Raw genomic sequence first — 66,489 nt, forward strand, 5'->3', positions numbered from 1 at the left:
AGCTTGGGCGTCGAGAGGGGAGTGCACTGCTGGGACACAGGATGCCTCCTACAGAGGGCCACTTCCCCAAGGCCAAGAAATGTAACTAACCTACCACATACATAAAAATACAAATAGCAACTTAGAGAAAATGAGGCAGCAGAGGAATATGTTTCAGGTGAAGGAACAAGATAAAACCCCAGAAGAACTAAGTGAAGTGGAGATAGGCAACCTACCTGAGAAAGAGTTCGGAGTAGTGATCACAAAGGTGATCAAGGAACTTGGGAGGATAGTGGATACACAGAGCAAGACGTTATAGTAAGTCCCCTACATATGAATGAGTTCCATTCCAAGAGTGTGTTTGTAAGTCCAATTTGTTCGTTAAGTCCAACAAAGTGAGCCTAGGCACCCAACTAACACAATCAGCTATATAGTACTGGACTGTAATAGGTTTATAATACTTTTCACACAAATAATACATAAAAAACAAACAGACACAAAAATAAAGAAAACATGTTTAATCTTACAGTGCAGTACCTTGAAAAGTTCAATAGTACAGTACAACAGCTGGCATGCAGGGGCTGGCATTGAGGGAAGAGGCGAGAAGAGTTACTGACTGGAGGAGGGAGAGGAGGGAGGAGATGGTAGAGCTGAAGGATCATCAGAAATAGGAGATGAAGGGCGAGGTGTCTTTTCCCCTCACTCCAGTCTCTCAATTGTTTTCACTTTTGTTTCCATTGTTATTGCTTGGCGTTTCTTAGCAGTACCGGCTACGTCACTGCTGCTTTTATACTTGCTTCCAGACATCCTGGGCTTGAAAAAAGATACTGCACTACTGTACTCTATACAGTCCTGTACAGTACACAAAAGCACAGCCACTTGTAGAGGATGCACACACGTGACAATGTACGCCAGACATGTGACCTAACTTACGTGATTAGACATGGGACCATATGTTTGCATCTTTTGAAAGTTCGAAACTTGAAAGTTCATACGTAGGGGACTTACTGTAGAAAATTTTAACAAAGAGTTAGAAAATATAAAGAACAACCAAAGAGAGGTGAAGAATATAATAACTGAAATGAAAAGTACACTGGAAGGAATCAGTAGTAGACTAAATGAGGTAGAAGAATGGATCAGTGAGCCGGAAGACAGAGTAGTGGAAATTACTGCCACTGAACAGAAAAAAAGAAAAAAAAAAGGAATGAAAAGGAGCAATCCAGTGTCCTTAAAGATGAAGAGAAGATATTTTATGGGAAACAAGACTTCCCAGCCTTTGGTGGGTTTATTTGGATATCCTTTTAACGTGTTGATTGCCTTATTGTTTGAGGTAGGTGGCAAAGAAATATCTGGGATACCCCAAGGTTTATGCCCGTGCCTGTCTAGAGACTTGAAGTCTCCAGACCCCGAGTGTCATCGCTCAATTGTCTTGGTAACTTTCTTATTTGTTTTAATTGCAGGATTTCCTGTCTAGGATAAATAATAATGCTATATCAAGGACTTTCATGAGGAAAAGATAACACAATGCATGTGAAAGTGCTTTACAACTGCTACGTGTTGTATAGTTACAGACTATTGCTTTAATACGCCTAAATCTAGTACCCTGGGTAATGGGGTAAAAACATGGGATTGGGGTCAGGAATGTATCTGAATTACGAGTATGGTTCAGCCACTCAGTGTATGATACTGGGCAAATCCCATCAACACTGTAGATCTTGTTTTCCCATTTTTTTAAAATGCAGATAAAAATACATGCACTTGTAAAACTAGATATGAAAAGGATTGCATAAATGCAAGTTAGAGAATTGGCTCAAGATTGCAGATGGAGCCCAGTTATCGTTTGCTGAATTCTCATCAAGTGATTGAATTAACATCAATAGGAGTCAGGGAAGAGAAAAAAGAATTTATTGATGCTCCAGGTGTGCTGGGTAATTCCTATAAGCTGGAGAATGAAAAGGAGTAAGACTATGGTGAAATAAAAGTGTAAGAAACCGGCACCTATAATACATGTGTGAAATGTCCACTAGAAGACCATGCAAGGCAGATCGGCCCCCAGTCAACAGAAGAACAAACTAGGATAAACCTAACTCAGGCCTGTTATTGGTCAGAGCTAGATTATGCAAGCGTGGCTGGTTGGCCTTTGATTCCATCCTGATTTTTGCTAAGCATTTTGCAAATGTGAGTGTTACCAGAGGAGAAGGCAGTGGGGGGTAGGGGAGGGGCTTTGGGGGCTGGAAGCTACAGAGAGCTCTGACCCTTGGAAGAGGGGTGGGCCTCACACAAAGAGGGCAAATTACCGCCACAACTTGTAAAGTTCCAGGCCCATCCTCCAAAATACCAGGGACGTGGAGCAGTAGCTCTTTTAACATTGTGACTAGGAACCCTCAAACTCAAAGATAAAAAGAAAACCAGGAATGACCAAAGAATTGACAAGGAAAGAAAGGCATCAAACTTGACCTGTGGATGAATTCACACCTGCTGAAAGAGAAATAGAGCAATTAGGAGACTTTAGAAAAGTATAGTTGTGGATATTTTATGTTACATTCTTAAAAAGGAATCCACTAGAGATTTCGGAACTTAAATACTGGAACTTTGAATAAAAATCTCAACGGATGGACTGAGTAGCAAAATGGACACGGTTGAAAGATAATTAGAAAGCTGAGAAGTTCTGGTAGAAGGTATATCTCAGAATATCACATAGAATGAAAATGGGATGGAAAATATGAAAGAAGATATAAGGGAACTGAACAACATTGACAAGTTTAAAGACCCATCTAAATGGCATTCCAAAAAATGAGAACAGAGCAAATGGAATGATGAAAATAATGTAAAAGGAAGAAAAAGAAGAGGTGGCAGGAGCACCAGAAGAAGCAGATTTTCCAAAAGTGAGGAATGATTTAAGATTGAAATAACTTACTTAAGACTGAGCGTGAAAAGAACTCATTAGATATATTACCGTAAAATTTCTGAGCACCAGGGCTCTCCTGGTGGCGCAGTTGTTGAGAGTCCTTCTGCCGATGCAGGGGACGCGGGTTCGTGCACCAGTCCGGGAAGATCCCACATGCCGCGGAGCGGCTGGGCCCGTGAGCCATGGCTGCTGAGCCTGCGCATCTGGAGCCTGTGCTCCGCAACGGGAGAGGCCACAACAGTGAGAGGCCCACGTACCGCCAAAAAAAAATTTCTGAGCACCAAAGATGAAGACAAGATCATACAAGGTTCCAAAGAGAGGAGATAAACTGAGGGGTTTTGATAAGAAGAATAAGAATCTTACTGACTTCAGACTTCTCCTTGACAGCCCCAGATACTTAGCAAACAGAGAAGTGATGCCATCAAATTTCTCTGAAAGGTCTTAAACCTACAATCATAGAGACAGGCAAAATAGTATCTAATTAAAAGGACAAATTAAAGAAGTGTTTGGACATACAACAACGCAACAGGTTTAATACACAGAGAATCTCTCTCTCTCTTTGAAAATGAGAGAGAGAGTAGTTCTGTGGGGTTGAAACAAGCTTACTTACGCTCAGGAAACCTGCATTCTTTTCAAAAAATAGAGCAATTTTGTCACGTCTAAAAATTCTTTCATACCCTTTGCCAATCTACAGCCCTACCAGAGGCAAGGGCTGGTTAAGATCTCTTTAGTGATTAATTTTTCAGGTTCTTGGACTCTGTAAAATTAGCATCATATATTGAGTACCCTTTTATGCCTGGATTTTCCATTCACCAAACGTCTATGAGACTTAAGCCATGTTGTGTGTGTTGGTATTTCATTCATTTTATTGCTGAGTACTATCCCATTATGTCCCATCCTATATGGGTATGATCAGCTCATTGGCAGGCCCACGTCACAGGAAATAGCTCCGTCAATACGAAATTCCAATATTTTACAATCTGATCTAGGCAAATGTTGAAAAAGACTAGTTTAGTACATTCAATGCTACCTTCAATAGGAGCAGGTTGCCTTTCCTCACCAATTACATGATCAATCCTTACATGATCTAAAAGCAGGTGATTCTGGAAAAGAAATCTGAGAAAGACCTCCTTGGAGCCTCCCTGGAAGGGACTTTGTAGGTATTCTTTTTTTTTTTTAATAACTTTATTGGAATATAATTGCTTTACAATGTTGTGTTAGTTTCTGCTGTATAACAAAGTGAATCAGCTATACGTATACATATATCCCCATATCCCCTCCCTCTTGTGTCTCCCTCCCTCCCACCCTCCCTATCCCACCCCTCTAGGTGGTCACAAAGCACCGAGCTGATCTCCCTGTGCTACATGGCTGCTTCCCACTAGCTATCTATTTTACATTTGGTGGTGTATATATGTCAATGCTATTCTCTCACTTCGTCCCAGCTTTCCCTTCCCCCTCCCCATGTCCTCAAGTCCGTTTTCTATGTCTGCATCTTTATTCCTGTCCTGCCTCTAGGTTTTTCAGAACCATTTGTTTTTTTAATTTTCAGATTCCATATATATGTGTTAGCATACAGTATTTGTTTTTCTCTTTCTAACTTACTTCACTCTGTATGACAGACTCTAGGTCCATCCACCTCACTACAAATAACTCAATTTCGTTTCTTTTTATGGCTGAGTAATATTCCATTGTATATATGTTTCCCTTCACTGCAAATAATAACTTGTTTAGGTTATAAGGACAATCCCACCCTGACTCTATAATTTACTTCTTCCAAGTTATTGCTGGTTCAGTCAACTTAAAGAATCTCTAGGGCTTCCCTGGTGGCGCAGTGGTTGAGAGTCCGCCTGCCGATGCAGCGGACACGGGTTCGTGCCCGGGTCTGGGAAGATCCCACATGCCGCGGAGCAGCTGGACCCGTGAGCCATGGCCGCTGAGCCTGCGCATCCGGAGCCAGTGCTCTGCAATGGGAGAGGCCACAACAGTGAGAGGCCCGTGTACCGCAAAAAAAAAAAAAAAAAAAGAATCTCTACACATAGTGGCACCTTAAAAAAAATCCACAAATAATGGATATATATTCAACTGATGCTTTTATATGTGATTTTGAAGAATGATATTCAGAGTATCATATATGTCCATTATTTGTAGATTTTTTTTAAGGTGCCACCATGTGCAGAGATTCTTTAAGTTGACAACAAAAGAAAGTTTCATTAAAATAATTTCTCATCTTTAATCTCTAATGTCTTTAATCTCTACTTTAAAAATCTCTTTATTTTATTCTACACGCAGCTTACCCTGTTTGTAAAGCATCCACCAGTGCAGATTATAAAAACTATGTTTCAACAAGGGACATGCTGGACTTCCCTGGTGGTGCAGTGGTTAAGAATCTGCCTGCCAGTGCAGGGGACACTGGTTCGATCCCTGGTCCAGGAAGGTCCCACGTGCTGCAGAGCAACTAAGCCCGCGGGCCACAACTACTGAGCCTGCGCTCTAGAGCCTGCAAGCCACAACTATGGAGCCCACGTGCCACAACTAATGAAGCCCGCCTGCCTAGAGCCTGTGCTCCGCAACAAGAGAAGCCACCACAATGAGAAGCCCGCACACCACAAGGAAAAGTAGCCCCCGCTCGCCGCAACTAGAGAAAGCCCACACGCAGCAACGGAGACCCAACGCAGCCAATAAATAAATAAATAAATAAAATCTATGTTTTAAAAAAAAACAAGGGACATGCCACTGAATGTCATGACTATTCATGTGCTGGTGCTAGAGCTTTCAAACAAATTTGTTTTGTGGGACTTCCCTGGTGGCACAGTGGATAAGAATCCACCTGCCAATGCAGGGTACACGGGTTTGAGGACTGGTCCGGGAAGATCCCACATGCCGCAGAGCAACTAAGCCCGTGCGCCACAACTACTGAGCCTGCGCTCTAGAGCCTGTGAGCCACACCTATTGAGCCCAAGTGCCACAACTACTGAAGTCCATGCACCTAGAGCCCGTGCTCCACAACAAAGAGAAGCCACCGCAATGAGAAGCCCGTGCACCACAACAAAGAGTAGCCCTCGCTCGCCACAAATAGAGAAAGCCCACACGCAGCAACGAAGACCCAATGCAGCCAAAAATAAATGAATAATTTTTTTAAAAATTTGTTTTATGGTGCCCACTCTATTGCATTTTTGAGTAGGTTATAAATCTTGTTAAAACCAATAAAAATATGATTTCAGAATGTTTTAAAAAAATGATACTCTGATCAACTACTAGCCTTTAGGAATATTAGTAAGATACTATGAATAAACATTCATGGAATGTTTGCTGGAAAAATACTTTTGGAAAGTCTTGTTGATAAGAATCGACCAAACTTGATCAAGATTATAAAATACTGTCATTCAACCTAATCATTTGAATCACTCCAACCCTCAGGCAGACTAGCCCTTTATCAATGTTCAGAGGTATTTCCTTTGCAGTAATACTACAAATTAAGTGCCAAACACTCAGACATTTGAAACCTTGAGTTATTCCTAATGAAATGATAAAAGGTTAAAATTTCTCAGACATAAAAAAAAAGTGAGGATTGTACTAAACTGTATTACATTAATTTTATCAATGATGATACACTTTTTGGACAATACTATGAAAAGAAAATTCCTTGTGCTGTAAAGACAGACATACAAATATTCCTGAGAATCAGGAAGTGTTCTTCATGATATAACCCAGATATGGAACACCTACAGAAATAATAAATGTAACCACACCTTATGAGAGGCTCCTGGCTTCTTATCCTATGAGGGAATCAGGTTCTTCTCTTCTAAGCCAGGACTGTGGGAATCTTAGTTAAGACCATCCCAGTGTATTTCCTCCCCGACTCCCCCAGTGTACTATGGGTCCTTTCAAAGAGCCTGGAACTGTCAAGTACACCTGGAGTTATACCTGTTAGCTGATGGGACACCTCTAGCTGCACGTGGTCATCTGTGACTGTCCTTCATAATGACTATCATAATAAAGGACACACTTCAATCTATGCAGCCATCTCAAACTAGTTGATGTTCTTCAGCCCACAGAGTTAAGGATAATGGAACAGTCTTGAGTTTTCTTTGGCTGACTGGTAAGAATCTGTGCCATTGCAAACACAGTGGATTAACACCAAAGGAAAGCTGGAACAATCTATGTGTAAGATAAATAAAATTCTCCCTGGCTTTCTATGCTTATACAACAGGAAACTGTTTCTTTTCCTAAGTTAGTTCCCTGATACTGTAAAAGTAATTTGCCTCCATACTTCTTTCTCCGTTTGCAAGATACACTCTGTATGCTATCTGACTACAGACAGTGTTTTAAAATGAATTTGTTTTCCTTGAATACCAGGAATCCCAAATTAAGGCAAAACCTTATCTAACATTGTGACGTGTGCATCTTCACTTATATATAATGAGCTAGTTAGGAACGGCCGCCTTGAGTCAACATAAATGAGGAATTTGGTGAGGAAGTTTCTAGGAAAATCTCACACTGTGTATAACTGTGTAGGATGGTGTAGTAGGACAACAATGTCATCTGTTTCTGACATTCTTCTCTTCATTGTGTCACAATAGAATGATCATATCAAAAGGGGCTGGATCCATAACCACAGGGAAAAAGTATTTCACTAAATATTTTGAGAGATATTTACATATGCAGCTTACCCTACATGACGGTAATTTTGTTTTGCTTTGTTTCATTTAAGAGACATTAATATACATTTTATATTTGTCAGGCACTTACCTAAGCATTTCACAAATGTTAGCCCATTTAACTTAAAAAAACAAAAACCTAGGGAGGGCTAAATTGGGAGATTAGGATTGACATACACACACTATTTTATATAAGATAGATAACTAATAAGGACCTGCTGTATAGCACAGGGAACTCTGCTCAGTACTCCGTAATGACCTATATGGGAAAAGAATCTATAAAAGAGTAAGTATATATATATGATAACTGATTCACTTTGCTGTACACCTGAAACTAACACAACATTGTAAATCAACTATACTCCAATAAAAAATAAAGTAAATAAATAAATAACAAAATAAAATTTATAAGAAAATTGGAAAAAAAACCTCCACAACCTAGTGAGAGTAGGTAGTATTATTTACCTCACCTATAGATGAGGAAACAGAGGCACAGAGAGATTAGATGACTTGGTCAAAGACACACAGCTGGTAAATGGTAGGATGAGAATACAAACCCTTAGTTACAATCAGACTCCCGAATTTGCAGAGGCAGCAGAACATGTGACCCAGAGGGAGGGACCAGGTGCCACTGGATTCCACACCAGCTAACAGTTGAAGCTTCTCCTTGCTGCTTTTAAATAGACAAGGTCTACTTCAACAGCTTCAATTTAGCTATTTCTGTAGAAAAATTACCTAAACACACTTTGCAGTTCCTGGCTGTACTTGCCAGGGTAAAGGGAAGTTCATATTCTGGAAAAGTCTGCTGCTTCTCATTTGTTCCTGGGGACCTTTTTTCGTGGAGACAAGGTGAGGACTCATCTCATTGGAGAGAATCGCTGCTTTGTGACACCTGCCTCCTCATTTTCCTCTCACGACAAGGTGGAAAAAATCAAATGCTCTTGCTGGTTTCCAAATGAAGGGCCGAGCTTACTTATTGACACTTAGGTTGAAGAAAAGGGAGTCTATTCAATTTGAGAAATAATGCATTGCAGGTACTCTGTATACAGCAGGTGTACTGTGGAAAAAATTCTTGGAAGGATTAAACCAGGTTTCGTTCTAAGCAGATAAATGATATGGAGGGATTTGGGAAGCTGGTGGGTGAGTGGAAAAGTAATAACATTTGCAAGGAAGAATGCTGATCCAAGTAACATTTATCTAGCACCTAATGTGCCGAGATACTAAGCAAACATCGTTCTATTTAGTCCTTTAGGAAACTTTCTAAAGGAGGTAGCTTTTTCTTTAGATAAAGGTTAACCAGGAAAGTGAAGTCGTCTGTTCAAAGTCAAAGAGGAAATATGCAGAGGAATGTGGACTAGAATGCAGGCCAGATTTACAGTTAATTCAAATCATGTGAAGAAGAAAGTTAATTTGAAAGACTTTATCAATAATGCTACGGCCATAAAATGTCTTTTTATTTTTAAATTTATTTTTGGCTCTGTTGGGTCTTCGTTGCTGCGCGCAGGCTTTCTCTAGCTGTGGCCAGCAGGGGCTATTCTCCGTTGCAGTGCCCGAGCTTCTTATTGCGGTGGCTTCTCTTGTTGCGGAGCACGGGCTCTAGGCTCACAGGCGTCAGTAGTTGTGGCTTGCGGGCTCCAGAGCGCAGGCTCAGTAGTTGTGGCTCACGGGCTTAGTTGCTTTGCGGCATGTGGGATCTTACTGGACCAGGGCTCGAACCCATGTCCCCTGCATTGGCAGGTGGATTCTTAACCAGTGCACCACCAGGGAAGCCCCCATAAAATGTCTTTCAATATTTTGTTTTCCCTTCTAAATTTATCTTTCTACATCCTTAAAATTCTCGTATATGTTGCATATAGAGTATGTGTAAGCAAAGATTTACGTATTATAATCAGGAATTACGTACTGTTTTATGTTCTACATTTTCTCCTTTTATTTTAGTATTCTCCTGTGTATATGTGTGTGTGTGTGTCATAGTTACTATGTTAATGGTTCCTAGAATTGCAGCATACTAAGAGATCATAATTTATGTAATCTTATCCTAGTGCTAGACATCAAGATTGTGTCTTGTTTGTTCCTATTTGTTAATGTTGTTTTATAAAACTATTCTTTAGAACTCGTTTTCTCTGTTTGAATTGTTCAACATTTTACAAACATTTCCAATAAGGCAAAGGCTGGGTCTGAACTGTGGACTTTGCCCTTTGCCAAAGCTAAAAGCTCACCCTGACTGTACAGTGTTCTAGAGCCTCTTCAGGTTTCAGTCTACCCTATTAACTGGACAATATGTTTGTTGGTGGCGGTGGTGGTACTTTCCACTGTGTGTATGTGTGCATGCCTATATGCAGAGCAGTCTCACGTTATGTGATTTGCAGGTATTATAACAATGTTACAACCCCAGAAATTTGGCATCAAGCTCATTTTGCTTCTGCTTCATTTTACCTCTTACAACATGCTTCTGGATAAAAGGTCACATTTGCCTCTCGGAATGTTAGACTTCCAATATCCTGAGGCTCTCAAGGAGATGGAGCCAATGTCTGGAGACATTTTTGTTTTTCACAATTGAGAGTGGAGGTGTTACTACTGATGGCTAGTGGGTAGAGGCCAGGGACATTACTGTATGTTCTACAGTACACAGAATTGCTTCCCACAGCGAAGAACTGTCTGGACTGAAATAGAAGTAGTGCTAAATATAAGGAACCCTGCTCTAAACTGATCAAGAAGTTTTTTAAAAGAACATGAATTACCAGTAAAGTGTCATCATGAAAAGGTAAATTAAAACCACAATGAGACAACTCTTCACATCCATAGTTTAGCTAAAATTCAAGAGACCAGCAGTCCGAAAATGATACAAAAGAACTTATTTACAAAACAGAAACAGACTCACAGACTTAGAAAACAAATTTATGGTTACCCAAGGGGAAAGGTGTGGGCGAGGGATAAATTAGAAGTTTGGGATTAGCAGATACACACTACTACGTATAAAACAGATAATCAACAAGGACCTACTGTATAGCATAGGGAACTCTACTCAATATTCTGTAATAATTTATGTGGGAAAAGAATCTGAATAAGAATAAATATATGTATATGTATAACTGAGTCAGTTTGCTGTACACCTGAAAGCAACAAAACACTGTAAGTCAAATACATTCAAATATAAAATAAACTTTTAAAAAATAATAATAAATTAAAAGATAAAAAGACCAACAGTCCAAAGCATTGTTGAAGTGTGGAGTAATTGGAACTCTCATGATTTGCTGGTAGGAATGTAAAATGAAACAACTACTTAGAAAACACTGTTTAGCCGTTTCTTATATAGTTAAACATATACTTTCCATTCAATCCAGCTATTCCACTCCTAGGTATTTACCTGAGATAAGTGAAAACATATAACCACTACAAAGCTTTTACATGAATATCCATTGTAGTTCTACTTATTATATCCAAAAAAGGAAAGAAAAGAAACAACCCAAACACCTAACAACAGACGGATGGATAAATAAATTGTAGTATATTTCTACAATGAAATAATACTCAGAAATAAAAATTAACAAACAACTGTTACGTGATCAAATTGTTTTAATCTTAACATCATTATACCACATGAAAAGTACGTAGTATGATTACATTATATTCAATATAAGGCAAACTAATCCATAGTGATAGCTGATCAGTTCCTGAGTAGGCTAGCAGTGGGGAGCAAGTGACTACAAAGAGAAATCAAGAGACACAGGGGATGAAAGGTGGTGATGGTTTCATAGGCATGCACATGTGTCAAACCCATAGAATTGTACCCTACATATGCTTTTAATTATGCCCATTTAAATTATTCAACAATAAATGTATTTTTAAAAGATATAACCACAGCTATAGTAATGCTGTCAAAGACTCTCCCCTCGTCAAACCAGTAAGTGAACATAGGGAACAAAATGGCCTGTTGGTCCCCAAAGAACTGGAGAGCACCTGGGAGTGTGGGGCAGGATATACACATGGAAAAGTCAAGAATATTCACTCATTCAAGCAATCTCAAATCTGTTCACACAGCAGGTTCCAAAAGGTAAATGAGATCTTTGGAACCATAAGCATTTTCCCATTGAAAGTAAGCAACACTGGTTCCATCTCTACAAGTCTGTATCTTAACTGACCATGCCAAAGGGCATATGTTCCTAAAAAGAAGAAAGCCAAGAACATGCTGGACAGAGATCTGGAAAGGTGAAGTGCCTCAGCACAAAAGGACTAAGTACATCAATCTACATTTTTCCTGCTTCCTTCAGGGAATGATAATAATAATGACGTATTAATATTATTCTCTGCTAGGCACTCTGCTAAGAGTTTTACATGCACTTTTTCATTCATTTGGTGCCAGTGCGTGGATTACTTCATTTAATCCTCACGTCCATGATTCTTCCCAGGGCACTATTCTAACTGAAGATGTTCGTATCGTGGTCTGTGTTTAAGTTACATCCCATTCCTTCAATACAGAAGAACAACCCAATGGAATGATTTGAATTACTGTGTAGTTAACGGCCAGGGACAATATTAATAATAACAATAATAAAAATAATAACATTTTGAGTTAATATATGCTGGAAATTTTTCTATGCACTTAATATGTATTCATTCATTTAATTCTCATAGCAATTTTCTAAGATAGGATCTCCTTCCAGAGGATTTATTAATGAGGAAACCAAGGAACAAGGAAGTCAAGTAACTTTTTGAAGATTACATAGCTTGTTAATGGTGACATTGGGATAATCATGGACAAAGATGCACTTGCATATTTAAAGAATCTGTTTGTTCGATGTGACCGACGGGGTTTAATTTCCAAAATATACAAACAGCTCATACAACTCTATAACAACAACAACCAAAAAAAAAACCCAATCGAAAAATGGGCAGAAAACCTAAATAGACAATTCTCCAAAGAAGAAATACAAATGGTCAACAGGCACATGAAAAGATGCTCAACATCACTAATCATTAGAGAAATGCAAATCAAAACTACAATGAGATATCACCTCACACCAGTCAGAATGGCCACCATTAAAAACTTTACAAATAACAAATGCTGGAGAGAATGTGGAGAAAAGGCAACCCTTGTACACTGTTGGTGGGAATGTAAGTTGGTACAGCCACTATGGAAAACAGTATGGAGGTTCCTTAGAAAACTAAAAATAGAATTACCATATGATCCAACAATCCCACTCCTGGGCATATATCCAGAGAAAGCTCTAATTCAAAAAGATACAGGCAGCCCTATGTTCATAGCAGCACTATTCACAATAGCCAAGGCAGGGAAACAACCTAAATGTCCATCAACAGATGAATGGATAAAGAAGATGTGGTATATATACAATGGAATATTACTCAGCCATAAAAAAGAATGAAATAATGCCATTCACAGCAACATAGGTGTAAATAGAGATTATTATACTAAGTGAAGTAAGTCAGAAAGAGAAAGACAAATACCATATGATATCACTTCTATGTGGAATCTAAAATATGACACAAATGAACCTATTTATGAAACAGAAACAGACTCACAGACATAGAGAACAGACTTGTGGTTGCCAAGGGGGACGGGGCAAAGGGAGGGATGGAGTGGGAGGTTGGGGTTAGCAGATGTAAACTATTATATACAGAATGGATAAACAACAAGGTCCTACTGTATAGTACAGGGAACTATATTCAATATCCTATGATAAACCACAATGGAAAAGAATATTTTTAAATATATATATATATATATATATATATATATATATATATATATATATCTGAATCACTTTGCTGTACAGCAGAAATTAACACAGCATTGTAAATCAACTATACTTCAATTTAAAAAAAGAATATGTTTGTTAAAATATATGTGTCTTTAATGACTAAAATTCAGGGTAGTATAAGAAAGTGAAGTGAAAATTATCAGAAAGAGAATCCTGTGCTTTCTGCCCGTCTCATCCTTCCTTGGAGTTGGTGAGGACTTTAATGACAGTGACACCAATAAAAGGCACTGAAGGAGGGCTTGGACGTAGGTATTAGGATAGAATCTTCAGTGCTTGTTTCTTTGTGTCTTCTATGAGGTGGCCCTTTCAGGACTTTTATGATGCCCTTCTAAACTCCTGTCCTTCATAGTAAGGCTAGAAATCTATGGTGACTATACTTTCTCCCCCTCTCCCAAAGCAGTTTTCTAGGCAAATTTATCTCACCTGTTATCTTCTAAGGTTCAGGTAAATGTGTGCCAATCTATTTCTATTGGTTCAGTATCTTCTCATTCCTGGCTGTTTCTTGGTCTTCTCTCTAGGCTAAGGTACCTGCGAAGATGCTCCACTTACAGGGTCCACAGATGCTGCAGATGCTAGAAAAATACTTAAGGAAGAGCCTCCCTGAGTCCTTAAAGGTGAGCATGGGACATTCTTAGGGAACCAAATGGTTGCATCTTCTTGTAATAGAGGTGAGAAAGAGAATGAGCTTTTACTGAGCACCCATTCTGTGGCAGGAACTCACTCATGCTGCATCTCACATAGCACCTCTTGGCAAGGGAGGTCTATTATACTCATGTCCCAGAAGAGGAAACAGGTCTCAGTAATATGACTTGTCTGATACTTTTAAGTGGCAAAAAAAACGCTCCCTGCAGACTCAAAAACATTTCCTTGATTTCTCTTTAAAAGGTTGATCTAAGTACATATTAATTTTTAAACATTTGTGCCCAAGGCAAGGTTAACCACCATGTACCTTCTTGGAACATTTAATAGGTCAACTCTTATTTCTTTGAAATCCAAAAGATTATGCTCTATCCATGGAGGAGACCTAGAAATTATTATATACTATTCATTTTTTTATTGCAGCAATATTTGTTACAAAGTGGCTGGATTTATGCACGTTTTATTTATATTTTTATTTTTAACATTCAGAGGATTGATGAAACGAGTAAAATGCTTTTCTTTCATTTTTTATTTTTTGGCCATGCATCTTTGTGGAATCTTAGTTCCCCGACCCAGGATTGAACCCAAGCCCTTGGCAGTGAAAGCATGGAGTCCTAACCACTGGGCCGCCAGGGAAGTCCCTAAACTGCTTTTTAAAAGCTCCTTTTACACCTAAAGATAGAATCTTAAGTCACATGCAACCACTGCCCAGCACCGGCACCAATGGGGACCTCGAGGTCAGAACAACGCCAGTGCAGTTCATTAGTGGCAATAAAAAGCACTTATAGCCCTTACCTCATCCCAGCCACTGGGCTTTATCTGTGAACTCATATAAACTTCAAAACTCCCATATGAGGAGGGTGTCACTCTTCTCCCTATGTTGTAGATGATGCATCTGACGAAGGAAACTTAAATAACTTGCCCAACTGGTGACTGTTGAGGCCAGAAATATAATCCATTCACCCAATTTCAACTCACCTGAGCCTACCTGTATGCTGTGAGCAAAATAGGTCCTCCACTTCAGATGCTGTTAAGAATGAGGAGAAACTGGATCTCTCATGTATTGTTGGTGGGAATGTGAGACGGTACAGCCACGCTTGAAAAGCAATTTGTAAGTTTCTAACTAATCTTGCAACCAGCACACAACCAGCAATTACAGTCCTGCGCATTTGCCCCAGACAAATACCAGTTTATTTTCACACAAAACTATGCACATGAATGTCTATAACAACCTTATCCATAATAGTGAAAACAACTCAGATGTCCTTCCATAGGCGAATGGCTAAATGAACGGTGGTACATCCATACTGTGGAATGCTACTAAACGACAAAGAAGAAATGACCTATTGATACCTGCCACAATCTGGACGACGCTCCAGAAAATTATGCTGAGTAAAAAAAAAGCCAATCCCAAGGGATGACATGCTACATGAGTCCATTAATATAAAATTCTTGAAATAACAAAATTATAGAAGTGGAGAAGAGATTGATGGTTGCTGGAGGTGAAGGAGGACGTGAGTAGTGGAGGGTAACGGGTGTGACTCTGAAGAGCAATACGAGTGATGTTCGTGGTGATGAAACTGTTCCACATCTTGACCGTATCAATGTCAAAACCCTGGTTGTGGTATTCTACCGGCACAGAGACACTAGGTCTCTGCACTTTACCAAGTTCACACAGTAAGTGGCCAGGGTTTTATTCCAGGCAGGTTAACCCTTGAAGCCAAGTACTAACCATTATGCTCATCCACTGGGCATAACGCCTTGGACATTGGTCGATAAAGTTACATATTTCAATTTCTATTATTAGTTTTGTCAAGAACATGCACCCTAATCCTACCATGGGAGTTAGGTTGATGACAGTGACATCGCATTGGTTCTGTGGCTAAAAGGGCAGACTCAGCGTCCAGCCTGTCTGGGTCTGTGCCTGCCTCTTCCACCGTCAAGCTGTATGTCGACACCACATCACTTAACTTTTACATGCTTTTGTTTTCTCATACAAAAAGGGAGTAATGAGGGACTTCCCTGGTGACCCACGGTTAGGACTTGGTGCTTTCACTGCCCAGGGCCTGGGTTCGATCCCTGGTGGGGGAACTAAGATCCCACAAGGCACACAGCCAAAATAAAAAGAAGGGAGTAATGAGAGCTCTAACCTCTTGGGGTTATTGTCAGGATGAGAAGACTTTTTGTTGAACAGGTGGAACTGTGCCTTGCACACAGAGAAGATATGCAGATATTAGCCACTGTTATTACAGATCAGACCATAAATTTACAGTGGGGTGAATTGTGGATGCATCTTAGGTGAGGCTAATGCTTTGAAAGGCCTGGCATGATTTGGGGTGAGTTGAATCTATTCACTTTTCTCAATCTTAACCATTTGTAAACCATCCTTTTACTCTGGGAAAGAGAAAGGTAAGCATTCTTCTACGGGTAGACTATCTGGCTTTATTTTTATTTGCTATAAAAGGACCAAAGAGACAATTGTCCCTGACCTTTAATTACTATAGCCTCCACTTATTGGTAGGAAATATTTACCTTTACCAGAGGATAATTTAAAAATATATGTTAAAAAGCCTTAAACATGTAGATAACTTTAGGCCCAGCAATCTCCCTTCTAAAAACCTTCCCTAAGCAAATATCAGGTACATATGCAAAGATTTCTACAAAAAGATATTCTTTGAAGGGTCATTGTTTACACTGAAAAGTTGGAAACACCTGGAGTGGAGTGTATCTGATATTTTTCATTTTTTGTGAAGTTTGTTGTGTGTGTACATGAATAGAAGGAAATTTATTAAAGATTTTATTAAATTCTACAATGGGAGAGTTCATAACTTTTATTCATAAGTTTCATTGGTCTGAATATTTTCTATATGAATATATATATATATATATATATATATATATATATAATTTCTTTTTTTTTGCGGTACACGGGCCTCTCACTGCTGTGGCCCCTCCCGCTGCGTAGCACAGGCTCCGGACGCGCAGGCTCAGTGGCCATGGCTCACGGGCCCAGCAGCTCCGCAGCATGTGGGATCTTCCCGGACCGGGGCACGAACCCGTGTCCCCTGCATCGGCAGGCGGTCTCCCAACCACTGCGCCACCAGGGAAGCCCTATATGAATATTTTTTAAAGATATATTTATTGGGGCAAAAATTAGAACCTAAAAAACGGTCTGCAGAAATTCTCATTAGGTGCCTTCCAATCAAAAAATTTCATTATTTCATAGAAATAAACCTTGTCCTGATCAAACAAGGCACTTTGCCATCTCTTCCTAATAAGCTGACCCTCTCACTTTGTCCGGATACTGCAGGTTTATGGGACCACCTTCCACATGAACCAGGGAAACCCTTTCAAGCTACAGGCCCTGGTGGACAGGTGGCCTGATTTTAATACAGTGGTTATCCGTCCTCAGGAGCAGGTAAGGTGCCAGATGTGGAATGAATATGCATGTATGTTCGTATTTGCTATGTGCTTACCATGCACCTGGCAATGTGGTAGACCCTGGGATTATAGAAATGAATCGAGGTGTTGGTTAACAAGTCCTTGTCCTCAAAAAGCCCACAGCCTGGAGGAGATTATAGATAAATACACAGATAAATTACAGCGTCGTGTGAAACAGGCAGGATCAAAACACAGATAGCATCCTGCTGCTGCTTAAGACCAAACACACTTTGTCATTTCTTGCACCCAGTTTGTGGGAATAGAGGCAACCAGTGGGAGGTTGTGGTAATGTAGGATTATGTAGATGGTCACTTTTGTTAAAGGTATCAAAGGAGCATTTCCCAGGCTAGAATTTTGCATTGTAATAAATGAAACCCATTTTAAACCCTTAACCCAAGGGGAAAAAAATATTTCCTACCTTTTAAAAACACCAGTTTTGAAACCACACCGACTCATTCATGCTAACTCAAAACTTCTCATTGTGATACTGTCTTCCCATTGAGATACTGCAGGGTGTTATAACCTACTGTCATCAATAAAGCAAATAAAACAGGGCAGGAAAAAGACTATATGTGGTAGAGGTTGCAGGGAGAGGATCAGAAATGCTTCTTAGTAGAAATTTTACCAAAACTGGATGTTGAAGGCAAATAAGATTTTTTACATGGTGTCGGGGAAGGACTGCCCTCAAAGCAGAGGAAATAGTAGTTGCAAGCCATAAGGTCTGAAATAACAGAGTGAACTAAGGAAAACTGAGGAGCAAATGACATAGTTGGAACTGTCGTTTACATATTGTATGATAATTTTTTAATTAGTGAAATTGAATAGCTAAGACATTTCAAAAATAAAACATATAATGATATTTTAAAATATCAAGTAAAAATCTAAAATGTTAATGTAAATGTATTTTATAGAACTTATATAGCAGTGAAATTGGTAAGAAATATTATTCAAAATAACCAAATTAAATAATCTGAAAATGAAGACTTTTAATTATTGATAGAAACCTGAGCTACTTTCAAAAATACAGTCTTAAAAATAAGAGTTGTCCAGCTTTACGAGCGATTGTTGACATATAAGATTTTGTAAGTATAAAATGTACAATGTGTAGATTTGATACACATATATCATTAAACGATTCCCACCATAGCTTTAGCTAACACTCCATCAGGTCACATAATTACCATTTCTTTTTTTTGGTGAAAACATTCAAGATCTACTTTCTTAGAGACTTTCAAGTACAGTTGACCCTTGAACAACATGGGCTTGAACTGCACGAGTCCACTTATATGCGGATTATTTTCAATAATTACATGCTACAGTACGACACCACCTGAGGACGGTTGAATCTGTGGATGCAGAACAGCAGATACAAGGGCTGACTGTAAAGCTATATGTGCGGATTTTCAATTGCATGGAGCGTTGGGGTCCATAACCCCTGCATTGTTCAAGGGTCAACTGTATATAATACAGCCTTGTTAACTATAATCCCCATACTGTATATTAGATCCTCAGAATTTATTTATCTATCTGGCACAAACTAGAAGTTTGTACCTTTTGATATCTCCGCGTTTCCCCCACCTAAGCCTCCCCAGCCTCTAGTAACCACCATCCAACTCTCTGTGTCTATGATTCAGCTTTTTAAGATTCCACACATAAAGAAGGTCATACAGTATTTGTCTTCCTCTGTCTGACTGATTTCACTTAGCATAACGCCTACAAGGTCTATCCATGTTGGCACAAATGGCAGGAGTTAATTCTTTCTTGTGGCTGACTGAAATTCCATTGTAAAGATATGCCACATTTTCTTTATCCAATCATTTTTTTCCCCATATTTTGGCTATTGTGAATAATGTTGCAATGAACATGGAGTGCAGGTATCTCTTTGAGATCCTGTTTTCATTTGCTTTGGCTATATACCCAGATGGGATTCCTGATTCATATGACAGTTCTATTTTTAATTTTTGGAGGAATCTCCATACTGTTTACATAGTGGCTACACCAATTTACATTCCCACCAACAGTGCACAGGGCTCCCTTTTCTCCAGAGCTTCCCCAGTACTTGTTATCTCTTGTCCTTTTCTTTCTTTTTTTTTTTTTTTAAAATTAATTAATTTATTTGTATGTTTATTTTTGGCTGTGTTGGGTCTTCGTTTCCGTGTGAGGGCTTTCTCTAGTTGTGGCAAGCGGGGGCCACTCTTCATCGCGGTGCGCGGGCCTCTCACTATCGTGACCTCTCTTGTTGCGGAGCACAGGCTCCAGCTGCGCAGGCTCAGTAGTTGTGACTCACGGGCCCAGTTGCTCTGCAGCATGTGGGATCCTTCCAGACCAGGGCTCGAACCCATGTCCCCCACACCGGCAGGCAGACCCCCAACCACTGCGCCGCCAGGGAAGCCCATCTCTTGTCCTTTAGATGATAACCATTCTGGTATGTATGTGGTCTTGATTTGCATTTACCTGATAATTAGTGATGTAAAGCACTTTTTCATGTATCTGTTGGCCATTTGTATGTCAATTCCTCTGCCCATTTTTAATGGGATTGTTTGGGGTTTTTTATATTATATTGTATGAGTTTTTAAAATATGTTTTGGGTACTAACCCCTTGTCTGATATGTGATTTGAAAGTATTTTCTCCCATTTGATAGGTGTCTCTTCATTTTGTTGATTTTTTCTTTGGCTGTGCAGAAGCTTTTTAGTTTGATGTAGTCCCCATTGTTGATTTTTTGCCTTCTTTTCTTGTGCTTTTGGTGTCATATCCAAAACATCATTGCTAAGACCAATGTCAAGGAGATTTATCTCTATATTTTCTTGTAGGTTTTTTAAGTTTCAGTACTTATGTTTAAGGCTTCAGTCCATTTTGAGTTAACTTTTTGAGTGGTGTAAGATTGGTTCTTCTGCAAGTGATTATTAAGCTTTCCCAATACCATTTATTAAAGAGACTATTCTTTCCTGATTGAGTGTTCTTGGATCCCTTGTCAAATATTAGTTGATCATATATGTGAGAGCTTATTTCTGGGCTCTCAATTCCATTCCATTTGTCTATGTGTCTATTTTCATGCCAATACCTTACTGTTTTGATTTCTACAGCTTTGTAGTATAGTTTGAAATCAGAAAGTATGAAGCCTCCATATTTGTTCTTATTTCTCAGGATTGCTTTGTCTAGTCAATCTTTTGTGGTTCCATATAAGTTTTAGGATTTTTTTTCTATTTCTGTGAAAATGCTATTGGAATTTTGATAGAGGTTGCATTGAATCTACAGATGGCTTTGGGTAATATGATTATTTTAACAAAATTAATTCTTTCAATCCATGAAACCTTAACCAATTCATTAACCATAAATCCAAATGTATGTCTTTCCATTTGTTTATGTCTTCTTCAATTTCTTTCATCAAAGTTCTATAATAGGGCTTCCCTGGTGGCGCAGTGGTTGAGAGTCTGCCTGCCGATGCAGGGGACACGGGTTCGTGCCCCGGTCCGGGAAGATCCCACATGCCACGGAGCGGCTGGGCCCGTGAGCCATGGCCGCTGGGCCTGCGCATCTGGAGCCTGTGCTCCGCAACGGGAGAGGCCACACCAGTGAGAGGCCCGCATACAGAAAAAAAAAAAAAAAGTTCTGTAATAGCCTTCTTTTTTCTCTTGTTATCATTCTTGGCTTAAAGTCTATATTGTCTGATACAAGTGTAGCTATTCCTGCTGTCTTTTGGTTTCTATTTGTATGGTATGCCGTTTTCATCCCTTCACTTTGAGCCTATGTGTTTCCTTAAAGCTTAAAGTCTCGTAGGCAACACAGAGTTGATCTTTTTTTTTTTTAATCCATCTAGCTACTCTATATATTTTGATTGGAGAATTGAATCAATTTACACTTAGAGTACTTATTGACAGGTAAGAACTTATTAATGCCACCCTATTGTTTTCTGCTGTTTTGTAGTCCTCTTGTTCCTTTCTTCCTCTTGCAACTTTCCTTTGTGAACTGATGCTTTTCTGTGGCGGTAAACTTTGATTCTTTTCTCTTATCTTTTGTAAATCTACTGTAGGTTTTTGCTTTGTGATACCATGAGGCTTATGTAAAACATATTATAAATATAAGAGTCTATTTTACTCTGATAACAATTTAACTTTGATTGCATACAAAAACTCTATCCTTTTGCTCTCCATTTTATGTTTTTTTAATGTCACTATTTATATTTTTTATATTGGATATCCATTAACAAATTATTGTAGCTATAGATATTTTAATATTTTGTCCTTTAATCTTTATACTAGAGTTAAGTGGCTAAAAACCATAACATTACTATATGAGAATATTCTGAATCTGACTATATGCTTACTTTTACCAGTATGCTGTATATTTTCATATGTTTTTATGTTACTAATTAGCATCCTTTCCTTTCAATGTGAAGAACTCCTTTTGGCATTTCTTTTTTTTTTTTTTTTCAGAAGGAATCGGAACATTTTATTCAAGCCAAATTTGAGGATTATAACCTGGGAAGAGCATCTCAGAAAGCTCTGAGAACTGTTCCCCTTTCCGTATTTCTTATAAGTCAGGTCTTTTGGTGATGAACTTCCTCAGTTTTTGTTTGTTCGTGAAAGTTAGTGAAACATCGAAAAAAATGTTCCAATTCTTTCTTAAAAAAAAAAAAGAAACGCTAAAAGGAGTTCTTCAAGCTGAAAGGAAAGGATGCTAATTAGTAACATAAAAACATATGAAAATATACAGCATACTGGTAAAAGTAAGCATATAGTCAGATTCAGAATACTCTCATATAGTAATATGGTTTTTAGCCACTTAACTCAAGTATAAAGATTAAAGGACAAAATATTAAAATATCTATAGCTACAATAATTTGTTAATAGATGTCCAATAAAAAAACAAATATCACAAACAAATAGTGATAGCAAGATATTAAAAATGATATCTTGCTATCTTTTCTGAAGAACAACTTTGCTGGGTAAAGTATTTTTGGTTGGCAGTTTATTTCTTTCAGCACTTTGAATATATTGCCCCCATCTTCTCATGGCTTGCAAGGTCTCTGAGAAATCTGCTGATAGCCTTTTGGGGGGGTTTGACAGTTTTATTATAATGTGTCTAAGAGAGGTTCTCTTTAAGTTGACTGTTTGGTGACCTACGAGCTTCATAAACTTGTGTATCCAAATTTCTCTCAAGATTTGGGAAGTTCTCAGCCATTATTTCTTTAAATAAACTTTCTTCCCCCTTGGAAGTTTTTATTATTATTATTATTTTGCGGTACGCGGGCCTCTCACTGTTGTGGCCTCTCCCGTTGCGGAGCACAGGCTCCGGATGCGCAGGCCCAGCGGCTATGGCTCACGGGCCCAGCCGCTGCATGGCACGCAGGATCCTCCCGGACCGGGGCACGAACCCGCGTCCCCTGCATCGGCAGGCAGACTCTCAACCACTGCGCCACCAGGGAAGCCCGTTCTTCAAGCTTCTTAATGAGTTTTATGGAGGGATAGAGAAATAATTTTAAATGGATCATTTTTGCTTGGTTTGAAAATTTAAAGCAATAACTGAGTTAGGAGTAGTTTTGTTCAGGACATTTTTCATTGTTAATTGAATCAGGGAGTCCTTGACTTGATCTCATAATGTAAATAATCCTTCAATAAAATCAATACAACGAAAAAGCTAATATTTTAGTATTTAAAAGTGTCATAAGATAATGGAACCCTGAAAACGAATATGGCAATCACTAAATACAAGCATTTTGGTTGATTCTACTTTTCCCAACCCAAACAGGAGATGACAGATGACCTTGATCACTACACCAATACTTACCAAGTCTACTCCAAGGACCCTAAGAAATGTCAGGAATTCCTTGGTTTGCCAGAAGTCATCAACTGGAAGCAACATTTGCAGATTCAAAGTAAGGGAACTGGGATGTGTGCTGGCTACTGAGATCTCCCATGTCTGTATCTGTAGTGTCACTTTTCATTTTGGATGACAGCCCTACATCCTCTATATCTTTACTCCAAGTCCTAGACACTCAGCCTGCTGTCCATTCTTTCTCTCAGCTGCCACCACTACCTCCATAGTTGTTAGTTCACAAACTTATTTGGGAGCTTCCCAGGTGAAATCTGAAACCAGCCCCCATGTACATGTATGGCAAGGAGAGGCCTAAGAAAGGGGCAAACCACTTCCGATTGGTAGGTGGCAAGTTTAATAAGCAGGGGAACTTCCAGGCTTGTTTCCCACAGGAGACTGCAGGATGAGTATATCACCTCACCCACCTGCCAAAATCTTAAACATTTATATAGTGGCCTTAACTGGGTTCAGTCATGTACCCAATCCAGATATCTCAACACCACATTTCAATCTCAAGGCTGTGTCCTTGAAGCAGCTTCTGGGAGCTGGGAAGGCAAGTGGGAAGCACCTTCCAAGGAGGGGAGGGAGTGGGGAACCTCCAATTGCCTGGGTCCAGCTCATGAGTCAACAGGTAGCACGTCTTCTTGATGAGCTCCTCCAACAATAGTGAATTAGAACTTGAAGACTGCAGTACATGGGGTTTACATAGGAAATCATGAATAACATAATTTCTGAATAGCTAAGGATTCGTGGTTTATTCCAGGATGTATTAGGGAGATTGAATATGGGAGCAGAGCTTTCCTTCTGTCTCATCTCCGTTTTATCATTGTCTTATTTACGAAGGAGGAATTTAGTAGTTAAGAATGTATTTGGGAATTCCCTGGTGGTCCAGTGGTTAGGACTCTGTGCTCTCACTGCCAGAGGCCTGGCCCAGGTTCGATCCCTGGTCGGGGAACTAAGATTCCACAACAAAGATCTCCCAAGCTATTGTGCGGCCAGAAAAAAAAAAAAAAGTATTCTCTGGAGTCAGACTACCTAAAATTGTGACCTTGTTGGGCCTGTTAGTAGTTATGTGATCTAAGGCAAGGAACAAACTCTCTGTGGATCAGTTTCCTTATATATAAAAATAAGGATTAGGGCTTCCCTGGTGGCGCAGTGGTTGAGAGTCCGCCTGCCGATGCAGGGGACACTGGTTCGTGCCCCAGTCCGGGAAGATCCCACATGCCGCGGAGTGGCTGGGCCTGTGAGCCATGGCCGCTGAGCCTGCGCGTCCGGAGCCTGTGCTCCGCAACGGGAGAGGCCACAACAGTGAGAGGCCCGTGTACTGAAAAAAAAAAAAAATGAGGATTAGAATAGTACCCAAAACATAAGCCATTTAAAGATTGAATAAGATCTTGAATGAGAAGTGCTCAGCATCATGGCTGATTTTATCAGTTAGGTTTTCAAACCATCCCCAGAGAGTGACTGCAAACCACAGTCATTTATTAGCTCATGATTTTGTGGGTCAGCAATTTGGACTAGGCTCAGCTGGGTGATTCTTCTGCTGGTCTCTCCTAGATTCACCCATGTAGCTGCAGTCAGCTGGGGGTTTTCAGTGAGCTGGTAGGACTAAGTTAGCCATAATCTCAAGTTTGGCTGTTAATGCTGGCTTTGTGTGTGCTGGCTACTGGCTGTGCTGATCAAGTGGCTTGGGCGGTGTATAGAAGTCACAGGTTCTCAAGAGCAGAGAGAAAAGGCAAACCTCCATGCATAGTCACTTTTCAAGCTTTTTACTGATTCATATTTGCTATTTTTCTATTGGCCAAAGCAAGTTTCATGGTCAAGCCCATAGTCAGTTAAGGAGAAAAAAATCAAGATAGTGAAGAGGAACAAACTCAGACCACTGTAGCAGCCATCTACTATACTGAGTGCATAGAATTTTTCAATCAATTTTGGTTATTATCTTTATACCTCATCTTCTTTGATGGTCATAACTGTACTGTGATGTATTCAGGAATTGTAGTATTATCCCAATTTTGAATTATTTTAAAATATGAGAGTGATTTGCCATTATCCCATAGAAGTCTTTTCATGATGGGACACGAGTTTTAATAATTCGAAACCTGCAAACTTTGCAGCCGTTGGACAGCTTTTTCCTGACACTTAAAGGAACAGTGATATCTCATATAATTCATTTCCTCCATCTAGGTTCACAGTCCAGCCTGGATGATGTGATAAACAATCTTGCGGCTATTAAATTGGGCAAGGTGAAGCGAACACAGTGCTTTCTCTATATGGTCTCTGAGACAACAAAGAAATTGGCTACTTCCTTGCTGGATGCAAAAAACGTATCACCCAATGGTGATAAATACAAGTCCATGTAAGTCTGAAAGAAGTTGCTCTGGGGAATTCCCTGGTGGTCCAGTGGTTAGGACTCTGCACTTTCACTGCCTGCCGAGGGCAGAGGTTCAATCCCTCTGGTCTGGGAACTAATTAAGATCCCGCCCGCAGGCTGCGCGGTGCGGCAAAAAACAAAAACAAAACAAAACAAAAAAGGAAGAAGCCTCATATCTGTCACCACTGAATTAGCCAGCACATTCTAGGACAGTCGCAGAAAAGCACAACGAACTGGAGCGCCTTTAAACAGCAGAAATTTATTCTCACAGTTCTGGAGGCCAGAAGTGCCAAGTCCATGGGTTGGCGAGCCTCTGTTCCCTTCAAAGCCTCTGGGAGGGAATCCTTCTTTGCCTCTTCCAGATTCTGGTGGCTCTAGGCATTCCTTGGCTTGTGGCTTTGATACCAACCAGGGTTCTTGGCCTTCCCCAATCAATAGAAACTGATTAGAGGCCAGACAAGAAGTTCAGGTAAGGCTTTATTGGGGCCCCTGCTGCAGCAGTGGGGAGAGAGAACAAACCACAGGTTCCCTGGTTGAGGCAGGGGGTCGAGCTGGCTCCTTATATGGGGTGAGGGTAGGGGTGTGTCCAGGGGTCGGGCCAGAGGGGTGGCTTAGGTGTTTTGCCCATCCCTTTGGTGGTGTTGTGTGCAGGGGGCATGCGCAGTACCCAGCTTTTGCTCCCGACACCCTGTTTTTTGCTCCTGGCTCTTCAGAAGTGGGAATTGGGCGTTTTGGGTCTTTTTGTCCCTTTGTCCATAATTTGCCACAAGTGCACATGCACACAGTTATTTTTAGTTTCTTTGTATTTTGTTGCCCGAGGAGAAGTTTGTCCAGGTGCAAGCCTTGTAGCACTGCAGCAAAGGGTTCCAGGTCCCAGCCTGTCTCAGCTTCATCTCTCTCATTTCTGAATTTGCCTTCACATGGGCTTCTCTGTGTGTGTCTGTGTCTTTTCTTCTGTCTATTATAAGGACACTTTTGATTGGATTAAAGGCCCACTAGATAATCCAGGATGATTTCATGTTGGGATTCTCAATGTACTTACACCTGCAAGGATGCCTTTTCTGAATAAGGTCACATTTTCCGGTTCCAGGTGGGCACACCTTTCGAGTGGACACACCATTCAACCCACTATACCTCTTACCTTCTCTTCCAGCTTTTGCTTTGGTCTCCTAACCATCCATTTTCTGCCAAGCAGCCAGAGTAATCTTTTTTTAAAAAAAATGCACATTAGACCATGTTCTTCCCCTGCTTAAAAGACTCGAGTACTTCCCATCTCACTTGGAAATAATTCGGAACTCCAACGTGACCCTATAAGAGCCAACACCCATCTACTTTTTAGACCTCATCTCCTCTCTTGCTTACTGCCCCCAACAACACTGGTCTTCCTCCTGCCATCGATCATTGTAAGCTCAGGCTTTTTTTTTTTTTTTTTTTTTTTTTTTTATTTTATTTTTTAGACAGCAGGTTCTTATTAGTTATCTATCTTATATGTATTAGTGTATATATGTCAATCCCAATCTCCCACTTCATCCCACCCCCCCATCCCCCTTTCCCCCACTGCTGTCCATATGTTTGTTCTCCACATCTGTGTCTCTATTTCTGCCTTGCAAACAGGTTCATCTGTACAATTTTTCTAGATTCCACATATATGCATTAATATACGATATTTGTTTTTCTCTTTCTGACTTACTTCACTCTATATGACAGACTCTAGGTCCATCCACATCTCTACAAATGACCCATTTTCGTTCCTTTTTATGGCTGATTAATATTCCATTGTATATATGCACCACATCTTCTTTATCCATTCATCTGTTGATGGGCATTTAGGTTGCTTCCATAACCTGGCTATTGTAAATAGTGCTGCAATGAACATTGGGGTGTGTGTGTCTTTTTGAATTATGGTTTTCTCTGGGTATATGCCCAGTAGTGGGATTGCTGGGTCATATGATAATTTTATTTTTAGTTTTTTAAGGAACCTCCATACTGTTTTCCATAGTGCTTGTATCAATTTACATTCCCACCAGCAGTGCAAGAGGGTCCCCTTTTCTCCACACCCTCTCCAGCATTTGCTGTTTCTAGATTTTCTGATGATGCCCATTCTGACTGGTGTGAAGTGATACCTCATTGTGGTTTTGATTTGCATTTCTCTAATATTTAGTGATGTTGAGCAGCTTTTCATGTGCCTCTTGGCCATCTGTATGTCTTCTTTGGAGAAATGTCTATTTAGGTCTTCTGCCCATTTTTTGATTGGGTTGTTTGTAAGCTCAGGCCTTTTGAGTCAGCTTTTCCCTCTGCCACCACCCCACCCAATCCTGACACACATGACTTCTTTTGCTGTTCAGAACTGCTCAAATGTCACCTTCCAGAGAGTCCAGCTAGACCACTCCACCTAAAATCACTTCCCAGTTATTTTCCACACATGACCCACTTTTATTTTCTTTGTAGCACTTATGATTATTTGAAATTAGGTAATTTAGTTAACGATCTTACTTACTGGATGTTTGAACTCTCCCCAACAACGTTGCAAACCCACGAGAGAGAGCAGGTACCTTCCCTGTCTTGTTCACTGATAGATCTTCCACAGCTAAAACAGTGCCTGGTATATAGTAGGTATTTAATAAATGTGTTCAGTAAATTCACTTGACAAACAAATTTTTCCAATAAAGAGAATTTCAACAAATAATATATTTTCCCCCATTGATGTCCAGTCTAACACTGAATAGAACTGAACACTGACGGTGGAGATTTGAGCTAAAGATGCCCAGTCCCATGGCCTTCCGTCTGTACTGCTGGGAGAGTTTTATTCACTTTGTATCAAAGAACCTCTCTGGATCCCCTTGTCTGCACTGTAGGATAAACAGGATGGGAGATATTATCCCCATTTTCCCGACAGAAAACAGACTCAGATGATGAAATAGCTTGTTCAGGTCCCATGGATGGTTAAGGGCATAGTGGGCTTGAGTCTAGATCTCCTAGTTTCACCTTGTGGGCTCTTTCCAGGACACCCCCCAAAGCCCCTTTACAGCCTGCAGATGCCATCAGATTCAGTGTTCTGTGCCTTGGGGGCTGCCTGCACTTCATGTCACTGCCCCTTTCTGGACTTCAACCTCCCCACTTGTTCAACATGGTAGCCAAGGACCTTCGGACAACAACATTTTAAGCTCTGGCTTCACTGCTTGCTAGCATGTGCTTTGGGGCACTTGTTTATATCTCTGCAACGTTTTCCTTCTGTGTAAAATAAGGATAAGAACACCCGCCCTATCTAGATTGGAAAGTTGCAGCGGAGGCCAAATGAAACAATTGTAGCTAATTTCTGTAGAGGATTTATTATCTGCCAGGTGCTTGTTCTAAGCCCCTACATCCATTGACTCATTTAAGCCTCACAATGATTCTATAAAGGAGGTGTGATTATCATCCTTATTTATTAGATGAAGAAATAGAGGAAGTGGGAAATGAAGTAATCAGCCCCAAATCACCCAAGGAGTCAGATTATGAATCTAGATAGCCTGGCTACAGAGCACTTATGCTTAAATATGCTCCTATTCCCCTCTCAGAACAATTGGGGCAGGGGACAAATAAAATACTCCACAGTACATGTGATATTGTTACCGAGCCAAACTTGGGTCCACTTGCAGTAAAGCCAATCTACTAACACCAGGTTGTGGTGAAGGAAAGTACAGCATTTATTGCAGGGTACCAAGCAAGGAGAATGGGCAGCTCATGCTCAAAGGACTCGAACTCCCCAATGGCTTTCAGGGAAGGGGTTTTAAAGTCAGTGTGAGGGAGGTTGCTGCAGGGTTGTGGTCAGCTTGTGCACAATTCTTGGATTGGTTGGCATCAAGGTGAAGTTTCAAGCATCATCAACCTCCTGGTTTCAACCAGTCTAGGGTCTATGTTCTTGAGATGAGCAGTTTTCATCTGGTGGGGATCTGCTTCCTATAAAAACAACTTAGAAATGTGTGTCAGGCCCTTATCAATATCTTGTAGAGAACTGTGAGTTCAGTGATTCTGCCATGTGGCAGATTTATAGTCTAAATTGTTGCCAGTTTCTCAGCCCAACAGCTCTTCTGTTTCTAGATCTTCACATTTTCTAATCATTAACTCTGTTAGCCTTTTGACACTGAAGGGAGGTCTGGGAGACTAAAGCAAAAGTTTTTATTTCAAAGGACAGGGATAAACAGGCTTGTATACAGTTTCAATATTATGAGCTATTCTTTCCCCTTGTTCCCAATAGCCATCAAAATGTGTTGAAACTCTCATCCCTGGATCCTACCCATGCTGCCTTGGTGAATAAATTCTGGCATTTTGGTGGCAATGAGAGGAGCCAGCGGTTCATCGAGCGCTGTATCCGGACCTTCCCCACCTTCTGCCTGCTGGGGCCTGAGGGGACCCCTGTATCCTGGGCCCTAATGGACCAGACAGGAGAGCTGCGGATGGCAGGCACCATACCTGAGTACCGGGCCCAGGGCCTCATCACCTACCTCATCTATGTCCAGGTTCAGGCTCTAGACAAACTTGGCTTCCCCATGTATTCCCATGTAGATAGGGCCAATCACATCATGCAAAAACTGAACTTCAAGCTGCAGAATATCTCTGTGTCCAGTGACTGGAACCAGTGGAACTTCGTGCCTCTGTGAAGCAGACCTGAACACAAGACAGTGTTGAATGGACAGGGCATGTGGCTGGAGGAGCTGATGGGTGATGGAGAGAGGAGAGAGGGAATAAAATGTAATCAATGGTAATGAAGGGTCCTGAGCTCTGAGGAAGCAGTGATGGGTAGTGAACAGGATAGCCTCAGTCTCTGTGCTCAAATACCTCCCAGGATTCCCTTACTTTCCTCAGTAGGAAACAGGCCAGGCACCCCAGCTGTCTGGCTGGTACAGCTCCTACACTTCCAGCATCCTAGTCATGCTTTATATTTAGTTGCATGCTTTTCTGCATTGTTCTTCCTGGAACTACTAGCTCACTGACCCTTTCCAATTTGCCAGAAGGATTGTAATAATTTGTGGGTTCTAGGACTTTTTCCCTCTGGCTTTCTATGTGTTGTTTTTAATTGACTATAGAGTCACATGTCTTCTGAGTAGCTCTTTGAATATCCTCCTTTCCCAGGTCACTTCTTAAGCCTTGTATTATAATCACATGAAATATACTATACACACATACCACACATTTCTATATCTATAGATATAGATGGTGTGTGTGTGTGTGTATAATGCAGCAGAGATAATTAAAACAAAAAGACTGACTGGCATTAATATCTTCTTTTGCAACTCCTACTTCAGGAAAGAGATACTAACGTTGTTTCTGTCCTCTGAAATTGCACAAGGTGAGAGCTGGGAGTTTCAGATTTACTGGGGGCTTACTGAGGACTAGCCTGGGAAACAGTTTCTCAGATAGCTCTGAGGAACTCCTCCAAAGAGGTAAGGGGGAAAAGAATGGTACAAATGAACTTATTTACAAAATAGAAACAGACTCACAGATTTAGAGAAGGAATTTATGGTTACTGGGGTGGGGTGGGGTGGGGGAGGGGGAAAAGTGGGAGAGGGGATGTTTAGGGAGCTTGGGATTGACATGTACACACCGCTATATTTAAAATGGATAATCAGTCCTAGCCATGGCAATCAGAGAAGAAAAAGCAATAAAAGTAATAAAAATTGGAAATGAAGAAGTAAAACTGGCACTATTTGCCAGTGACATGATACTATACATAGAAAATCCTAAAGATGCCACCAGAAAACTACTAGAACTAATCAATGAATTTGGTAAGGTTGCAGGATACAAAATCAATGCACAGAAATCTCTGGCATTCCTACACACCAACAACAAAAAATCAGAAAGAGAAATTAAGAAATCACTCCCATTTACCATTGCAAGAAAAAGGATAAAATATCTAGGAATAAACCTGCTTAAGGAGGCGAAAGACTTGTACTCAGAAAACTATAAAACACTGATGAAAGAAATCAAAGATGACATAAACAGATGGAGAAATATACAATGTTGTTGGATTGGAAGAATCAATATTGTGAAAATGACTTACTGCCCAAAGCAATCTACAGACTCAGTGCAATCCCTATCAAACTACCAATGGTATTCTTCACAGAATTAGAACAAAAAATCTTATAATTCGTATGGAAACACAAAAGACCCCGAATAGCCAAAGCAATCTTGAGAAAGAAAAACGGAGTTGGAGAAATCAGGCTCCCTGACTTCAGACTATACCACAAAGCTACAGTAATCAAGACAATATGGTACTGGCACAAAAACAGAAATACAGGCCAATGGTACAGGATAGAATGCCAAGAGATAAACCCATGCACATATGGGCACCTAATTTATGACAAAGGAGGCAAGAACATACAATGGAGAAAAAACAGCCTCTTCAATAAGTGGTGCTGGGAAAACCAGACAGCTACATGTAAAAGAATGAAATTAGAACACTCCCTAACATCATACACAAAAATAAACTCAGAATGGATTAAAGACTTAAATTTAAGATCAGACACTATAAAACTTTTAAAGGAAAACATAGGAAAAACAAACACTCTTTGACATAAACCACAGCAAGAGCTTTTTTGACCCACCTCCTAGAGTAACAGAAATAAAAACAAAAATAAACAAGTGGAACTTAATTAAACTTAAAAGCTTTTGCACAGCAAAGGAAACCATAAACAAGACAAAAAGACAACCCTCAGAATGGGAGAAAATATTTGCAAATGAAACAACAAAGGATTAACCTCCAAAGTATACAAACAGCTCATGGAGCTCAATATCAGAAAAACGAACAATCCAGTTAAAAAATGGGCAGAAGACCTAAATAGACATTTCACCAAGGAAGACATACAGATGGCCAAGAGGCACATGAAAAGATGCTCAACATCACTAATTATTAGAGAAATGCAAATTAAAACAACAATGAGGTATCACCACACGCCAATCAGAATGGTCATTATAAAAAAGCTAGAAACAATAATTACTGGAAAGGGTGTGGTGAAAAGGGAACCCTCCTACACTGTTGGTGGGAATGTAAATTGATACAAGCACTATGGAAAACAGTATGAAGGATCCTTAAAAAACTAAAAATAGAACTACCATATGACCCAACAATCCCATTACTGGGCATATACCCTGAGAAAACCATAATTCAAAAAGAGACATGCACCCCAATGCTCATTGCAGCACCTTTTCCAATAGCTAGGACATGAAATCAATCTAAATGTCCATTGACAGATGAATGGATAAAGAAGATGTGGCACATATATACAATGGAATATTACTCAGCCATAAAAAGAAATGAAATTGAGTCATTTGTAGTGAGGTGGATGGACCTAGAGTCTGTCATACAGAGTGAAGTAAGTCAGAAAGAGAAAAACAAATACCATATGATAACGCATATTTATGGAATCTAAAAAAAAATGGTATTGATGAACCTCGTTGCAGGGCAGGAATAAAGAGGTAGACGTAGAGAATGGTCTTGATGACATGGGGTGGGAGGGCAAAGCTGGGGTGAAGTGAGAGTAGCATCGACGTATATACACTACTGAATGTAAAATAGTTGGCTGGTGGGAAGCAGCAGCATAGCACAGGGAGATCGGCTCGGTGCTTTGCAATGACCTAGAGGGGTGGGATACGGAGGATGGGAGGGAGGCTGAAGAGGGAGGGGATATGGGAACATGTGTATGCATATGGCTGATTCACTTTGTTGTGCAACAGAAACTAACACAATATTGTGAAGCAACTATACTCCAATAAAGATGTATTAAAAAAGAATAAGAAGGAAATTTGATAATACTTATAAAAAATAAAAAATAAAATAAAATAAAATGTATAACCAACCAGGACATACTGTATAGCACAGGGAACTCTGCTCAATATTATGTAACAACCTAATTGGGAAAAGAATTTGAAAAAGAATAGATACATGTATATGTATAACTGAATCACTGTGTTGACAACTGAAAATAACACAACATTGTTAATCAACTGTATTCCAACATAAAATAAAAAGTTTAAAAAAAAGAGGTAAGGGGGGAGGTCAGCATATATGTAATTTTGGAGAAGGGGGATGTGCAATCAAACAGACTTTTTTTTTTCTTTTTTTCAGATCTTTATTGGAGTATAAATGCTTTACAATGTTGTGTTAGTTTCTGCTATACAACAAAGTGAATCGGCTATATGTATACATATATCCCCTTATCCCCTCCCTCTTGAGCTTCCCTCTCACCCTCCCTATCCATCCCTCTAGGTCATCACAAAGCATTGAGTTGATCTTGTGCTATGCAGCAGCTTCCCATTAACCATCCATTTTACATTTGGTAGTGTATATATGTCAATGCTACTGTCTCACTTCATCCCCAGCTTCCCCTTCCCCACCATGCCCTCAAGTCCATTCTCTACATCTGCTTGTTTATTCCTGCCCTGCCACTAGGTTCATCAGTACTGCTTTTTAAAATTCCATATATACGTGTTAGCATACGGTATTTATTTTTCTTCTCATGACTTACTTGACTCTGTATGACACACTCTAGGTCCATTCACCTCACTACAAATAATTCAGTTTTGTTCCTTTTTATGGTTGAGTAATATTCCATTGTATATATGTGCCACATATTCTTTATCCATTCATCCTTGATGGACATTTAGGTTGCTTCCAGGTCCTGGCTATTGTAAATAGTGCTGCAATGAACATTGGGGTGCATGTATCTTTTTGAATTATGGTTTTCTCAGGGTATATGCCCGGTAGTGGGATAAGCACACTTCTTGGTAAGTCACTGTTAGTCACAAGGAACAGATACCTCCGTGAATGATTTTAGTGCTTTTCTAAATATGGGAAGACATAAGAATTGGGGTTCATAAAAGTTTCTCTTGAAAATATCTAACTATCTGAAGACCTGTTCTGCCAGTTTTGCCAGAGCACAAGTGTCTCATTACTGACCTCTGCCCTGAATTATTTTCAGGGGGTGTGTTGAAGGTCAACAACTGCAGTGGCTAATGACTGGATCCTTGTAGAACCAGATGGCTAGTGACATTCTTTAGCTGGGATTTCTAAAAGCTGAGCTTCCTTAATCCCCCTCCTCCAGTCTGCATGTAATAAAGAGGTTCCTTGTGTGGTTGTGGAAGCTTAATCTATATGGTCCATGAAGGGAAATGAGTATAGGGAAAGGAGGAAGTGGGGGCACTCAGATCCAGAACAGGGAGTATCCATTATCAGGGACAGGGGTAGGGGAGGCTCTGTGGAGGGAGGAGACCAAGCAGCAGCACATTACTTTGAGATCCTTGCTCCCTCTGTGGTGTGACTAAGAGTCTTCTGAGAGACTCATTGGTGAGGCCACCAGAGAATTCATCTCTGAGTCTCCCTGGGAAGACTGTCCCAACACTGCCAGAGGAAGAGCACCTACTTGAAGGAGAAAAGAAAGAAAGAGAATGACACGAGTTTGAGACTTGGGACCACCACAGCCCAATTCCTTAACACATCAAAATAACAGCTGTGCCCTTTATACTTGAGTATCAGCTAAAGCACCACCCCCAGGATGGCCCTGACATCCGCAAAGGAGAGCGGCTTTGTGACCCTGGAGTAGGGAGAGGAGACCTCCTGACACTCAATAGAGAAAAAAGACCTCATCATACCAGACAGAGAAAGAGAGAGGATAAATGTCATGCTCCTCAGGCTATAGGGGGATTGATTACTACCTCTTGATGTGCAGCTGGGGAGAGAAAGGTTGATTTTGCATTTATCAGTTAGCTCACTTCAAATGAAATTATCTGAGAGGAGTGCTAATAACACACATTTGAAAGGGTTCACAGGTACATGAGAGGGGAGAGAAGGAAAAGCCTGCTGTAGTAGACATTAGTCTGTTAGCTCTTCCAGCCCAAACCACAAATCTTGACGGTATTTGTTCTGCAGTTCCAAAGAGTTCTTTGAGTCCTTCAGGTCATATTTACTTTCCCCTCTAGGCTAAAGCTGCCACCAGATGATGAAAACATAGGGGTTCTCATCTACTCTTTTAAATTCACTCCATGAATTTTATTATTCTGTTTACTCGTCAGTTATGGCTCCAATTTTTAACAATTCCTTTTTAGTAGCCTGTAAGTTACATGTAGATCCATTTCTAAAGTTATTTATATATTAGATACTTTAAAACATCCTAAACTGTCTTTATAAATTCCATTTTCTTTTTAAAGACTTCAATCATCTGGCAACAAATAGAACCATCCTAAATAGCATAATTGTCATAAATCTAATATTCAAAATTTATGAATACAATAAATTCAGTGAATCTAAGGTTATCTTAGATTTTTCAAATGTTTACATGAATTTAGTAATAGTCTAACTTAAAATCATAACTCTAAATCAATTACCAAGATACACATTTCTAGTTAAACTTAAAGGCAATCACTCTAATAGGTCAAATTCTCTCACAAGTAACAAGTATATAAAATATTAAATATGCAGAGCTTCCTTCCTAGCTAAAAATATTAGTACTGTGCATCTGATTCTACTAAACATCTGTATATTAATTCTAATTCTTATAAGAGTGGAAAGATGCATACTTATTAAGGAAGATCTTACCACCTTGGGTTATTGAAACTTTGACTACCAGCCAGACAGGAGAATGGCAGGATTGTGTTTGTCACCATAATGGGACACAATAAATATGATATATAGACATTATATCAGTAATATCATAACTTCAAGAAGAGAGTGGTCACTAAACTTACACCCCAGGAATGGAGTTATAAACATTATCCAGTTCTTCTGTCTACTCATATAATTCTTCATCTCCATCTAGACTGATCAACTGACTGGGTTTTAAATATTTCAGATATATAAATATATTTCTCAATTTAAATATACAGCCCCTTGAATTTGATGGATTCTTAAGAAATGCAAATATAACAGAGCTTTGTAGCTAATAAAATCTTTCATTCTTTCATATTCTTAGGACCATACAACTACTAAGGATGTTTAAAATGAACAGAATTTTGCATATTTCACATGGTTTTATCAGCTTGAGGCAATGTCCATCAAGGTCATTCTACTGTCATCCCTCTTTGAGCTAGAAAACACATTCTACCTAGATGGACACCTTCAACCAAGCAATCAAAATTACCACCAACATCATGTATCTTGATGTGATATACTGAGGAAAACACAGTCTCATTCATGTAGTATATCTTGCATAAACTTAATCAATTAATGAGGAAACAACCATTCAAACCCAAATTGGGGATATTCTGAAAAACACTGGCCTATACATGTATTTTCCAAAAAATATCAACATCAGGAATGAAAAAAATTGAAACAACTCTTTCAGATTAAAGAAGACTAAAGAGAGCCTCATCCACCAGAGGGGAGACAGCAGAAGCAAGAGCTACAATACTGCAGCCTGTGGAATGAAAACCACATTCACAGAAAGATAGACTAAGTGAAAAGGCAGAGGACTATGTACCTGATGAAGGAACAAGACAAAACCCCAGAAAACAACTAAATGAAGTAGAGATAGGCAACCTTCCAGAACAAGAATTCAGAATAATGATAGTGAAGATGACCCAGGACCTTGGAAAAAGAATGGAGGTAAAGATTGAGAAGATGCAAGAAATGTTTAACAAAGATCTAGAAGAATTAAAGAACAAACAGAGATGAACAATACAATAACTGAAATGAAAACTATACTAGAAGGAATCAATAGCAGAATAACTGAGGCAGAAGAATGGATAAGTGACCTGGAAGACAGAATGGTGGGATTCACTACCATGAAACAGAATAAAGAAAAAAGAATGAAAAGAAATGAAGACAGCCGAAGAGACTTCTGGGACAACATTAAATGCAACAACATTCGCATTATAGGGGTCCCAGAAGGAGAATAGAGAGAGAAAGGACCTGAGAAAATATTTGAAGACATTATAGCTGGAAACTTCCCTAACATGGGAAAGGAAATAGCCACCCAAGTCCAAGAAATGCAGAGAGTCTCAGGTGGGTTAAACCCAAGGAGAAACACGCTGAGACAAATAGTAATCAAATTGGCAAAAATTAAAGACAAAGAAAAATTATTAAAAACAACAAGGGAAAAACAACAAATAATATACAAGGGAACTCCCATAAGGTTAACAGTTGATTTCTCAGCAGAAACTCTACAAGCCAGGAGGGAGTGGCACGATATATTTCAAGTGATGAAAGGGAAGAACCTACAGCCAAGATTACACTACCCGGCAAGGATCTCATTCAGATTAGATGGAGAAATCAAAAGCTTTACAGACAAGCAAAAGCTAAGAGAATTCAGCACCACCAAACCAGCTCTACAACAAATGCTAAGGGAACTTCTCTAAGTGGGAAACAGAAGAGAAGAAAAGGACATACAAAAACAAACCCCAAACAATTAAGAAAATGGTAATAGGAACATACATATCGATACTTACCTTAAACATGAATGGATTAAATGTTCTAAACAAAAGATACAGGCTCACTGAATGGATACAAAAACAAGACCCACATCTATGCTGTCTACAAGAGACCCACTTCAGACCTAGGGACACATACAGACTGAAAGTGAGGGGATGGAAAAAGATATCCCATGCAAATGGAAATCAAAAGAAAGCTGGAGTAGCAATACTCATATAAGATAAAATAGATTTTATAATGAAGAATGTTACAAGAGACAAGGAAGGACACTACATAATGATCAAGAGATCAATCAAGAAGAAGACATAACAATTATAAATATATATGCACCTAACATAGGAACACCTCAATACATAAGGCAAATGCTAACAGCTATAAAAGAGCAAAATGACAGTAACACAATAATAGTGGGGGACTTTAACACTTCACTTACACCGATGGAAACATCAGACAGACAATGAATAAGGAAACACAAGCTTTAAATGACACATTAGACCAGATAGATTCAATTGGTATTTATAAGACATTCCATCAGAAAACAGCAGATTACATTTTCTTCTCAAGTTCACATGGAACATTCTCCAGGATAGATCACATCTTGGGTCATAAATCAAGCCTCAGTAAATTTAAGAAAATTGAAATCATATAAAACATCTTTTCCAACCACAATGCTATGAGATTAGAAATCAATTACAGAGAAAAAAAATGTAAAAAACCCAAAAACATGGAGGCTAAACAATTTGTTACTAAATAACCAAGAGTTCACTGAAGAAATCAAAGAGGAAATCAAAACGCATCTAGAGACAAATGACAACAAAAACACGATGACCCAAAACCTATGGGATGCAGCAAAAGCAGTTCTAAGTGAGAAGTTTTATAGCAATACAATCCTACTTCAAGAAACAAGAAAAATCACAAATAAACAATCTAACCTTACACCTAAAGGAACTAGAGAAAGAAGAACAAACAAAACCCAAAGTTAGCAGAAGGAAAGAAATCATAAAGATCAGAGCAGAAATAAATGATATAGAAACAAAGAAAACAATAGCAAAGATCAATAAAACTAAAAGCTGGTTCTTTGAGAAGATAAACAAAATTGACAAACCTTTAGCCAGGCTCATCAAGAAAAAGAGGGAGTGGATTCAAATCAATATAATTAGAAATGAAAAAGGAGAAGTTATAATGGACACCACAGAAATACAAAGCATCCTAAGAGACTACTACAAGCAACTCCATGCCAATAAAATGGACAACCTGGAAAAAATAGTTCCAAGACTAAACCAGGAAGAAATAGAAAATATGAACAGACTAATCACAAGTAATGAAATTGAAACTGTGATGAAAAATCTTCAACAAACAGAAGTCCAGGACCAGATGGCTTCACAGGTGAATCCTATCAAACATTTAGAGAAGAGCTAACACCCATCCTTCTCAAACTCTTCCAAAAAATTGCAGAGGAAGGAACACTCCCAAACTCATTCTATGAGGCCACCATCACCCTGATACCAAAACGAGACAAAGATACTACAAAAAAGAAAATTACAGACCAATATCACTGATGAATATGGAGGCAAAAATCCTCAACAAATTATTAGCAAACAAAATCCAATAACACATTAAAAGGATCATACACCATGATCAAGCAGGATTTATCCAGGGATGCAAGGATTCTTCAATATATGCAAATCAATCAATGTGATACTCCATATTAACAAACTGAAGAATAAAAAACCATATGATCATCTCAACAGATGCAGAAAAAGCTTTTGACAAAATTCAACACCCATTTATGATAAAAAAAAAAGACTCTCCAGAAAGTGAGCATAGGCGGAACCTACCTCAACATAATAAAGGCAATATATGACAAACCCACAGCAAACATCATTCTCAGTGGTGCAAACTGAAAGCATTTCCTCTAAGATCAGGAACAAGGATGTCCACTCTCCCCACTATTATTCAACATAGTTTTGGAAGTCCTAGCCATGGCAATCAGAGAAGAAAAAGAAATAAAAGGAATATAAATTGGAAAAGAAGAAGTAAAACTGTCACCATTTGCCAATGACGTGATACTATACACAGATAATCCTAAAGATTCCACCAGAAAACTACTAGAGCTAATCAATGAATGTGGTAAAGTTGTAGGATACAAAATTAATGCACAGAAATCTCTTGCATTCCTATACACTAACGATGAAAGATCAGAAAGAGAAATTAAGGAAACAATCCCATTCACCATTGCAACAAAAAGAATAAAATGCCTAGGAATAAACATACTTAAGGAGGTAAAAGACCTGTACTCAGAAAACTATAAGACACTGATGAAAGTAGTCAAAGATGACACGAACAGATGGAGAGATATACCATGTTCTTGGATTGGAAGAATCAATATTGTGAAAATGCCTATACTATGCAAAGCAATCTACAGATTCAATGCAAATTACCAATGGCATTTTTTACAGAACTAGAACAAAATATCTTAAAATTTGTATGGAGTCACAAAAGACCCCGAATAGCCAAAGCAAACTTGAGGGGAAAAAACGGAGCTAGAGGAATCAAACTCCCTGACTTTAGACTATACTACAAAGCTACAGTAATCAAGACAATATGGTACTGGCACAAACACATAAATATAGATCAATGGAACAGGATAGAAAGCCCAGAGATATACCCACACACCTATTGTCAACTAATCTATGACAAAGGAGGCAAGGATATACAATGGAGAAAAGACAGTCTCTTCAATAAGTGGTGGTGGGAAAACTGGACAACTACAAGTAAAAGAATGAAATTAGAACACTCCCTAACACCATACACAAAAATAAACTCAAAATGGATTAAAGATCTAAACGTAAGACTGGATACTCTAAAACTCTTAGAGGAAAACATAGGAAGAACACTCTATGACATAAATCACAGCAAGATCTTTTTTGACCCACCTCCTAGAGTAACAGAAATAAAAACAAAAATAAAGAAATGGGACCTAATGAAACTTAAAAGCTTTTGCACAGCAAAGGAAACTATAAACAAGATAAAAAGACAACCCTCAGAATTGGAGAAAATATTTGCAAATGAATCAATGGACAAATGATTACTCTCCAAAATATACAAGCAGCTCATGGAGCTCAATATCAAAAAAGTAAACAATGCAATCAAAAAATAGGCAGAAGATCTAAATAGATATTTCTCCAAAGAAGACATACAGATGGCCAACACGCCCATGAAAAGATGCTCAACATCACTAATTATGAGATAAATGCAAATCAAAACAACAATGAGGTATCACCTCACACTGGTTAGAATGGGCATCATCAGAAAATTCATAAACAACAAATGCTGGAGAGGGTGTGGAGAAAAGGGAGCCCTCTTGCACTGCTGGTGGGAATGTAAATTGATACAGTCACTATGGAGAACAGTATGGAGGTTCCTTAAAAAACTAAAAATAGAACTACCATATGACACAGCAATCCCACTACTGGGCATATACCCAGAAAAAACCATAATTCAAAAAAACACATGCACCCCAATGTTCACTGCAGCACTATTTACAATAGGCAGGTCATGGAAGCAACCTAAATGTCCATCAACAGAGGAATGGATAAAGATGTGGTACATATATACAGTGGAATATTATTCAGCCATAAAAAAGAATTAAATTGGGTCATTTGTAGAGATGTGGATGGACTTAGAGTCTGTTATACAGAGTGAAGTAAGTCAGAAAGAGAAAAACAAATATCATATAGTAATGCATATATGTGGAATCTAGAAAAATTGTACAGATGAACCTGTTTGCAAGCCAGAAATAGAGACACAGACGTAGAGAACAAATGTATGGACACGAAGGGGGGAAAGCAAGGGTAGGGGGGATGAATTGGGAGATTGGGATTGACATATATACACTAGTATGTATAAAATAGATACTAATAAGAACCTGCTGTATAAAAAAATAATAAAATTCAAAAAAAGATTTTAAAAAGAAAATGAGGTAGTATACCCCCTACACACCCAACACACACCATCAACTACTGGATTATTTCTAAACAAATTCCATATATCCTAATATTTTACCTGGAAATATTTCATTATGTATCTCTAAAAGATGACTTTAAAAAATATACTCAGTGCAATTAACATAGATAAAATAATTAACAATTTCTTTCTGTTGTAGAACATCTAGACAGCATTCAATTTCCCTACAAGCATCTCTTTATTGTTGATTTGTTTGAATAAAGATTCAAACAAGATCTGCCACTCTTTTTTTTTTTTCTTTTTATCTCTGTTCAATATATGTGTTGAAAAAATGTTGGGTTGTGGGCTTCCCTGGTGGCGCAGTGGTTGAGAGTCCGCCTGCCGATGCAGGGGACACGGATTCATGCCCCGGTCCGGGAAGATCCCACATGCCGCAGAGCGGCTGGGCCTGTGAGCCATGGCCGCTGAGCCTGCGCGTCCGGAGCCTGTGCTCTGCAACGGGAGAGGCCACACAGTGAGAGGTCCACGTACCGCAAAAAAAACCAAAACAAAACCCTGAGCTCCCCGAAAAGTTTCAGCCAAGTATTTTTAAAAGGCAGGTGAGGGGGGATCTCCCTGGTGGTCCAGTGGTTAGAATTCTGCACTTTCAGTGTTGAGGGCCTGGGTTCAATCCCTGATCAGGGAACTAAGATCCCACAAGCTGCCTGGTGTAGCCAAAAAAGAAAGAAAGAAAAAAAAAAAGCCAGGCGCAGTGGGCAGGGTGTGGTCACAGGGTGTGTGATCAGCTCGTGCACAGTTCCCTGACTGGCTGATAGTGAGGGAACAGGATGGTGTCACAGGGGTTAACATTATCGGTCTTTAGGCTCCAGGAGGCCTGGACCTAGGTGTTCATGGTCATCACGTGGTTAACATCTTCCATTTGGAGGGGGGTTTTCACACCTGTAAAATAACTCAGGAAATGTGCATCAAATACTGTTATCTAGGTACTTCGGAGAGGAGCTAAAGCAGAGGATACGGGGGAAGGCCCCATAGGGTCCTGCTCGGTTACACTATGACCACGAGAGCTACTAAAATAGTGTCATAACTTCCAGTACTTAGGTACACAATAGCCCTTCAATAAATACTTGAAGGCAGCTATAGGAATCAACTACATTTACATAGTTTAAATAACCTCTCTAACAACTAAATCAAGTGCTTTAACAGTCTGATTTTTCTTCACCAGTGGGCATTTCAAACAGCAAAGCCAACACCAGCAGTTTTGATATCAAAGGGAAAATTCCCTTATAATCAATTACACCTGAATATTCAATTTTTGCCAGTTAACAATCTAAATCGTCACCTCAAAATAATTTGCTCATGAAAAACATGATTCGTTTACAATTCTCAGGCCTCATAAGAGACCTCTGAGTTATAACCCTTGAAAACAGTAAGTTCTTTGTCAATATCAAATTGGCCATTTATTGGGGATTTTTCAGTGGGACCCCTTGGCAATCCCAATTCCCATTATCCTCCTCCTGCAATTCCACAAAACAATGCCCAAAATAGAATTCAGTGTCTGTAGCTACTGTATCTTGTCTTAATAATAATAATATGTATCTAATTCCACATGGGATGAGAGGAAATTTCAGGGAGCTCTCACGGCATAAGTGGCCTCATAGGCAAGTAGGTTTTGCAGACGTGCTGAGATGTGTGAAGAGAGGGCCAGACAGGATAGTAGCAGGAGCACAGAATCAGGAACTTAAGTGTGGGGCAGGCAGAAGGGACAGTGACTGGCTGATTTCAGTGGAAGAATGGAGCTGAAGCGGCAGGAGAAGTTAGAGATAACATTGGATGGGTAAGACAGGCCCTTTAAACCCTCTCTTCAGATGTTTGAAATTTAGTATGCAGAGGATTGACGAATGTTAAGCAGAGGATGGAATTAACAGAACTTGCTTCAAGGCAATTGATTTCAGTGGCAAGGAGAAGGAAGCAAGGTAGACAAAGTCTAAAAAGGAGAATGACAGTGAGGTGCTTCTCATGGTATTTAAAGTCAGAGCTTCTCAAATGATGCCTTGATTGGGCTATAGGTAGACTTTTCACGCCACTGTGCAGAACAAATATAAATTTTCTGTGTCCATGATTTGAAAAACATTAGGAGTGACTGGATCTTAGCTCTTCCTGATGAGGATTTCACAGGGTGGGCCCTGGAGTCTGAACATTTTATGTTTCAGACTTAAAGTTGTGGGTAAGGGAATGAGTGAAACGTAAAATGAAAATGAACTTGTTTTTTAAAAGGAAGAAGCAATTATAAACATGATGTGCGAGGGATTGTTGAAAGAAAGAAAGTAAAAAAGGGAGAGAGAGAGGGAGAGAGGAAGGGAGGGGGAGGGAGGGAGGGAGGAAGAAAGAAAGAGGGAAAAGGAAAAAGAAAGAAAGAAAGAAAAGGAAAGAGAGGGAGAGAGGAAGGGAGGGGGAGGGAGGGAGGGAGGAAGGGAAAAGGAAAAAGAAAGAAAGAAAAGAAAGAAAGAAAGAAAGAAAAGGAAAGAAAGAAAGAGAAAGAAAGGAAAGAAAGAAAGAAAGAAAGAAAGAGAAAGAAAGAAGGAAGGGAAGGGAGGTGGGGGGAGGGAGGAAGAGAGGAAGAAAGACAGAAAGGGAAAAAAGGAAGAAAAAGGAGAAATGGGACAAGAAATATCTGTTCCAATAACTAGAAAGTCTCACTGGCAACACTGAGGGGCCAGGGACTCAGGAGGGAAAGACAGAAATTCTCAGAAGTCTAAGCACTCCAAACATCTGAGAGAGTCAGACATGGACAAGTAAATCAGATTATACGAACTGAGAATTTATTATCTGTTTCTGCCTCTAAATTCCTGTGTGATTTTGGGCAACTTATCTACCTAACTGTTGCTCAGCTTCCAACTATGTAACATGGGGATCATAATAATCCCTCCCTCATATGGTTATTTTTCAGATTAAATTAAATAACCCACGTAAAGCACCTGGAACAGGCCTTGAGCATAATTTTTACGTAATAAATGTTGACCAGTATTATTTTCATTTTCTTGATCATTATTGTCCTGTAGAAACAAAATCACAGAGAGATAAATGTCCTGTGTCCAAACCTGCTTATCCATCTCTAGGAACGGTAGAGCCTGAAAAGCCATTGGATGTAAATTCCCATTTCTCTTCCGGCTCTGCTTCCCGCTTCCCTGAATTAGTCCAGATGATACATTTTCTCACTATCCTACCATAGTCTCCCTGTCCTGCACCACTTCTTGGGAACTCAGTCCCTTTGCTTGATTTTCATACATTAAAAATTAAGAAGGACACAAGAGCTTTTGGTGTATAGCAGACTTCCTGATATCTGAGGTAGCAAAGCAAACATCAAGTGGTTGACCAAGAGCCATCCCTTATCTAAAATTTTTTTTTTAAGAAGTTGTTGGCGGTAGGAGTTTAGTAAATTAATTTATTTATTTTTGCTGTGTTGGGTCTTCGTTTCTGTGCGAGGGCTTTCTTTAGTTGTGGCAAGCGGGGGCCACTCTTTACCGCGGTGTGCGGGCCTCTCTTGTTGCGGGGCACAGGCTCCAGACCCACAGGTTCAGTAGTTGTGGCTCATGGGTCTAGTTGCTCCGCGGCATGTGGGATCCTCCCAGACCAGGGCTCGAACCCGTGTCCCCTGCATTAGCAGGCAGATTCTCAACCACTGTGCCACCAGGGAAGCCCCCTTATCTAAGTTTTTAACAACCTGAGTACCTGTACATTTCACCCATCGGGATTCCTCTTTCCCATCTCATTTCTCTTCCACACTTTAACCCTTCTGGATCACCTAGTAGAACTCCAAGTCCTTCTCTCTCTATTGTGCAGAGGAAGTTGGCTCTTGTGTGTCACTAACTCAAGTTAAGTCCCATCATTTTGCCTTTCCAGCAGCTATTAGGATACACAGCTTAAAAAAAAAAGGATTTGCAGAGACATTGCAATTTCTCCTAAAAATTTCTCCTCTTTAGATAGCGATTGTAGTTTAAGAGGGAAATTTTTCCATCAGTTACACTTTTTTTTAATGTTCACATTTATTTCAAATGAAAAAAAAATTATTGCAGTACAGTTGATCTACAATATTGTGTTAGTTTCAGGTGTACGACATAGCGATCCAAACTTTTTACAGATTATACTCCATTTAAAGTTGTTACAAAAGAAGAGCTGCATTCCCTTGGCTGTACGGTACATCCTCGCAACTTATTTATTTTATACACGGTAGTTTGTACCTCTTCATCCCCTACCTCTATTTTGCCCCTTCCCCCTTTCCCTCTCCCCACTGGTAACCACCAGTCTGTTCTCTATATCTGGGAGTCTGCTTCCGTTTTGTAATATCAGTTCCTTTGCTTTATTTTTCAGGTTCCACATATAAGTGATATCATACAGTATTTGTCTTTCTCTATCTGACTTACTTCACGAAGCATAATACACTCCAGGTCCATCCATGTTGTTGTAAATGGAAAAATTTCATTCTTTTTATGGCTGAATATTATTCTACACCTGTTACACTTTTATTAAAGTTGTTGCCCTTATCTTATGTCACTACTACGCCATGAGCTCCTTGAGGTCAGCAAGCTGTGTCCCGTCCCTGTGGGTCTTCCTTCCTTTCCTGCAGCCCCACACCACCCGTAACCTAGCACACTCAGCAGAAACGTGCAAAGAGAAGGTGCTTAGCAACAAGTGACGGGGTGGTGGAGAGGAAAGAGACTCATCCTCCAAAGCTCTCTGATACGTCTGTTGATTGAGGCACATATGGCGATTCAAGAAATAATTGGGGGCTTCCCTGGTGGCGCAGTGGTTGAGAGTCCGCCTGCCGATGCAGGGGACACAGGTTCGTGCCCCGGTCCGGGAAGATCCCACATGCCGCGGAGTGGCTAGGCCCGTGAGCCATGGCCGCTGAGCTTGCGCGTCCGGAGCCTGTGCTCCGCAACGAGAGAGGCCACAGCAGTGAGAGGCCCGCGTACCGCAAAATAAAATAAAATAAAATAAAATAAAAAAAGAAATAATTGGTTCAGATGCTAACATTAAAAAAGAAAAAAAAGGTCATTTTGATAATCACATTCACATTTCTCTTGAAATCTCAGATCTGGCCAAACGAGACCTTCTGCCCACAAGGCAACAATCAGAGCTCAATACGTTGCCGTCCCCTTGAGTGTGTCACATACTCTCCCGAATGCCATTGAGTGAAAGCCAGCCCGCCATACCCGCATCACTATTTACATCAGCTGCTTGTCACCAGGAGGAATGTGAATTTCCTCCACTCCTGCCCTGGAGGAAAATCTGACATGAGTCCAGTTGAAGTCTTCTAAATTTACCTGCCTTTTTTTTTTTTTTTTTTTTTTTTTTAGTTTTCTGCCCCTGTCAGGTTTTCTCCTGGTCATGACATTTTTGCAATACATTATGCATTACTGTTTTATTATTTGCTCACTAGAGAAGGTCAGTTTGCCCTTTCAGTTGCTCTTCTTTTGGAAATATCAGCCTAAAACAGAGCAAAGGGCAATTTTAGGTAAGCAAAAAAAAAAAAAAAAGAGTTTATTTGGGAATAGCAGAAGAATTGCATTTCAGGACAAGCAAACTATGGTTAAAACATAGACAAGTCCAGGGGCTTCCCTGGTGGCACAGTGGTTAAGAGTCCACCTGCGATGCAGGGGACACGGGTTCGTGCCCCGGTCCGGGAGGATCCCACATGCCGCGGAGCGGCTGGGCCCGTGAGCCGTGGCCGATGAGCCTGCGCGTCCAGAGCCTGTGCTCCACAACGGGAGAGGCCGCAGCAGTGAGAGGCCCGCGTACCGCAAAAACAAACAAACAAAAAACATAGACAAGTCCAGAGAATAAAAGAGGAGAGCATTCTTTTATAGAGGAAAGGAGAAAGTTGGGAGGGGTTATTCTAAACAAAAATTCATTGGAGGACAATGAGAGTTCGAAGTGGCGGAGGATCTTATTGGTTGCAGACCAGGGGAGCCTGCGTTGCTGGGTAAGAGGAAATCTTCCTTCTTCCTGCTGAACTATGCAAGCTGTAATGAGTAGCATGTGCATGAAAGCCCTCCCTTCATGGCTTCCCAACTCCAATTTTGAGTTCCCCTTAACATATTCTCACACTAATGACATGCCAGGTCAACTACAGTGACAGCATAATGACTGCATTTCCTACCTGGAGCAATTAGCCCTAACCCAGACCTACTGAGTTTGTGGTTCAATTTTCAACGCACATTTTTCCAAGAGAACAGGTTGCAAAAATCAGGTCTTGGCAGTAAAGCATCATTTATTTATTCTGCATCAGTGTTAAACAAGACTCAGCTCACCAGATTCTGCAGACTAAATGTACACCAACGAAATGCCTTTTACCTGGAAAATAACTACAAAGGCTGGAAAGCTGGACGCATAGGCCTTATGCAGTTTACCCAAATCATACTTGGCCAAAAGAAAAGGGAGTCTTCATGTGTGGTAACCTGAGATTTTCAGGAGAAGTGGAGCGGGGGAGGTGCGGATGCAATCTCTACAGAGGCTGTGATGCTGTGAATCTTTGCATAGGTCAGACTCATGGTGTTGCAGTCATAATTTAGAAACGTGCAAATTTATGCTTAGTCCCTCATCTCCTCCTCCTCTCTTTATGCTTCTCTCTCAAGGATCTCAGGATCCTTATGTTGCCCAATCTGCTAAGCGTGTGCAAAGTTACAAATTCCTCCCCAAAACAGTCACATTCCCTCGGAATAGCTTATTTGGGGACTATGAAGGGGAACACGGTAAAAAGAAGATTCTATCTTTTCAAATGCATGAGTAGTTAGTGGAAATAAGGGTAGTGCAATTACCAACAGAAGTGGAAAACTTCACCAGTGGAATCCTCCTTATCAATTTGGAGACCATCTTAATGGTCCCAGAGAACTCAGTGATGTTGCTGGAGCCCTGGACCATTACACGGGATGATTTTGAGTCTCCCTTCTCCCAGCTCTTCTCATTTCCTTAATGTTTCTTGGTCCTTTCTCTAGATTAATGTTTCAGCCAAAATGCTTGCCTTAGATGGTATCCAGATGCTTAGAACATTGGAGAAATCCCTGAGGGGAAAAAAAACCCTGAGTCCATGAAGGTAAAGATGGGAGCTTCTATGGGCGAGTATGAAGCTCAATCTCTATTGTGATACAGTCTATGGGGGCCAGCATCCCATGACTCATGCATGCCCTTTCACCTTAACCTCATAATATTCCTGGAAGGAGACACCAATATTCAAAGATTATGAATAGGGGGGCTGAGGCCTGGGAAGGATGAGCAAAGACTAGCAAATAGTAGAGCTGAGGTTGGCCTGACTCACATTTATCTGACCCTGAAACACTCCAGTCTTTCCCAGATAAGATTTCATGGCAGAGGTGATTTTTACAGGTTATCTCCTCAAATCAAACAAGCGTGCAAACTTACGTCCAAAGTTAGCTTTGATTATTCTCTCAGACATTAGGGAGGATATGCTGACATGGTATTTATTTGAATAGTGTGACAAATCATATCCCGGAATTTTCCAAACAACATACATATGGACATCAGCTACAGTCAGTATTCTGTGGACTAAGGGGGTCACTGGTGGAGACTTCAGAACCATTGGTTCTCATTTGCTCCTCATTCAATGCCTACTAATAGCCAGGTTCTGTGCCAAGCACTAAGGAGGTAGGCGGAGATAAGACACAGATAGGCTGTACCCTTCAGAGTCCTCTAGTCAGAGGGGACAGGGAGGGGCTTCCCTGGTGGTGGTGGTTAAGAAGCCGCCTGCCAATGCAGGGGGCACGGGTTCGAGCCCTGATCCAGGAAGATCCGACATGCCGCGGAGCATCTAAGCCTGTGCGCCACAACTACCGAGCCCACGCGCCTAGAGCCCATGCTCCACAACAAGAGAAGCCCGTGCACCGCATCGAAGAGTAGCCCCCGCTCACCGCAACTAGAGAAAGCCCGCGTGCAGCAACAAAGGCCCAACACAGCCAAAAATAAATAAATAAATTAATTAATTAAAAAGAAAAGAAGGGGACAGGGATAATAAGGAAGTAACAACACTTGTCCATCAACAGATGCATGAATAAAGAAAATGTGGGATGTATATACAATAAAATACTACTCAGCCATAAGAAAGAATGAAATACTGCCATTTGCAATGGACAGACTTGGAGGGCATTACGCTAAGTGAAATAAGTTAGACAGAGAAAGACAAATACTGTATGATATCACTTATATGTGAAATCTACAAATACAACAAACTAGTGGATATAACAAAAAGGAAACATACTCACAGATATGGAGAACAAACTAGTGGTTACCTACCACTGGGGAAAGGAAGTGCAGAGGGGCAAAACAGGGGAAAGGAATTAAGAGGTACAAACTATTATGTATAAAATAAGCTACAAGGATATATTGTACAATGCAGGGAATATAGCCAATGTATTATAACTACTCTAAATGGCATATAACCTTTAAAAACTGTGAATCACTATGTTATACACCAGTAGCTTATATAATATTGTACATCAACTATATCTCAGTATAAAAAGAAAAAGGAAATAACTATACAAATAACTATATAATTGTAACAAGAGCATGGGAGTATACATACAGGCGGCTAGGAGAACGTACAAGTGGCTCCTAATCTCCTCCAGCAGCTGGAGATCAGCACATCCTTTCCTGGGAAAGTTATTTTAAGCTGCCACCTGCAAGAGAAGTAGGGATTGCCTTTTAATTGGAGTGTTTAATATATTTACATATATTATAAGTTAATAATTACATATTAATTTAATAATTAATATATATTTAACTTGTATATATTATATATAATCCAATAATTAATCATTAAATTAATTTAATATATTAATATTAATATATTAAATATTTTAATATTTAATATAGTTACATGTCAGCATTCAAAATAAACAGAAATCAATGAAGGTATCAAACTTGAAGTCCCAGTGAGGTAGATTATTAAAGAATGCTAGAATTCACAAATTTATAGTAGATGAGAAGGACATTCCAAGGAATGTGAAGTTTTCAGGTAAAATTATACCTGTATCTATACCCATTTATCTATTTATCTGATTTATGATTTCTTTTAGACTTGTGCCCAAGATTCCTGAGGGAGCAAGGTGGGGAGACGGGGTGAGAGTGAAAAGTAAGGGAGCTGGCAGCAGAGACTCTCATGCTGCTATTAGTTTTCAAAATATCTGATCCTCACAAAATCCATGTGAGGTAGACAGGTGAGGTGATATTGTCCATCCCTACTGTACATATGTGGAAACTGAGAATCAGGGAAGTGAGGCAGCTCCTCCAATATCACACAGCTACTGGGTGAACTAAGACTTAAAGAATTAAGACTTTAAGTCAGCCTTTGGGGATCCAAAGTTCACTGCTCTTTCAACACAGTGGCTTATCCTGAGAATCTTGCTTCTCTTTCCTTCTCCTGTAGGTTTACAATCCAACTTGGATGAGGTTATAAAAAATGTTGCCTTCACCAAATCAGTTAAGGGCAAGCATGCAGACCATCTTATTTTTGTGAATGCTGAGCTACTGCAGGAACTGTCCTCCTCTCTGCTATATTTAAAGAATTCACCTCCCAGCACTTCCAAACCCAAGGACTCATGAGTTGGTTAATGAACATATGCGGCCATTTCTTTACAGTTTAGGTGGCTGTCCAATCTGGTTAGGAAAATAGAACATTTCTGTAAAGTACCTTCTGGTTTCCTACGGATTTGTACTTTAAAAAAATGAAAAATTTCCTAGGGGACATGCAGTCCCAATATTTATTGGGTGTTATATTCCTGGAAGAGCTTTGATACTTTAAAATTTCACAGGCATTATTTTTCAGATGATGAAAGCAAAGATTCTGAAGGAGATGGTATCTAAGCTGAGAAAAGAGGGGACATTTAAGAGTTGACCAGATCAAAAGGGGATGAAGAGTATTCCAAAAGAAGGAATCATATTTTTCACTTATTCATCCATTCAAGCAGTATTTATTGAGCACTTACTATGTGCTCAGATGCTGGGGAAACAGTACTGAACAAGACAGGCAAAGGCTGTGTCACAATAATGCAGCTGCATTACAGGGAGGAGAGCTGTATACCACTTTGGTCCCTAAGTCTAAGTGGTGTTAGGAAAGACTTGAAGGATGAGTGGAAGCAAGCCAAGCAGAGAAAGATGGGGGAGAGAATGCTCTGAGCAAAGGTAATAGCAAGCAGTGTTCTAGGCCTGAAGCAAAACAGAGCTTAACATATGCACTGAACAGAAAGTACAGGATAATCTGGAGCACAGGTAGGAAGAAGGACATGGTGAGACATGAGGCTGACTAGCTGAGGAAGGAAAAAATTATATAAAGTCTTGTAAGTCATATCAAGGATGTCAGACTATGCTAAAGCTAATGGTTAATGAGAGGCTGTGGAAAGTTACTATGGAAGGTATATTAATCAAGATAGTCTGAATTATATTGCAGTGTCAACTCCAAAATCTCAGTGCCTTAAAAAGACAAAGATGAGGGACTTCCCTGATGGTCCAGTGGTTAAGACTCTACGCTCCCAATGCAGGGGCCCAGGTTCGATCCCTGGTCAGGGAACTAGATCCCACATGCATGCCGCAGCTAAGAGTTCACATGCCACAACTAAAAAATCCTGCATCCTGCAACTAAGACCCGGCACAGCCAAATAAATATATATTTAAAAAAAAAAAAACAGACAAAGATGATTTCTCTCTTGATCACTTTTGCAATTCAGATGGAGGCTCTATCCCATGTATCCCCATTCTGGAACCATTTCAAATGTAGCTGCCCACCATGGCAGAAGGGAAAATCAAAAGGATGGTATATTGTGCATTGATTCTTAGAGCTTTCTACCCAGAAGTGACACACATAATTTCTGCACTATTTATAACAGCCAAGACATGGAAGCAACCTAAATGTCCATGAACAGATGAACGGATAAAGAAGATGTGAGATATATATATATATATATATATATATATATATATATATATATACACACACACACACACACACACATACATGCCACTGTATTATACATGTATTCAATGGAATATTACTCAGCCATAAAAAAGAATGAAATAATGCCATTTGCAGCAACACGGATAGACCTAGAGATTATCATACTAAGTGAAGTAAGTCAGACAAAGACAAATATTATATGATATCTCTTATATGTGAATTTATATAAGAGAATTTATATAAGAGATGTTTAAACTTTCACCCCTGGATGTTACTCGCTGCCTTGGTGAATGAATTTTGGCATTTTTTTTTTTTTTTTTTTGCGGTACGCAGGCCTCTCACTGCTGTGGTCTCTCCCATCGCGGACCACAGGCTCCGGAAGCGCAGGCTCCGCGGCCATGGCCACGGGCCCAGCCGCTCCGCGGCATGCGGGATCCTCCCAGACCGGGGCACGAACCCGTGTCCCCCGCATCGGCAGGCGGACTCCCAACCACTGCGCCACCAGGGAAGCCCGAATTTTGGCATTTTTGTGGGAATGAGAGGAGCCTAAGATTTATGAAGCACAGTATCCAGACCCTCCCCAACTTCTGTCTGCTGGGACCTGATGGGAATCCTGAGACCTGGACCCCGAAGGACCAAACTGAGAGCTGTGATGGAGATGTCATGCCTGAGTACCAAGAACCTTGTCCCGTATCTTCTACTCTCAGATCCAGGCTCTGAATAAACTGAGTTTTCCTATGTATGCCCGTGTGGACCATGACTTCCCAGTTATACGAAAGGTCAGCCAAAGCCTGAAATGGATGGCCATGCCCTGTACATGGCACCTGTGGAAGTGTGTGCCCTTGGAAATTTCTCCAGGAAAAGAAATGATGTCAAATAAAGACGTGGGGGGAGTTCCATGGTGGTCCAGTGGTTAGGACTTGGTGCTTTCACTGCTGTGGCTTGGGTTCGGTCGCTGGTCGGGGAACTAAGATCCTGCAAGCCGCACGCCACAGCCAAAAAAATATAAAAAAGACCTGGGACTGTAGTTTAATGAATGGGTAAATAATGAAGACACTAAAGCTTCTTGCTTGCTTGTGTTTCTGGAGTGCCCAGTAGAGTGTTTTTCACATAGCTGTTGTTCAGTAAGTGTTCTTTAATAAAAAAGGAAAAACGTATTTGATTAAAAGAAATATTTGCTTAATGTAATTTAAGAACCCTCTGAGCAGTTTGGATTCATGTAAAAGCAGTTTACGCAGAGTACACCGATTTCGTTGAACAAATAATATCTTGGGAACAAGACAGTGTGTGCACCGTACTTAAGCCAAGATGAGATTAAAACATCCCTGCAGGTGTAACCTGGACCCTGAGATTGAAATGTGAGATCATCAAGGAGACCAATTTCTACCATGCTTTCATGTACCACTCTAAATATTTTGAATGTGAATACTCTTTTCCTCCTTGAACCATTTCTTCTAAATGAATTCCCAGAATTCAGTGGAGACACTGAATCAAAGGCGGAGTATGAACAACGTCCTGGTTCTTATACGGATGGCCAGAATGCCCTCTGCGGGGATGGCCCGGTGAAACGTATCAGTTTTCCCGCTCCATCCTTCCGTGAACGCCACGTAGGTAGCACCAGGCTGTACAGTAAACACGTGTATGTGGGCGGCACAGGAAAGAATTGAAGGGAGACAGTGATGCCCCCGTTTACAAAGACATGACATACCCTGACGTGTTGAATCAAGGAGAGGAGACGTGCAAAAATAGTTGCTCCGAAAAGTGGAAGGAAATTCTGACACATGTTACAGCGCGAATAAACCTTGAAGACATGAAGCTAAGTGAAATAAGCCAGTCACAAAAAGACAAACACTGTACGGTTCCACTTCTCTGAGGTACCTAGAGTAATCAAATTCATCCAGACAGAAAGTAGAAAGGTGTTACCAGCGACTGGAGGGGAGGGGTGGGGGCGGGGGAATGGTGAGCTGTTTAATGAGCGCAGAGTTTCAGTTTTGCAAGAGGAAACATTCTGGACATTGGTTGCACAACATTGTGAATATACTTAACACTACTGAACTATACAATTAGAAAAGGTAAGGTGGTAAATTTTATGTTACGTGTTTTTTTACCGTAATTGAAGGAAAATAAAATTCATTATAGCTCATAAAAGAGCCTGCCAACTGATGTCTCTTGCTGTCTGCACTGCCCTCTGCTGGTCAACGATGCCCACGACGCAGGGAGGAGCTCTCCCGGCTTTCAGAATAAAATCAACTGCTCGCCACTAGGGGGAGCCTTTTATTTTATTGCTACTCGGCTTTTAAAACTGGCAGAAGTATGCTCAGAGGGTAAAACCTCGATCGAAAGCCTGCACCATAAACCAAGAGGGTTGAAAGCCACCGCCATCCTTCACGTTTTTTCCCCTTACGCTTGCCCCTGTGGTTGTATGCCCACATCCTCTCAAAAGTTATTCCAGCCTCTATCAGATAAACCATAACCCGGTAACTTGAAAGATTAAAAGCTACGATTCCAGGAGAAGGGGGATGGGGAATAAATTAGGAGTTTGGGATTAAAATATACACAGTACTATATATAAAACAGATAACCAACAAGGACATACTGTATAGCACAGGGAACTATATTTAATATCTGTAATGACCTATAATGGAAAAGAATCTAAAAAAGAATATATATATAAAATGGAATCACTTTGCTGTACACCTGAAACTAACACAAGATTGTAAACCAACTATATTTCAATACAAAAAAATTTTTAATAATGAAAGTAATAAGATTAAAAAAAAAATGTAAACGCTCTCAGGGGAATTTGCTGGTGGTCCAGTGGTTAGGGCTCCGCACCTTCACTGCAGGGGAACTAAGATCCCGCATGCCATGCGGCAGGGCAAAAAAAAAAACCCCAAAAAACAAAAACCTCTCAGGATATCAGGATGTATCAGGATAGAGATTTTATCAGCGTAACGCACATTTGATCTACTGGCTTGCAGTGCACATCACAGATTGTTCTGACCCTTGGTGGAGTTTTCCCTAAATTGCTAGTCTCACCTAAAAAGGCCCATTGGCCGCAAAACAGGTTGAATTCATGGAATACTCTTCAGGAGGAGACCAGAAAAAAATCAAAGTTTCCACTCAGGAAGCTGAATGTGTTCCTTTCGACTCCAGCAGGGAACTAGGTGATTTCTGCTTCCCACTGTGGAAATGGGAAGGCAGTTGAGTGAGACAATGCAAAAAGCCCATAAAGGAGTGGTTTTTGAGATAAGGCTTGAAAGTTCATATTTGGTTGACTACTGCTGTGTAACTAGCCACCACAAAATTTACTGGCTTCAAACAATAATTCTTTATCATTCACTCTTCTGTGCTTTGACTGGGTTCAGCCGGGCACTTTTTCCTTCCATGGGAGGTTGGCTGGGAGCTCCTACATAGCCTCCGTGGAGACGGCACGAAGGCTGAGCTAAACCAGGACACTGGCAGAGCAGGCCGTGCATCTCTCCAAATAGTCACATGGTCTCTCCCTCTCTGTATGGCCTCTCCAGGAGAATAGCTGGATGGTTCAGGGCTCTCAGGAGTGCAGGTTTCCGGGTCTTACATTTAGGCCCTAGTGAGGACACCGCTTACTGTCTGCCACATTGAATTAGTTAAAATGAGTCACAGGGCCAGCCCAGATTCACTGCGGGATAGGACCTCACAGGGGCATGAATCCTGGGAGGGGTGGTTAATTGGGGACCATCACTGGAGACTGGTTACAATAACGGTGAGAAAAAGATGCTGAGATATAGAAGGATGAGCAGAGAGAAGAGCCTGGATAAAAGCACAAAGTATCTAAAGACACAAAAGAATGGGCTAAAGTGTATGGTTTGTAGAGAAGAGTCAGTGGACAATTGGTTTGTAAGTGAGGCAACAGTCGGACTACTGGGGACCTTGTACGTTAGGCTCAGCAATTTGGACTTCATTTTGTCCAGTAGTTCGCAAATCCAACTCTGCCATAGAATCTCCTGGGGTCCAGGGAATGCCAGCTCCCCAAATGCCATCGAAAAATAACCAGCTGATGAGACAGGGAGGACTCCATCTCAGCAGAGGTTTGGCAGTGTCTCAGAGAGGGAAAGGCAAGGCTAGAATTAGTGAGAACTGGAAGTTTGGTTTAAGGCAGGTCCCTCAATGGAGAGGAAGGGTTGTCTTGACTAGGACTGGGTAGAGGTCACAACACAACAGTCTAAGGCAGGCAGCAAAAGCAAGACAAGGCAAAGGAGTTGTGCGTTCCTTGAGGCGTTGATGGATATTCTGAAAAGAATAATTAAGCAACTTGTCTAGGCAAGAATCGCCTGGTATAGTAAAATTATGCTAATGAACAGATTGGAATACTAGGTTAACATGAAGAGTAAGCTCTGTGGAGTACAGGTAGTTTGTGTCTCAGAACCTTGTCAAAATACAGATTCTCAGAACTCATCTTCAAAAGTTCCTGTTCAGTGGAACCCAAGAACCTTTATGTTTCACAGGCTTCATTGGGAATCAATGCTATAAGCTGACGGGTAGCAGGGCGGACTGTCCCCAAATATGCTGCTTTGGTATGTTGCTTATTTCAAGCTAAAGGCATTTGGAAAACAGCAAATGCAGGAAGAGGCTTTCTCTGAACTTTCCTTATCTGTCTAAAGAGAAATCTTCCAAAAGGAACTCAATTGTCATAAACCCCCCTCCCCAGGAGCTCAGCATCCAGGGAAGATGTACTACTCAGCACAGGAGAGGAGACTACAGGTCAACACCAGAACCAGATGAACTTTATCACAATCACACCTCCCATCTGTCTTCTAAGGACCCATTCATCTTTCCTAAAAATCACTTGTTCTCCCTCAAGAGGCCTTTGTGGCCACCTCTTCTTTTCCTATTAAAAGGATATTTAAGCCTAAATTCTAAAGGCAACCTCTCTGAGCTATTCATTTCCCCCTGGGTGTCTCCCATGTATACATGAGGTAGACATATTATAAACCTGGTTTTCTCTGGTTAATCTGTCTTTTATTACAGGGGGTCTCAGTCAAGAACTCAGAGAGGTGGAGGGACATTATTTTTCCTGCTCTACAAAGCCGTGAAGCACTGTAGGTTAAGATACAATGATGGCATAAACAGGTTAATTCAGTGACGCTGGTCAGGGTTTTCTAGAGTCTGTATCCACTGCCAGCTTTCCTCATCTCTTCGATGATTCTGGATCTTCTCCAAGCTAAGCTGCAGAGAATACGTGTATCCATCACCAGGTGAGGCAGACCCAGGAAAAACCCACGAGGAAAAGTATCACAGGAAAGGCAGGGGTTGTGCAGGAAGCAAGGATTCCCGGGTGTCTTTGGAAGGAGGGGAGGAGTGGGGACTGGAAGTTTCTTTATCCTTCAAGTCCCTTGGTCAGATGACTCTTGGGCATCGATGGCAGAGTGAGGGTGGGTTTCCACACAGAGGCGACAGGAGTCACTTAGAAGTTTAACCCAGAGTCCCCATCAGCTTGAATTCAGGATGATTGAGTCCTTAAGACTGGAACTTAGGACCCCTGGGCTGCCCCTGACATTGAACACACCAGACTAAAAGTCCCCCAGACTTTTCAGCCTCTCTCGCCCTTAATCGGCATAATCTTGGTTAAATCACCGCGTTCCTCTCCTCCCCCTCACATTCACAGATGTTTACAGAAAAGAAGTTCAAGGAGATTAAGTCACTCATCGAAGATCCCAGAGCCACTAAGTGCCACGCTCTATCCCAAATCCAGTTCTGCCAATCTCCAGCTAACTTCCCCCTCTGCTTCTTTATCATTATTGCCTCTTTCCCTTTGACAGGCAGCATGATTTTTTTCAAGCAGCATGATTACTTGGTCCTTGTCCTTATTTGAAAAATATATACGCAGATAATGCTGCAGTTAATAATGTTGTGATTCTGTTGAAAGGAGTTTCTTCCTCTGTGTTGTTATTTAGGACCACTTTGCATCCTCCTTCATCCATTCATTCATTCATGTATTCCCTCCTCAGATAAGCGTCTAGAAACAAGTAGGGTGTGGAATGAGACTGAAATCAAACAGGACTCTGGAGCTCTCCTGGGTACAAAAGCCCCTCAATGTCCCCTGTTTCTTGTTTGTAGGAAAAAAAATAAAAACAAGTTTTGAGTCTTCTAGGCCTTCCCCAAGTTCCAAAGAGCAGGCTCAGCAGTTAATAGGCTAATATAGTCACAAGACTCCTAGTTCCTCCTGAAAGGCTATAGATAACAATCTGATACACACCTCTCAGTTCTTCTACAGAAACTAAGATCCACCCACCCAGGTGGATGATAGTGACCACCTGCTGACCACAAGCATGTAGACCCCAGACTAGCTGGAACCAGAAGGTTGAGACTCCGGAGACATCGCCCTGTTACTTCACCACCAACCAATCAGAAGAAAGTCACACAACCTGAAGCCCTCATTCCAAATTCTGCCTTTAATTCTTCCCCGAAGACTACTGGGGAGTTCAGGTCTTTTGAGCAGCTCGCTGCCCATTCTCCTTGTTTGGCGTCCTGCAATAAACCTTCCTGCGCTCCAAATTCCTCACTGGTGTCGGGCACACAAACTTGGTTTCGACCATAAGACCCCTACATGCAGGGGCCAATATTTAGCCAGTAACCCCAGGAAGGCCACTTGCAGCTAGTGTCCGTTCTGACTGGCTTCACCGGCAACTTGCAGGGTGTTAAATATTTGGACTGTTTTCTCTGCCTATCTGCCAGGGTAATTGCATGTGTGTCCCCTAGGACTCTCAACTGGAATTGGCACTGCCTCGGGCTGTGAAGCAGGGTGGGGCCTGGACCGAGCCTGGTTGTCAGGACACAGGGACTCAGAGCTGGCCCTGCTACAGTCCTGGCGCACCACACGTTCCCTGGGAATCCATTTCTCCACAGTAAAATCAACATACGGCCTGGTACCACTTTCGCAGAAGAAAACAGTATGTGTCCATGAGCCTGGGTTCACACAAGGAGACATGTCTGGAAGGATATATGCCCACCTGATCACAGTGGTTATTTGTGGGGAATAGAACTGGGTGAAGGAGGACCTTTTCACTTTATCTAATCTCTTGACTCTTCATTTTCCATAACAATCATTTGTTGTGATTTTTAAAAGTGAATAGCTAGAAAAGTCCTAGTTGTTCCTGTTTTGCAGGAAGTCACACTTTTTATCCCTGGTCCCACGGGGGCCTTGACGTCTGACTCAAGGCTGTCCTGCCTGTGTGTTCCTTACGCTGCCTCTGAACAACCGGGGGATGTGAGGGCTGAGCACCGTTTGACCCTCTTAGTCCCCGTGTCTCGGCCAAGGCTGCCCAGGGCTGGTAACAAAACATCATCACGATTTTCCTCGCCCTCCTCTTGCTGGCATCTGATCCACGTCAGCAAAGGCTTAGCCACCATTCAACCAAAGCATGCTTATCTTCTCTTGTATCCACTGCCATAAAACACCCACAAACCTGCCCAAGGTCCTGGGAAAGAGCTATCACCCAACGTGATACATTTCCAGTTGCTTTGAATTTATGACTTGAGGTGTTTGTTCCTAAGTCACAAGCGCGGAATGTGGGAAAGCAGTGTGATTACTTGTCCCTGTCATAGGAAGATACACTGGGGGGGGGGGGGGAAGCTTTACTGCTTTCCCAGAGAACGGGAATTTGCTTCTCTAGCAAATTCTCCATCCTAAACTACCTTAGGATAAATAAATGACACTTTTTGATCAAAGAATTGCAAACATAGAGATCAGAGGGAACCACACGGTGGTAGAAAGAGCACTAGACTTTGGATTCAGACCAACTTGGGTGCGAATTCAGACCTTAAACAAGTCACTTAACCCATTTCACTGAATGAACACCCTATTTTGTGCCAGGCAACTTGCTGGGCATCTTACATCCAATAGCTCAAGCCTGAAGAGCTTTGTATTGCTTTCATCATGTAACAGAGGAGGGAAGTGGGACTCAGAGAAGAAAGCCACGCTAGTGGGAGGGCTCAGCTGCTGCGATGACGGAGCCCAGACTCCAGTTCAGATCTTGAGATGTCAAGGCCAGTACCTATTCTTCCAGAAATTACTGTCTCTCCCATACACGATGGGGAGAAAAGACCTCTGCCCCAACCACACCACTGCAAACAGGTGTAACCAGGAGTGATACCACAGGGTTCAGTGATCCCACATGCCCTTTCCAGGAGCCTTCTTTTTTTTTTTTTTTTTTTTTTGCGGTAAGCGGTCCTCTCACTGTTGTGGCCTCTCCCATTGCGGAGCACAGGCTCCGGACGCGCAGGCTCAGCGGCCATGGCTCACGGGCCCAGCCACTCCGCGGCATGTGGGATCTTCCCGGACCGGGGCACGAACCCGTGTCCCCTGCATCGGCAGGCGGACTCTCAACCAGTGCGCCACCAGGGAAACCCCCAGGGGCCTTCTTGAACCCCAAAAGCCCTAGGAGAGACAAAAATCAAGAAGACCCTGACACTGAATAGGAAGAAGAAGCCCTGAGCCCAGATCAGTGGATGGAAACTGTGCTTTGGCATCAGATGAACCTGGATTCGAATGCTCCCTCCCCTGGGTACCTAACTGTGACACTGGGTACTTTCCCTGACTTCTCTGGGACTGTTTCCTAATGTGTAAAAAGAGACTGGTGAGATCTTAGAATGGGATTATAAAGCACTAGCTCAGGGTGTCATTTAGAGCAGCTGCTGATCGCAGGGGCCCTAGAGAGCTCCAAGCAGATGGAAGAGGAGAAAAATTCTTGGGCCCTGGACTGTTTGTGAAGTGTGCTAAGCCCCCTTGAGAAGCTCTGTCCTGCCCATATGTCAGGGCTGTGGAACACTGGCACAGCCATACTTGATTTTTTTTTTTTTTTAGAGCTGCCCTGAACCTGCTCTAGTCCAGAAGAAAGGGGCTCTTTTCTGTAATATCTGCTGAAGGCCCACAAGGAAATCAGCCTGGAGTGAATGTGACCTCCTAGACACAGTGCCCACAGGTCAACTGGGGAAAGGCCCCGTTTTCCTGGGCTACTTCCTCACCGAGGCTGAACTTGACACTTGAAATAATAGGACCCTAACTGCGTCCAGGGGCCAAGAGAGAGGTGGAGACTGAAATACCAGGTATTCAACAGATGAGGTTGGATTTTCTTCGCAGAGATGAATTCAAGAGGGCCTTCGGGCAATTCACCACTCTGATTTACTCTTCCCGGACCCAAAGCCTGGAATTAGTTTCACTCCCCTTGGTGCTTCTGATAGGAGACCTGCCTGCCATTCTTTCCTCTGAAGACTTCAGGAGAGGAACCTGGGAGGGGCTTGAGGTGGGCTGAGTCACTGCCTTGAGGCTCACTTAGCATCAGCTCCCAGGCTGAGAATTCCCCCTCTGCGACCCCAATCCTGGAGGAGCTAAGGCGCAGCAGGCTGCCCAGGCGAAGCTCTCCTCCAGCCATGGCCCTGTGCCTTACCTTGCGCCCTTGCTGGTCCTCCTCTTGGCCAGGTGCGGTGTGATGGGGGAACAGAGGGCGCCGGGCTTCCAAGGCTGCAGGCAGACCCTGAACGTGTCCGTGCTGGGGGCGCTGCCAGGAGGCGGCTGGGACCACCTGCGCAACGTCGAGCTGGGGCTGGTGCTCAGGAGAGACTATTCGCAGTGCCTCACCACCGAGGACGGCGACAGGTGGTCCCGCGGCGGGAGAGTATAGTGGAGACCCGCACGGAGCTCATCGACCACCGGGTCAACGACACTGACACCTGGGCCGCCTCCATCAACGCTGAGCTCTCCTTCCTCCCCGACCTCAATGGTAAGCTCTCCGTGGACTGCCGGAACGTCAGGAAGTACAGCCTGGAGTACCAGACGGTCACGACCAGGGTGCAGATCCGCCATGTTATCTACTCTGTGAAGGCCCCGGAGTACCCCGACTTCCAGCCCGACTTCCTGCGACATCTGCTGACCCTCAGCGACCACCTGGAGAACACCCAGACCCGGGAGGCCAAACACCTGGCGGAGATGCTTGTGCTTAGGTACGGCACGCACGTTCTCACCGACGTGGAGGCCGGGGCTGCCTTGGTGCAGCAGTACCAGGTGAGGCGGGAGCTGGTGGACAGCGAAGCCCGAGACAAGATCAACATCACGTTCGCCGCCTCGGCCTTGTTCTTCCACGCGGTCAACGCTGGGGATGGGGTTTCCTGCAGGTGCAGAGCCGGCTTCTCCAGAACCTCGGGCGGAACCCGGTGGCCTCCAAGATGCACAGCCACGGTGGCGTGCCCTTCTACCCGGGCATCACCCTGCAGAAGTGGCAGGAGGGCATCGGCAACCGGCTGGCGGCCATCGGTAGGTCGGGCCCGCCCCTGCCGGTGCTGCTCCAGCTGGAGACGCTGCCCGAGCTCCCAGAGGCCCGCGTGGCAACCGCGCGTGCGCCAGGTGGCGGCCGCACGTGCGCCGGGTGGCGGCCGCGCGTGCGCTGGGCCATCCACCGCTACTACGCGGTCAACACGCGTCCCGGATGCTTGAAGCTTGGGGCTCCCGTCTTCGACCCCCAGGCCAATGTGGACGATGGTTCTTGCGGAGGCCGCTGCCGCGCCAACTTCAGCTTCGGCGGTGTCTTCCAGGAATGCGAGGCCGTGTCCGGGCGGCGTGCCGATCACCTCTGCCGGGCCTATCACATCCCGAACCCGCTCACCGGCAAAGCCTCTTGCCCGGCCAACTACACGGCCAGCGCCCGGAGCGGCGGGCTGAAGACGTGGAGCGAGGCCGGTCCTGAGTGCCGGCAGCACTGCCGAAGGTGCCGGCTCTTCTTCCGATGCTGCTCGACGGTGTGCGCCATCCATGAGCATCGGAATGCCCTGCGCCTGGCTGCCTCCTGGTGCGCGCCCTCGGGGGCCTCCCTGCCCACCACTGCGGGCCTCCTCTTTGGAGGCCTGTATAGCCCAGGCAACCCAAACCCGCTCACTGGGTCCCAGGCTTGCCCCTCCCACTTCTACCCACTGACACTCTTTGGCGACCACAAGGTCTGTGTCAGTAGCGTCTCAGAGCTGGGTACAGCCCAGGCAGTCCCCTTTGGGGGTTTCTTCAGCTGCCAGGCGGGCAACCCCTTGGCTGGCCTTGTGAAGGGCCAGAGCCCTGGGCTCATGAAAGAGGTGTTCTACCAGGACAGCCCCACGGATTTCCCCATGAAATGCCCAGCAGGGTACAGCCAACACCAGGCTTACCTCAGCCATGGCTGCCAAATCCTCTGCTGCCTCAGGGCTGGGGTCCTCTTGGACAAGCAGCAGGCAGCTGTTAGGATGCCCCCAGTTATTCCCCGTCCCCCCTTGCTCGACAGAAGCATCACCCCCAGGCTCTCTGTCCTGGTTGACTCCAGTGGTCAGCAGGGCTGGGTGAGGCTGCAAGGCTCTGACCGCTGGCAGCAGGCCAATATTAATGACCCATGCCTGTCTGCCAAGCTCTTGAGCCAGGCTGGCTGGGGACCCAGCGTGGGGGCCATTGTTGGCTCCTGGGTGGGTGCCACGGTGGCCCTGGTGGCTCTTGCTCTGGGGGTAAGCTGTGGCTTCAGGTTCTATAAGAAAGGGGGTCACAGGAGGCTGCAGGAAGGCATCCTGATGGAGGAACAGAGGGCCTATGGGGCCACAGAAACCACTGAGAGCCCAGCTTGGTCTGAATGCGTACAGAATGACAAGAATTCTGTCTCGACTTTAACAAAACAGGACTGCTGCATCATTGTTAGTCAGAGCTCTAGCCCCTTCTGTTTCTTCTACTGCCTAGGTAGAAAGATGTAAGATACCTAATCATAGAACTGGCCCCACTTCCTGAAGGTACCAGGACTAAACTGTACTTCCTCAAGCCCGCCTCCAAATCACCTAGCCCAAGCTCAAGTCCTGTAGCAACCTCTCCCTAACGCCCTCTTGCTGAGAGGCGCCCCATTCTCCTTGGTGTGCTCCCATGTTGGGTGCCTCCCTTGTTGCAAGGAGCCAATAAACCCAACTTTGTTCAAATACAGCTCTATTCCTGGTGTTCTCTGCTGGAGGGGTGGGCGAACAGGGGAGACAGTATCAGCATTGACCCCAGGACATATTATGTAGCTTTGAAGTTAGAATTTTTTTTTTTTGTAACTGTTATAAAATTCATTCTGTCCATTTGTTTTCCCAGAATCATTGCCTTGAACCCAAAAAGTTTCCTCTTGGGCTTGGTTTAACTCAGAGGGTCTTTTTGTTTTCCAAATAGGACTGACCTACTTGTGGATGATGAAATGAATTAAGTTGTAATCAGCAAAATTTTTTTAATGACAGCAAAAAGTACATTGCATGAAACAGCTATAATAATTATTTTGTGAAATAGGTTAATCACATAAAAGTGCCCATATCCAATATTTTCTTTTTGGCTGAGCCGCGCAGCTTGCGGGATCTTAGGTCCCCAACCAGGGATTGAGCCCTTAGCAGTGAAAGCGCCGAGTTGTAACCACTAACCACTGGACTGCCAGGGAATTCCCTCCAATCATTTTTGATTCACCAAAAAATGCCAGTTTTGTATGGTTTATATGGGATCACAATGTAAGATGTGATACAAACTATCAAGATATGATCACAGTCAAAACACTGGAAAGTCAAGGGAAAACTCTTCCACTCTTCCATTTCATTCTATGTTCCATGAAACTTAGCTTTGGAAAACTAGAGTCGTCACCCCCAATGGAAGAGTTTTCCCTTTGGAGATCCTGTTTCTCTCAAGTACACCAGAGTACATTTTCATTCTTTAACCCAAGACTGCAGTCTCTTGGGATCAGTGTTCAGTTTTGCAACGTTCCTAGAACACAAGCCTCATCGCAATTTAAGCCCAGAGTGTGGGTCCGTAGTTGTCACAAGGACAAACAGGGTGTCACATTAAACCCTAACCTTGGAACCACAGGGCATGCAGGACCTAACCCAAATGGGCCCCTCATGTGTGAATTTTAGAGCCAATTCCAAAGGTAGGTGGAGAGACCCTAGGGAGCCGGCAAGCGTGGCCTCACAGGGTTGACAAGACCCCATTTCCATGACCTGAGTGACCTAAGTGAGTCATTGTTCTTCTTGGTGTTTCATCTACTCTGGCTACAAATTGGAATATATCAGGATCTCGATGAGATAGTGCAAACTCTGAGTCCTGAGAGGAAGAGGCAGTTGAAATCCAAATAACTCTAGATGTTTGAGATCATTTCTCCTACTGGTCTGATACGGGCACATTGGAGCCGACTGTGAGCTAAGAACTGACCGACTAGTGGCTCTCCTGAGCCTTCTCCAGACTCGTGGTCACTACCATTTGTAGAGACTTTTTCTGTTTTCCACAGAACTTAAGGTAGGTAAGTAGTTCTTATGCTATGGATGAGGAAATTGAGGCTCACAGAGGTTGACTTGCCCACAGTCATGTGACAAATAATAAGAATAATAATGGCTAGTGCCTACTACAGACTTAGAATTCATTCTGTGCAAAGATTACTTCATTTATTTCTTTGCTGAGCACAGTAGTAAAGCTATGGGCTTGGTCTGGGTCAAATATGGGCCTCTGGAAATCCCTTGTGCCTCAGTTTGGTCCTCTATAAAATGAGGTTAGCATGTTAAATTCCTAGGTTACTTGAG

At 41.7% G+C, this 66,489-nt stretch overlaps 2 protein-coding genes across 3 annotated transcripts; both read left to right on the plus strand.

Moving 5' to 3' along the window:
• Nucleotides 1-8,216: 8,216 nt before the first annotated feature.
• Nucleotides 8,217-31,092, plus strand: LOC137231229 (glycine N-acyltransferase-like). Of its 2 annotated transcripts, none has more exons than XM_067751739.1 (6): nt 8,217-8,466; nt 13,844-13,939; nt 17,275-17,382; nt 23,155-23,281; nt 25,408-25,579; nt 29,832-31,092. In XM_067751739.1, the coding sequence occupies exons 2-6, from the start codon at nt 13,862-13,864 to the stop codon at nt 30,232-30,234; spliced, it is 888 nt and encodes a 295-aa protein (XP_067607840.1). In that variant the 5' UTR covers nt 8,217-8,466; nt 13,844-13,861; the 3' UTR covers nt 30,235-31,092. The 2 variants fall into 2 exon arrangements, with proteins under 2 accessions (XP_067607840.1, XP_067607841.1); XM_067751740.1 differs by having other exon boundaries at nt 8,217-8,394.
• Nucleotides 31,093-46,521: 15,429 nt separating this feature from the next.
• On the plus strand, nt 46,522-64,659 carry LOC137231098 (macrophage-expressed gene 1 protein-like). The gene is made up of 5 exons (XM_067751656.1): nt 46,522-46,597; nt 48,596-48,712; nt 54,394-54,530; nt 62,384-62,965; nt 63,076-64,659. The coding sequence occupies exons 1-5, from the start codon at nt 46,522-46,524 to the stop codon at nt 64,657-64,659; spliced, it is 2,496 nt and encodes an 831-aa protein (XP_067607757.1).
• The last annotated feature ends 1,830 nt before the right edge of the window (nt 64,660-66,489 follow it).

Source organism: Pseudorca crassidens, chromosome 9 (genome assembly GCF_039906515.1).
Source record: "Pseudorca crassidens isolate mPseCra1 chromosome 9, mPseCra1.hap1, whole genome shotgun sequence".
Lineage (NCBI taxonomy): Eukaryota > Metazoa > Chordata > Mammalia > Artiodactyla > Delphinidae > Pseudorca > Pseudorca crassidens.

Bases quoted from the DNA above. Each gene is read 5' to 3' on its own strand.
- LOC137231229 (XM_067751739.1), top strand. From the start codon at position 13,862: ATGCTCCACTTACAGGGTCCACAGATGCTGCAGATGCTAGAAAAATAC. The intron at 13,940-17,274 runs GTGAGCATGGGA...CGGATACTGCAG, and splicing joins GCCTCCCTGAGTCCTTAAAG to GTTTATGGGACCACCTTCCA. The intron at 23,282-25,407 runs GTAAGGGAACTG...TCCTCCATCTAG, and splicing joins GCAACATTTGCAGATTCAAA to GTTCACAGTCCAGCCTGGAT.
- LOC137231098 (XM_067751656.1), top strand. From the start codon at position 46,522: ATGAGCTCCTTGAGGTCAGCAAGCTGTGTCCCGTCCCTGTGGGTCTTC. The intron at 54,531-62,383 runs GTAGGTAGCACC...CCTCTTGGCCAG, and splicing joins CATCCTTCCGTGAACGCCAC to GTGCGGTGTGATGGGGGAAC. The intron at 62,966-63,075 runs GTGAGGCGGGAG...GGTTTCCTGCAG, and splicing joins CCTTGGTGCAGCAGTACCAG to GTGCAGAGCCGGCTTCTCCA.